The sequence below is a fragment of the Lolium rigidum genome, chromosome 7 (genome assembly GCF_022539505.1).
Source record: "Lolium rigidum isolate FL_2022 chromosome 7, APGP_CSIRO_Lrig_0.1, whole genome shotgun sequence".
Taxonomy (NCBI): domain Eukaryota; kingdom Viridiplantae; phylum Streptophyta; class Magnoliopsida; order Poales; family Poaceae; genus Lolium; species Lolium rigidum.
In genome coordinates this window covers 154074354-154146442 of record NC_061514.1, presented here as the reverse complement: position 1 = coordinate 154146442, position 72089 = coordinate 154074354, and positions in this window count along the sequence as shown.

Sequence of the window (72089 nt, the reverse complement as noted above, 5' to 3'; positions counted from 1 at the left end):
AAGCGATGGACGTGTCAGCTACTGACAAGTAGATATAGAACGGCCTGTCTTGTTGGGGTGGGACTAGCACAGGCGGCGTTGTCAGGTACCGCTTAATCTCGTCAAACGCCTGCTGCTGTTCTGCCCCCCAGCGAAACTCATCATCAGATTTAATCTTCACCAACGCCATGAATGGCTCGATTCGTCCTGACAGGTTAGAGATGAATCGTCAGACGAAGTTGATCTTGCCGATAAGACGTTGGATCTCTTTCTTCGTGGTGGGCGGCTGCATGGTACGCACTGCCTCCTGACTTTTCAGGCCGATCTCAATTCCCCGTTCATGAACCAGGAATCCTAGGAACTGACCGGCCGTCACACCAAAGGCACACTTCTTTGGATTCATTCTCAGTCCGAACTTCCGAGTTCGGTCTAGGATGCGTCGCAAATCATCCAAGTGTCCCTCCATGGAGACAGACTTGACTACCACGTCATCGATGTAGATTTCCACCAACTTGCCGATCAGATCGTGATATATATAATTCATGGCTCTTTGGTACGTTGCACCCGCATTCTTCAACCCGAAGGTCATGACCACATATTCAAACAAGCCTACTGCCCCTGGCACTCTGAATGCGGTCTTGTGTATATCTTCTGGAGCCATGAAGATCTGGTTATAGCCGGCGTTGCCATCCATGAAGCTTAACACCTTGTGGCCAGCAGCTGCGTTGATCAATGTTTCTGCCACAGGCATCGGATACTCATCTTTTGGAGTGGCTCTGTTAAGATCTCGGAAATCAATGGCCACACGCCACCGGCCGTCTTTCTTTTCTACAGGAACGATACTGGAGATCCATTCAGCATACCTGCATGGCCTGATGAACCCAGCGGCCAACATCTTCTCGATCTCTTTCTTGACCTCTTCCAGGATTTCGGCCTTCATCTGACGTGCTCGTTGTTGGAACGGCCGAAACCCTTTCTTAAGGGGAAGCCGATGTTCAATGATGCTCCTGTCCAACCCGGGCATTTCGTGTAATCCCATGCAAAGCAATGCGGGTATTCTTTTAGCAGAGCTATCATCTGACCCCTAAGATGTGGATCTAACTTCTTGCTGATAAAGGTTGGTCGCGGTTTATCTCCAGGACCGATGTCGACTTCCTCTAGTTCGTCAGCCGATGTAAACCCATATCCTAGCTTTCCGTCCCCTGTGAGGTCGACACCAAATACAGGGAGAGCGTCTGGTACGGGTAATGCGGGCCGAACGCCGGAATCGGCCTTCATTTTGATTGTAACCAGGATTTTTTGGAGGTGTCGGGGCCGATTGCGTGGAACAGCTTCCTCCTTGTCTTCGCTGTGAGAGCAGCTGCCCTCGTCTTTGTCCCTACCAGGGTGGTGCCCGAGCCCTATCATGTTGATGTCGAACGAGAATCTTGGCTGGCACCCTCCAGGGTGAGTGCGCTCCACCATGTTAACGGCGGATGCCGGTGAAATCGGCACTTCTGGTGCTGCCAACGCGAATGGCAGCGGCGGACGGGACTGGAGTGGCATCTCTCCTTGGTAAGTCCCCAGAGCCGGTCCTGACGGAGAGTGCGATGGCTCATGATTTCCTGGATCACGCGAAGAGCGACACGCTCCAAAGTGTTCACCGGGCTCTCGAGTGGCGGTGCGGCGAATGAGCCACCATGAAGTTGATCTCTCGACGCAACGACCCGGTGCGTTCTTCGACGGGGAGGACAGGTCCACTCCATCGAGCGCGCCTTCGGTGAGAACCCTTTCCACCTGATGCCATGTGAGTGGGTTACGTGAAAAGAGCCGATGAGGTCGGCTTCGAGGACTCGCCTTGATCTCGTCATGCTTCTCCTTGAGCTCGTCGGTCGGATCCTCGTACTTGACCGGAGTGCCTTCCGCCATCTCGGATGTAGATGGCGATGCGGTGGATGTCGAAGATGGTCCCACCGGGCGTTCCCGAGAATGTGTTGCGGTCGAAACCCACCGGTGGGCAGCGACGGGCAACACCGTAGAGCCGGGAATCTCCCGGGACTGCGGCTGGCCCTGGTCCCTCCGAGCGACGGCCCGCAAAGCCTTCGCACACACGTCCGATGCTTGTCGCAAGGGCGTGCCACCTGGCCTATACCTGGTCGGGAAGGTGTTGGATGATGCCTCGCTTAGTTTCTGCATGGCATACACGTAAACGTTAAATACGAGCCTCGATCGGCTCTCAGGTTGTCCTGTGAATCGGCTCAAAGAGCCGATCCACCCATGATGCGTACGAGGTGTACGATCAGATGGTGGTCCTGCTTGATCAAGATAAAGCTAAAGCGACCTACTACGATTTGGGGTTTTCACCGCACAATCGGAACATCCTACTCGTGATTGGGCCTCGCGCTCGCGTACGGTGATCGTAAGCCGATCCTAGACAGGGCCTAAAAACCAACACGAGGTTGATCCTCGGAACGTCCTGTCTAGGGCTAGCAAACGACACCCTACACGCCGCTGGATCCTCCAACCCTTTGTAAGGCCTAACAATGCAGATATTAAACTAATCCTTGAAGAACAAGGAGCAATCATAACGGATCGGATCTACTAAATAATGATCAAGCGGGGTGCCGCCCTTACACCCGTGACAGGCGTAAGGGTGGCTAGATGTCTAAGGGTTGCACGACGATAGCATATGATACGAAGAACAATGCTAACCCTAAAACACCTATGATAACTACGTTGCTCGCCATCAAAAAGGCTTCGATACGAGCAACGCATGGAAGACGAATAAACGTGTGCTGCCTAGATCGCAAGATGCGATCTAGGCAGCATGGTGCTTACCCGGAAGAAACCCTCGAGACGGGGGAGTTGGCGATGCGCCGAGATTGGTTTGTGTTGAACGTTGGTTGTTGTTTATTCCATAAACCCTAGATACATATTTATAGTCCGGGGACTTTCTAATTCAGGCGTGCACCTAACCGTGCACGGGTTAAACTCTAACTTCTAACCGACACGTATCCTACTATGGTACAGATACACGGGCAATTTAGCCCAAATTTGGTATACAAGGCCGATTCATGTATTTCTTCTATGTATATTCTTCAAGCCCATCTCCAATCGCGGCCCACCTCTGATCCGGTCAAATTCTGGTGATAACACGTACTTCATCACCGGATCTATCAACCCCAGGAAGATCTGCTGTGACTCCCATAGAGTGCTTCTCCTAATGTAAGTCCCTTGTTTTAGCGCCATGTTCTGGGTTCAGATGCTTGTTTGTCTGAAGCTCTTTTAGTTCATTCCTAGCTATGACCGTAACACGTTGCTATTTTCTACTTCATTGCTAACTTTAAGCGATTGAACATTTTGGTTTGCATTCCCTGTTCTGTAGATGTAGCCATCATAACTTCTATCTTGCTCAGTCGTTGTTACAAAAATTATAGGAATTATAGTAACATCCTGCTATTATTTAGTTCACGGCCAATTTTAAGTAATTGCACATGTTGGTTCGCATTCCCTGCTCTATAGCTTTTGGCATCGTAACTTCTATATTTGGTTTACATTCCCTGCTCTGTAGATCTAGCCATCATAACTTTATCTTACTCAGTCGTTGTTACAAAAATTATGGCCTGCTACTATGTTGTTTGTGCCAATTTTTTACTCCATGAACATGTTGGCTTGCATTCCCTGTACTACAGGTGATGCCATTGTTTTGTATCTAGTTCATTGTAAGCTAACAAAGTAAGGACTTAGTTTGGCATGCTATCACTCTGCTATCTAGCCTCGTAGTACAAATAAACTTGTCATACTACTAGATAATAATTTTGCGTGCCATCTTGTTCTTCAAAAGTTGCATTATTGACTTGTTTCTCTGACTTGGCATGACGCTCACATATGGAAAGCTGAACATATTGGTTTGCATTCCCTCTTATACAAGTTCACAGGTTATCCCACTATATTACGTATCCGGTCCATCCTAAGCTCCAACATTAACTATCCTCTATGTGTTGCTCATTACAAGTTTATATCCCGAAACATCTTGATTTGCATCCCCTTCACTATAAGTTCGGGAGTATTATTTAGTTCACGGCCAAAATGAAGTAATTGCACTTGGCACATGTTGGTTCACATTCCCTCCTCTTTAGCTTTTGCCATCGTAACTTCTATTTTTGGTTTACATTCCTCGCTTTCTGTAGATGTAGCCATCATAACTTCATCTTGCTCGGTCGTTGTTACAAAATTTATAGCCTGCTACTATGTTGTTCATGCCAATTTTGTACTCCCTGAACATGTTGGTTTGCATGGGACTCGACGAGTAGTAAGCCTCGTTGTTTCATTCTAACATGCTCGTTATATTGGTCTGTTGGTATGCGGCATGCACTCTTTGTTTGCTTATTGTGCGCATTACAATGATCTTGTTATAACGACGAAATGATGAGTTCCAAATTCTTTGGCAAACAATATTGCGGTGTCTTTGCGTTTCCATTGTTGCTTGTCTTAACTTGTAATGTCTTTGTTTCGGATATAGGTGCTGCATGGACAACTTAAAAGATTGCCGGATCGCTTCATTGTATTGCTAGGTTTAATTACCATTCAATTTCTCCGGGTTCTGTAATATTTTTTCAAAGCCTTGCAGCTGATGTAATATTTAGTTAGTTTTTATAGTTCTTTCGCGCATTTTTTCTTTGGTGCTTGTGGTAAGTGAGGCTATCCGAGAGAAATCAATGCTGCGTAAATATTCTCAGTATCTAAATCACGAATTCCCATCCCTTAAACGGCCCAATTAAGCGAAATCACATATGTGCCGGCTCGCAAAATCCTAAAGCGCCTATTACGCCGGCATATAAACAGCAACTAAACGGGCTGACCCACTTACTTATTGGGCCAGCCCACTTGATTTACTGTGGACCCCACACTCTAAGTGGGCCGGCCCACTTGCTTTAAGGTGGACCCCACCCACTACTGGGCCGGCCCACTAACTAGTTGGGCCAGCCCAATTGCTTTTGTGGTGGACCCCACATACTAAATGGGCCGGCCCTTTAAGACGAAAGTGGGACCCACCAGTGTTTTTGGCCCGGCCCACTCTCTTGTTGGGCCGGCCCACTTGCTATATGGTGGACCCCACGTACTAAACGGGCCGGCCTTTTAAGAGGAAAGTGGGACCCACCTGTGTTTTGGCCGGCCCACTAGCGTGTTGGGCCGGCCCACTTGCTATATGGTGGACCCCACGTACTAAATGGGCCGGCCCTTTAACAGGAAAGTGGGACCCACCTGTGTTTTTGGCCCGGCCCACTATCTTGTTGGGCCGGCCCACTTGCTATATGGTGGACCCCACATACTAAATGGGCCGGCCCTTTCACAGGAAAGTGGGACCCACCAGTGTTTTGGCCCGGCCCACTATCTTGTTGGGCTGGCCCACTTGCTATATGGTGGACCCCACATACTAAATGGGCCGGCCCTTTAACTGGAAAGTGGGACCCACCTGTGTTTTTGGCCCGGCCCACTATATTGTTGGGCCGGCCCACTTGCTATATGGTGGACCCCACATACTAAATGGGCCGGCCCTTTAACAGGAAAGAGGGACCCACCGGTGCTTTTGGCCCGGCCCACTGGCTTGTTGAGCCAGCCCATTTGATCTAATGTGGACCCCACGTACTAAATGGGCCGGCCCGATAGCAAGAAAGTGGGACCCACATGCTAATTGGGCCGGCCCACTAACTTCTTGGGCCGGCCCAGTTGCTTTAATGTGGACCCCACTTTGTAAATGGGCCGGCCCGATACCGGGAAAGTGGGTCCCACATGTCTTGTGGGCCGGCCCTTTTGCCTGTTGACCGGTCAATCGAGTGCATTCGTCCCGGCCCACATGCTTAGTGGGCCGGCCCATTAAAGTTTTGACCGATCAACCTTAGAGGTTAGGCCCGGCCCACGTAACTAATGGACCAGCCCGGCTATATAGTTGACCGGTCAAACTAAGTCAGCTGGCCCGGCCCGCAAACTTAATGGGCCGGCCCGCTTAAGACGTGGCAGGCCTCGTGTGGGCCTACCATCTACCACGGGGTTTCAGCCGGTTAACGCCGTTAACTGCCAGTTAACGGCGTCTGCCACGTGTGAGTTTGCATGACGTCAGGAGTCAACGGGCTCCCGGAAACACTTGGGCAACGGTCCGATTTTCCGTGGCGGAAGGGCGCCCAAGCGCGACGGACCGAAAAAATCGTCGTAGGACTTTGTCTGACGCAGTTTCCACAACAGAACCCATATCGTCGGGTTAGGCCCATAGGCGACGAAAAATACCCCTTAGCGGACGATTTTGAGACGTTGTCTATCAGAACTTTTCTTGTAGTGAATACAAGGCTAGGCTAGCAAGGTTGTTTGAAGCAAACTCAAGTATAAAACGGTGCAGCAAGACTCACATATGAACATATTGCAAGCATTATAAGACTTTACATCGTCTCCTTGTTGTTTAAACACCTTAACCAGAAAATATCTAGACTCTAGAGAACAGTCATGCAAACCAAATTTTAACAAGCTCTATGTAGTTCTTCATTAATAGGTACAAAGTACATGATGCAAGAGCTTAAACATGATCTATATGAGCACAACAATTGCCAAGTATCAAATTATTCAAGACATTATACCAATTACCACATGCAGCATTTTCTGTTTCCAACCATATAACAATGAACGAAGCAGTTTCAACTTTCGCAATGAACATTAAAAGTAAAGCTAAGAACATATGTGTTCATACGAAACAGCGGAGAGTGTCTCTCTCCCACACAAGCATTTATTCAGAGAATAAAAATAACAAAACGAAAATAAAATAAAAGCACACAGACGCTCTAAGTAAAGTACATAAGATGTGACCGAATAAAAATATAGTTTCAAGAGAAGAAACCTGATAATTTGTCGATGAAGAAGGGGATGCCTTGGGCATCCCCAAACTTAGATGCTTGAGTCTTCTTGAAATATGCAGGGATGAACCACGGGGGCATCCCCAAGCTTAGACTTTTCACTCTTCTTGATCATATTGTATCATCCTCCTCTCTTGACCCTTGAAAACTTCCTCCACACCAAACTCGAAACAAACTCATTAGAGGGTTAGTGCATAATCAAAAATTCACATATTCAGAGGTGACACAATCATTCTTAACACTTCTGGACATTGCTCAAAGCTACTGGAAGTTAATGGAACAAAGAAATCCATCCAACACAGCAAAAGAGGCAATGCGAAATAAAAGGCAGAATCTGTCAAAACAGAACAGTCCGTAAAGACGAATTTTATAGAGGTACCAGACTTGCTCAGATGAAAATGCTCAAATTGAATGAAAGTTGCGTACATATCTGGGGATCATGCACGTAAATTGGCAGATTTTTCTGAGTTACCTACTGAGAATCATACCCAAATTCGTGACAGCAAGAAATCTGTTTCTGTGCAGTAATCCAAATCTAGTATTGACTTTATTATCAAAGACTTTACTTGGCACAACAATGCAATAAAATAAAGATAAGGAGAGGTTGCTACAGTAGTAACAACTTCCAATACTCAAATATAAAATAAAATTGCTGTAGTAAAATAAAAACATGGGTTATCTCCCAAGATGTACTTTCTTTATAGCCATTAAGATGGGCTCAGTAATTTTAATGATGATGCTCTCATAAGGATGAGAGTTGAAGCAAAGAGAGCATCAAAAATCAAGTATGAAACAAATTTAAGCCTAACCCACTTCCTATGGGAAGGAATCTTGTACACAAATAAATTCATGAGGAGCAAAGTGACAAGCATAGGAAGATAAAACACGAGTAACTTCAAGATTCTCAACATAGAGAAGGGAAACTTAATATTATTAAGACGCATATAACCATGTTTCCCTCTCTCATAATAACTTTTAGTAGCATCATTGATGAAATCCACAATATAACCATCACATAAAGCATTCTTATCACGAGTCTCATGCATAAAATTATTACTACTCCAACATAAGCATAATCAGTTTTATTAGTTGTAGTGGGAGCAAATTCAACAAAGTAACTATCATCATTATTCTCATCAAGTGTAGGAGGCATAGTATAATCACAATAAAATTTACTCTCCATAGTAGGCGGCACCAAAAGACCACTATCATTATAATCATCATAAATAGGAGGCAAAGTATCATCAAAGAAAATTTTCTCCTCAATGCTTGGGGGACTAAAAAGATCATGAAAATCAGCTTCCCCAAGCTTAGAACTTTCTATATCATTATCAACAATGGTGTTCAAAGCGTTCATACTAATATTACTATGGTTCCATAGGTTTTTTAATTTTCGCATCAAACAATCCATGTCTTAACTCAGGAAATAGAATAAGAAGCTCATTGTTGTCCATTATGCCTTACTAGTGTAAACAAGAAACAAAAAGATGCAATTGCAGGATTTAAAGGAAATATCTTCGAACACTCACACAATGGCGCCAGAAAAGTACTTAGTTACATGGGACCGGAGTATGAGTGCATTTTACCTTTCCTCCCCGGCAACGGCGCCAGAAAAGTGCTTGCTGTCCACAACTGCGCGTGGTTGACGTGGGAGGTAGAAACCTCTGTGGTGTAGCTTTTCTTTGTTCCCCGGCAACGGCGCCAGAAAAGTAGCTTGATGTCTACGGGTGCTTCTATTCTTGTAGACAGTGTTGGGCCTCCAAGAGCAGAGGTTTGTAGAACAGCAGCAAGTTTCCCTTAAGTGGATCACCCAAGGTTTATCGAACTCGGGGAGGAAGAGGTCAAAGATATCCCTCTCAACCAACCCTGCAATCACGATACAAGAAGTCTCTTGTGTCCCCAACACACCTAATACACTTGTCAGATGTATAGGTGCACTAGTTCGGCGAAGAGATGGTGAAATACAAGTAGTATGGATGTATATGAGTGGTAATAGCAATCTGGATAAAATATGGCAGCGAGTAAACATGCAACAGAACAATAAATAAACGGAGATTCGATGTTTGGAAACAAGGCCTAGGGATCATACTTTCACTAGTGGACACTCTCAACATTGCAATCATAATTGAATATAAATATAAGCACTTCACTATGCTATTCTGAATTACTCTCTGGCAAGATAACGAACACTAATTCATCATGTAGGCAAACCTTAAAGATGTATTCCCAAGTACTAATAAACAGCCCACGCTGTCACTTGTGAGCATTCATAGGAGGTACTAACACACCACAATTTCATAGAGACATCCAACTCAAATCATAACTCAGTGAATAAGTATTCTGTGAAATATAGCCTAAGAGACCCACACGGTGCACACACTGTCACCTTTACACGCGTGGGACAAGGAGTCTCTGGAGATCACATAAGTAAAATCCACTTGAATAGCATAAAGACATCTAGATTACAAGCTCATCATATGGATCTCAATCATGTAAAGCAGCTCATGAGATCATTGTATTGAAGTACATAGGAGAGAGAGATGAACCACATAGCTACCGGTACAGCCCTTAGCCTCGATGGAGAACTACTCCCTCCTCATGGGAGACAGCAGCGTTGATGAAGATGGCGGTGGTGTTGATGGAGATGCCTTCCGGGGGCACTTCCCCGTCCCGGCGGCGTGCCGGAACAGAGACTCCTGTCCCCCAGATCTTGGCTTTGCGATGGCGGCGGCTCTGGAAGGTTTCTCGTACCGTGGATTTTCCGTGTCGATGTTTTAGGTCAGGGACCTTTAAATAGGCGAAGAGGCGGACTCGGAGGGCTGACGGGGGCGCCACACAATAGGGGGGCGCGCCACCCCTTGGGCCGCGCCGCCCTACTGTCTGGTGGGCCTGTGGTTCTCCTCTGGCCCCCCTCCGGTGTTCTGGAAGCTTCGTGGAATTCTAAGATGCTGGGCGTTGATTTTGTCTGATTCCGAGAATATTTCCTTATTAGGATTTCTGAAACCAAAAACAGCAGAAAACAACAACTGGCCCTTCGGCATCTCGTCAATAGGTTAGTTCCAGAAAACGCATAATAATGACATATAATGTGTATAAAACATGTGAGTATCATCATAAAAGTAGCATGGAACATAAGAAATTATAGATACGTTTGGGACGTATCAGTTAGACGAAATCGCCAGAAGACATCCAGAACACCGCCGCCATCGCGAAACTCCGTCTCGGGACCAGAAACTCCGTTCTGGCACTCCGCCGGGACGGGGAATTGGAGGAAATCATCGCCATCATCACCACCGACGCCTCTCCATCGACCAGCCATGTTTCCCCCATCCATGTGTGAGTAATTCCCCCGCTGTAGGCTGAAGGGGATGGTAGGGATTGGATGAGATTGGTCATGTAATAGCATAAGATTGTTAGGGCATAGTGCCTAGTATCCGTAATTGGTACTTTTATGATATTGTTGCAACTTGTTATGCTTAATGCTTGTCACTAGGGCCCGAGTGCCATGATCTCAGATCTAAACATGTTATTGTTTCATGATAATATGCATTGTTTTATGATCTTACCTGCAAGTTGTATACACATATTGCTGTCCGGAACCCGAGGCCCCAAAGTGATAGAAATTGGGATAACCGGAGGGGAAGGCGGTGATATGAGGATCACATGTGTTCACGGAGTGTTAATGCTTTGCTCTGGTGCTCTATTAAAAGGAACACCTTAATTTCCAGTAGATTCCCTAGAGGCCCTGCTAGTAGGACAAAAGATGTTGTGCAAGTTTCTCATTGCGAGCACGTACGACTATATATGGAACACATGCCTATGGATTGTTTAGTACTTGGATACCGTTTTATTATTATCTGCAAATGCCCTACCTTGATTGTTACATGAGTTCTCTCATCCATGCAGTGCAAGTTCATCCATCCCTGTGCCTACAGTATTTTAATCCTGCTGTTTACTATAATCACTACTGCTGTCTTTGTTACACTGCTGCTGATATTTCACTACTGCTACTGCTATAAAACTGTTGCTACTGATAAACTCTTGCGAGCAAGTACTGTTTCCGAGTGCAGCTGAATTGACAACTCCGCTGTTAAGGCTTACAAATATTCTTTGGCTCCCCTTGTGTCGAATCAATAAATTGGGTTTTACTTCCCTCGAAGACTGTTGCGATCCCCTATACTTGTGGGTCATCAAGACTATTTTTTGGCGCCGTTGCCGGGGAGCATAGCTTTATTTGCAAGTTCACTTGGACTGATATTGTTCGCTGCAAATTCTCCATCATGGGTAAACCTCGCGATACTAAAGTCGCCATATTACCATCCACTACAAGAAAAGGTACAACTCTGAGTACCTCTGCTGCTCTTGATTCACCATCTGTGATAAGTAAACTTGTTTCACCACCACAAGCTTCAAATGTTTGTACTTCTGCTGAATCTGAAAATTCCTCTTATAATTTTGATGATGCTTCTGCTGTGCTTGATAATGATGGTTCATTAGGATCTTTTTTAGATGCTACGATTGCTAGGTCTAGACAAATTGAGAAATTCCTAATGAAAATGCTGCTACACCTGTTGATTCACCTGAGTCTGTTGAATACTCTAGTGATGATCTTGATGAAGATTATGTAGAACTTGATGATGATTTTATTGATAAATGCAATGCTACTACTGGTACAAGTAATATTAAAAAGCTTCTTGCACAACATACTTGTTAGATATAAACTGTCTCCTGATCCTAAATTCGCCACATCTCCTATAAACATTAAGGATAAGGATTATGATTTTTCTCTTGATTTATCTCATATATCTATTGTTGAGAAAACACCTTTTTGTGGTACTGAAAAAGAAAGTGCGGTAGAACACATGATTGAGCTGTCTACTCTGAGTAGCTTGTTTTCTGATGATGTTAAGAAGCGTACTTATTTTGTTGCTAAAAATTTTCCTTTCTCATTAAAGGATGTTGCTAAAACTTGGTATAATAGTTTGCCTCCTGATTCTATTGATAGTCCAAGTGATTTGCTTGATGTTTTCTTTCGGAAATACTTTCCTCGCTAGTGCTCAACATATTGCTTTGCGGAAAATTTATAGTTTTGACCAGGAAGATGGAGAGAAATTGCCTGAAGCTTGGGCAAGGTTTTGCTCTCTTATCAGAGCTCGGCCTGGACATGATTTGGAAAAGCATGATTTACTTGATATATTTTATAGTGGACTAACCATTGATTCTAGGGCATACCTGGATAGTTGTGCTGGTTGTGTTTTCAGGAAAAGAACTCCAGACGACGCTGAAGAATTATTGGCTAGAATAGGCCGAAATCATGATGATTGGACTACACCTGAACCAACCCCGACACCAATATTGAAGAAGAGGGGTATGATTAAATTAAATGATGAAGACATGAGGGAAGCCAAGAAATCTCTTAAAGAGAAGGGTATTAAATCCGAAGATGTGAAGAATTTACCCCCCATAGAAGATTTATGTAAGATAACTCCCCCTTCATCCATGATTTAGGTACACTCTCTTCAACGCTTTAGTAGGGAAGATATTCCGTACTCAAAACCTCCTGATCAATGTTTAGATGAGTTTGATAATTATGTTGTTAAGCAAAATAATTTTAATATGAGAGTAGAGAATCATTTAATGGAAAATTCTCGAGCTATTAGTGAATTGCATGGTATTGTGGAGAGAACCTCCAATGATGTTAAGATGCTTGTTAAACATTTTCATATGGTTCAAACTCAAATTGATCAACTCACTAAAGTGCAAAATGACTTGTTAAAAAATAGTTCTAAAGAAAAACATGCTTATGAAGTAACAACTAGAGGCGGTGTTTCTACTTAGGATCCTCTATATCCTTAGGGGCATCCCAAAAGAGTTGAACAAGATTCTCAACGAACTGAAACTAGTGCTCCTTCTAAGAAAAAAGAAAAAGAAACATAAAACTGTTGTAGAATCCTCTGAGCCTGTTAATGATCCAAATAGTATTTCTATTTCTGATGCTGAAACTGAAAGTGGTAATGAACATGATAAAGATAATGATAGGAATGATGCTTCTGATAAAGAAGAGGTTGAAGATGAACCTGAAAAGCATGCTAAAAATAAAAAGTATACTAAAGAAGATTTTATTGCTAAGAAACATGGTAATGAAAGAGAACATTGGGTTCAAAAGCAACTGCCTTTTCCTGCTAAAAAACTAAAATCAAAGGAAGAAGAACACTATAATAAATTTTGTGATTGGATGAAACCTTTGCTCCTGCAAATCGCTTTGACTGATGCTATTAAATTGCCTCCTTACTCAAAGTATATGAAAGATATTGTCTCTAACAAAAGGAAAATTCCTAATGAGGAGATTTCCACTATGCTTGCTAATTACTCTTTCAATGGCAAAGTTCCAAAGAAGCTGGGCGATCCAGGTATACCGACTATTCCTTGTTCCATCAAGAATAATTATGTTAGAACTTCTCTATGTGATTTGGGAGCAGGTGTTAGTGTTATGCCTTTTTCTCTTTATAAGAGACTTTATTTAGATAAGTTGATACCAACTGATATATCTTTGCAAATGGCTGATAAATCTACTTGCTATTCCTGTTGGTATATGTGAGGATGTTCCTGTTCAAGTTACTAATAATTGCTTAATATTAACTGATTTTGTTGTGTTGGAAATGCTCGAAGATGATAATATGTCTATTATTCTTGGGAGACCTTTTCTTAACACCGCAGGGGCTGTTATTGATTGCAATAAAGGAAAAGTTACTTTCAATGTTGATGACAAGGAGCATACTGTATATTTTCCCAAGAGGATTGATAAAGTATGAGGAGTTAATACAATTTCTAATGTGAGAACTATCAAAGTGGGAGCTATTGATTGTCCCATATATGAGCCTAAGCAAGGATATCAAAGTATTATGATTGGATCCATATCAATTCAATACAAGGTAACATGATTGATTTGAGGTTTATTTCTTCTTATGTCATGTAAGATTTATTTGGTAGCAAGACTTGATCAACCTTGTTAACAAGTACATTTTATATGCATAGAAGAGCTAAGCAACATTTCTTTCTTCCTCCACTTTCTTTACTTGCTATAGCACTACTTGTTTTGCAAGATGCTTTAGTTGTTTAGGAGTTTGAAAATCTTTTTCTGCCCTGTAATAATTTTAACACCCAGAAATGTGCGTTTTTCAAAGTTCTCAAAAATTTACAAAAATTATACCGTTGGTCTTATTTTTCAAAGAGCTACCTGGGAGCACCAGGGGCTGACCAGTGGGGCACCCTGGGGCTGGACCCCATTTGCCGGCGCGGCCAACAAGGGGGGCGCACCACCCTGTGGTGTGGGCTCCTCCTTGCCCCACTAACTCATCTCTTCCTCCCATTCTACTCTCTCTCCCGAAAAAAACTCGTACTCACTTTCTCTCACTCGCGTTTCTGCTCAAGAGCTCAAGATTTCTCGATCTCTTTGCTCAGCCCAGATTTTTGTCTGAAATTTGGCACATTTGCTCTCCGGTATGTGACTCCTCCGATTATCCAAATAGAATTTTGTTTGGTTGAGTATATCTTGAATATTTTGCTGCTGTAGGTAACATGTTAAGTGAGCTTGCATGCTTGTTCTAAGTTGTAAAAATTAGTTTAGATGCATGATTAGTACTCTACCAAGTTCCTATAGTAGTTTCCCTCATTTATATGTCTCCAAATCAACTTTTATAATGTTTGTTGAAAAATTTCAGAAAATGGAGTGGAATAGGCACCAACTCAACCAGCAAGAATTGGAGGTGCAACAAGTTATGAGAGTTGACCGCGAAGAGGGAGTATACCCCTCGTACTACCCATGCACTGATTTTATGAGGAGTGCAGGAATCTTGCAAGATGTTCAAAATCTGATTTCCAATGCAGGGTTGGAAAGTTTTGTTGTTGGTGAACCTTACCAATATGCAAAACTAACCATGTCGGTGGTGCAGGATTTTGAATTCTATTGGTCCCAACCTAACCCCATGGTTCGATATAAAATTTATAATAAAATCATCGACTTGCCTTTTGCTAATTTTTGTACAGCTATTAGAGTGCCACAATGGGGATCTTGTGAGAAGATTAGGGGGACGCCGCAGGAACTCTCGATTCTATACAAGAAGATCTGTCAAGGGAGAAGCTTCTCAGAAGAGAGTGGTAAAATTCGTAGCATTCAACTCCCAGCTATTCGCTACTTTGCTTATTTCATCACCAAGTGCGTTCTTGCTAGACAGAATGCAAATAAGTTATCTATCCAGGATTTGGCTTTCCTAGATGCTGCATTGCAACATGATAGGACTTATAATTTGGGTGCTTTGATAGCCTTTAGACTTGCTACTAACCGTGAGAAGGGAGGAATTTGTGGAGGTCTCATCGCCTCTCGTTTATTAGCTATGCATGGTGTAGAACCTCACCCTCTTGATGTTCAGCTTTCTGTAGAGAAACTCGATATTGTTTCAATGATAAAACATGACTTTGTTTCTAACCAATCTAATATGTGTAACCTGTCTTATGAGATAACATTTTACAAGAAAAATTGGAGAACAACTAAAAGAACTGAAAAACTAGTAGGATTGCCTGCACCTGCTTTGTTTAAACTTGCTTCAAGGGAAAATTGGTCGGTCACGGAAGAGGAACTAAATGCATACATAGAGGGGGATGGCCATCATGTAGGGGACAGCGCGGAGGAGGCCGATGAACACCTCGACTTGTCATCCAATGCAGCGAGCTCTTCACATCAACATTTTGGGAATGTGGAGCCTTCACCCTTTTCTTCTGCACATGGACCTTATTATGACTACACCATGTACGATCCACCGGCGTGGAACCCTGACCCTCGCTGGGGTTGATCTCCACTTAGGCCAAAAGCCTAAGCTTGGGGGAGGTATAACAGCATCACTCATTCCTTGCATATTACAATTGCCGGATACTTGTACATACTTGTTTAGCTTTTTAAGGTGGTTTCTAATAAGAGGGAGATGATATTTGGGGAAGTGCTGTTTGAAAACAGATTCTGGGCTGATACCAAAAAAAATTCCCAAAAATAGCCAGAACGTTATTTCACGAAGCCAATTTTTGTGCATGTTCCCTAGATTATTATCTAACTTTCATTAGTTGAGCACTTTTCGAGTTGAGCAGCGGAAGATTTTTGTAAAAATCGATTACTGTACTGCTGTCAAGTTTGACGAATTTCTGCTGCTTTGTGTTTATGTGACTCTTTTAGTTTTCATTTTCTTGTTTTTGCTTTGTTTCTCTCCTAAAACACAAAAAGACCAAAAATATTTCTGTTGTTTCTCTTTACCATTTGTTTATTTTGGTTTCTTGTTCCTATTTTGATTTATTTGCTATCGTTGGTTTGCTATAAGAAAATCCAAAAAGATTTTGCTTTGTTTGCTTGTTTCCTTTTGTTCTTGTTTCCAATTCGAAAACACCAAAAATATTTGTTGTTCTTCTTTGGTTTTGTAAAGTTCATTATGGAGTTCATCGGTCTTCGGTGGTTGGAGCTTGGCTTTCATTTCATATTATTCAAGCTACACAAGTGAAAGGCAATAATGACGATCTACGACAATTCGACTGTGGTGAGAGGCTGGTATGAACTCTATTTGTTTTCATTTTTGTACATATACTCATCCATGTGAGCATGCTTAGTTGGTTCATGTGAGGTATATGTCATTTAAGAAAGTCTAGTAGTTCATGATCTCTCATGTTTAGCTCCAATTTATTAATATGAGTAGCATATCATAAATATTTGCTTGCATTGTTTTATTCATAGATAGGTATGACATTGTGGTATCCTCCCCTGAATAATTCATTTGAATCAACTTGGCACATGCTCATGCATGCATATGACTGAACAAAAGTCAATTAAGCCTCGATGATTTATTTTTCCTCAGAGTTCTTGTATCACTTTTATGCCTCAGTTAATTTATTTTGTCGCAAGCATGATTATGACAGTTATTGCTCTCTTGATTGTCGCTTCCCAGTCTATTGCTAGCCTTCACTTGTACTGGGCGGGAACGCTGCTCGTGCTTCCAAACCCCTGAAAACCAAGTTATTCCAAAGTGTCCACCATAAATACCTATGCATGGCATTTCAAACCATTCCAAGTAAATTCTCATGTGCTACCTTTAAACCTTCAAAATGTTTCTCAATTTGTGTCAATGTTTTATAGCTCATGAGGAAGTATGTGGTGTTTATCTTTCAACCTTGTCATTTACTCCTGACAGACTTTCACCAATGGACTAGTGGCACATCCGCTTATCCAATAATTTTGCAAAAAGAGCTGGCAACGGGGTTCCCAGCCCCAATTAATTAACTTTCATCGATAATTCTCTTCACATGTTTTGCCATGATTTATCAGTAAGAAACTTAATTTGCAAATAGACACTCCTCCATGGTATGTGAATGTTGGAAGGCACCCGAGGATTCGGTTAGCCATGGATTGTGTAAGCAAAGGTTGGGGGAGTGTCATCCATAATGAAACTAAAATATATGTGTAAACAAAAGAGAAGAGGGATGATTTACCTTGCTGGTAGAGATAACGTCCTTCATGGGAGCCGCTCTTGAAAGTCTGGTTGACGAGGTAGTTAGAGTACCCACTATCATTCGTTGACAACAACAAACACTTCTCAAAATAATTTTACTCCTGTTTTACAAATGAAAAGCTCTAGCACATGTTAATCCCTACTTCCCTCTGCGAAGGGTCAATCTTTTACTTTTACATTGAGTTTCCATCCTTTCTTTGAGCACCTTCTTGAGAGCATAACTGTCATTCTTAGTACAATATGCTTGTCCCAAAATGTGATTAACTGTGGTATAACTTTGATGCTTTTATCTTTGATAGTCTCTACTTCCAGTCTTTTCATGAACTTCAAAGGTGCCCGAGCATTTATGTTTTGTTGTACAAATACGGGCAAGCGAGATGCCAGTTTATCATATCCTTTTATGAACATTGCAATCTTGCTGATAGACATGATTCATGATGCTTATTATTAATTTGTTGGTACCCTTTCCATGATTGACATAGCTATTCGATGACTTTATTTGCATGTATCTTATTATGAATTGCCTAAGTACTTGTCCATATCATGAGAATATTTACATCATGAACAAATGTATTCGTGAAAGTTCTTTTATCGCACTCAGTTGTTAACTGAATTGCTTGAGGACAAGCAATAAGCTAAGCTTGGGGGAGTTGATACGTCCAAAACGTATCTACTTTCCCGAACACTTTTGCTATTGTTTTGCCTCTAATTTGTGTATTTTGGATACAACTAACACGGACTAACGCTGTTTTCAGCAGAATTGCCCTGGTGTCTTATTTTTGTGCGGAAACTCAACTTTCAGGAAAAACCCCGGAAATAATCACGAAGGGCCTATTTTCCTAGAAGACTCACGGAGCCAGAAGGGCAGGCCAGGGGGAGGCCCACGGCCTCCAGACCATAGGCCGGCGCGGCCTAGGAGGGGGGCGCGCCGCCTTATGGTGAGGCCGCCTCGGCCAGCCTCCGACGCCCCCCTCTGGACTACTTAAGGGCTCCGACCTAAAAACGCACGGGGGTTAGAAGAAATCGTCAGAAGACATCCAGAACACCGCCGCCATCGCGAAACTCCATCTCGGGACCAGAAACTCCGTTCTGGCACTCCGCCGGGACGGGGAATTGGAGGAGATCATCGCCATCATCACCACCGACGCCTCTCCATCGACCAGCCATGTTTCCCCCATCCATGTGTGAGTAATTCCCCCGCTGTAGGCTGAAGGGGATTGTAATAACCCAGAACATAGGAACAACGAAGGGTAGATTTAGAAATGGGATGTGCATTTCATCGCAAAACGGGGGAAATTTTCGCGCCTTATTGCAACTAAACCTAAGAGGGATCGAGGTTCTCTCTCATTTTGCACTTAGGGTTAGGCAATGTGAGTTAGGGAAATTTCGACATGATCTCTTTTGTATCTTGTTGATTTGGGAAATTGATTTTATTTGACAAGTGTTAAACATTAAACAGTAATCATTACACAACATAAATATGAATTTACAATTCAAACACAATATATTAATCAAATCCTTTTGGATTTCAAAGTGAGTATCAAATACAATATTTAATCAAGATTATACACTTTACATAATGCAAAAGCTCATAAACAAAAACTTGAGCTTTATTGATAACACAACACAAATTACATTGTCTTTACAGAATTCTTGATACAAGAATTGATGAATAATAAACAGAAATAAAAATAAAGATTACAAATAGTTCCTAAACTAAAATTTAGACTATGTGCCTTGAAGTATCTCTTCATGGCCATGTCCATGATTCAAAACCTGCAAAACATAAAAACCAATACTAGACGAGAATGTTAAGTGTAGAAATTCAGTTTGGACAGATTAGTGTGACAGATTCAGTTTGGATGAGTTAACCAAGTGTCATAGACACTTGTGCTTGTCCAAAACCCGGACAGACACCGAGGATAAGAAGGAGCGAGACCAAAACTGAGCAACCATCGGGGCTCAAGTTTCAGCATATGAGCACACTTGCTCATGTGTGTCTGTGCACACAACAGACAAGGCAGTGCACTAGCCTAGTCATCAAGCAAACCAGGCTTGTGTGTCAAGGCCAGAGAGGAAGTAGAGACCATATAAATAGCACACAAACCCTAGAACCATGACAGTCGACCACATATGCAAATCACCAGGTAAGGGTGAAGCGGAACAAGCTCAGTTCATCCAGCTTCTTGAGCAAGAACAGAACCAAACCATACAAAACCACTCAGCCACCGGGAATCATGGTGACTTGAGAAGATCATCCAAGACCCGGAGGTGGAGAGCTGTACACAAAACCCAAGTCCGCATCAACCAAATATTTCTTTCTAGGAGCTGGAACAAGGTATACCTAGTTCCTGGAAAAGATCCCATGGATCTAATCCATCATATGCATGAGCATGGGATGAGCGAGATGCTCATATGGGTAGATCATCACTTGGTTTTCACCAAGGATTACCTGCCGATCAAAAGCCACTAAAATATAAAGCATCTAGGTACAGATCCTATGCACAAGAAACTAGCACATATGTACGGATGCACACACTAGCCGGATTTGATGCATAGGTAGCACCAGTAGATGGCAAGGATTAGCAGCCATGACTACACAATAAATCCTAAGCATACAACCATCGAAACCCTAGATTTCTTCACGAGCAAGTATATTGGCATTCATAGTTTCTATGATTCCCAAATATACAAGCAAAGATGAGTAGCCAACAAGATCCAACCAACCGGGTGAGCAACCGGTCGGTAGCAAGGCTACCGAGGTCACTTCACACTTAGCACCAATTGAGAGAAAGCCAAATACAAAGCATCACTATCCAGAAATGGATTCAGACTTTAATTGCTTGATAAATAATCATGAACAACAAATTCATATCAAGCAAGTCATTTAAAATCATCACTGCATAAGCAGTTCTTCATAATCAAATTAATACAAGCATGAATTTATTACAGATCCATGCTTAGTACTGACAGTAGCACACTATTGAGCAGCATAGTTAATTTATAGCCACAGTATTAACCAGTAAGCCATCATCGGCAATCAATTGATCAAATGGATCAATTATAGCAAGCCAAGTTACACAGAGAGGTTAGCCGACAAGCAAGGAATGATCCAATGGATCATTGGCTTACGAGGAGTAGCACTAAATCATATCACAGGCACCTCTGGCACACACACAAGTGTCACAGATGCAAAACAAGTACACCTAGACAAGCAAGCACAGTAGAGCATGGCAAGTATAGAGCATGCTAGGAGCAGCAGAGAAGCAAGAACAACATGAACAGCATGTCGAGCAGCAGGTGCCAGTACCAGTAATGGTAATTGGACCATGTGCTTGCAATCAATCCAAACATAGACGAATTGCATCGGAATAGCAAGGCTCCGGGTGATCACGGGATCACCGGAGAGCAGCGAGCTTGAGGAGGAAGAAGAACAGCACCAAGAGGAGGCGCACGAGAGAAGAGGTGGATGCAACACTTACTTGCGCACGGAAGCGAAGGCTAGGGCATGGCGAGGCGGTGCTCGCGCGGCCCTAACGGCTGCAAGTCCGGGGTAGGCGCCGGCGTTACGCCGACGAGCACAAACACCACCACAGCACGGCACAGAGACGACGGCACAAGTACTGCAAGCGGCACCTGCGCCAGGTCAGTCTCGGAGGCGCACCCGTCGTCGGCGAGGACGAGATCTCGCCGGAGTTCGTCGCGGCGATTCTACCCGAGATCCAGATCGGAGGCGATTCGCCAGGAGAGGAAGAGAAGGAGAAAACCACGCGGACAGATCGATAGATCTGCTCGCGGCGGTTCGGATTCGGTAGGTGGCTACGGCGGAGGAGCTCGGAGTCGGCCGGAGCGCGGCGGCGGCCATGGCGGCGACGCCATCGCCACGGGCGTCGCGAGAGAGGAGCTAGGGTTAGGAAAAAGTGAGAGAGGGCCGAGTGAGTGAGAGCGGTGGGCCGTTCGGCTCCACCGAGCCGCTATGGGCACGCCTTAGTGGGCTGTCCCATGGGCTTAGGTTAGTGGGCTGGGCCCAATATGGGTCCAGGGGGTATTTTAGTATTTTCACAATTTAGAAAAGGCCATTATTTCACCAAATTTTAATAAATAAAATACAACTCTAAAAATCCATTAAAAATTGGATTGGTGAATGAAAAATTATTCTTAATAAGAATAAAATATGAAATAAAATTTGATGAACAAATTTAAATTTGTGAATTTTATGAATTTAAAATAAACATTTGGAATTTCAAATTATATTTCCTTGAATTAATAAATCAAGGAAAAATCCCAAATAAGTTCAAATACTTATTTTTAAACATTTCAAAATGAGATTCTATTATTCCAAATCATTTCTATTTGAAAAAGGTATTTTCCAAAGGAAGATATTCTATTCCTTTTTATTCTCAAAAATATAGAGACAACTCTATTATTTCAAATTATTTTGGAATAAATAATAAATCACCAACATAAAGTAGTTTACTTTGAATTATGTTACCTTGTGTGAATTAAAGTGTTTTATACATTAAAACAATTGCAAATTATCGCCAAAGGCATAAATCTTAACTCAACCCTAAATTGTAATAACTCATCGGGATAAAGGGATTCAACAAAAAAATAATACATCCATGCATGCATCATTTGGATTTTATAACATTGTCCTTACCGGACAATGATGCTTCTTTACAGAACCCGAGGTCCAGGTTCCATCCAACGCATTGAACTGCACTATCTCGCAGTCCACAGGCAAGTTCACCCTTGCTCATGTCAAATTTGAGTATTTTCTATTAATTTAATGCAAAGCTATATGACTTATCATTCCTGCATTGAAAATGAAATGTTACTTTTCCAATTATGAATATGACTATGTGGTTGGCAATGGAACCAAGGTATGTGTTGATTGGTGGAGGTTCCATTGCATGGGTACTATTCATCTAGGACTAAGTACCAATGCCGTCCGGTGATTCTAGCGCCGTACATATCGCGTTGACCATAAGATCTATAATGGCTCGGGGAAGCCAGCTGTATCTTTTCCCTCTCGCATGCCAACGGATTGGTAATAAGGGTTGCCCGGATCGGTCTATCTTTGGTAAAGGTGGGGACATGTGGTCCTGCACGGTCTACCATTAGATACGGGAGAGGGTAGACTTATTATTGGTCTATGAAGGATTGTAAGGGTTGTCCGGATCGGTCTATCTATGGTGTATAGAACAGGGCATATAAGTTGTTCGGCTCGGTCTACCTTAATGGTATAGGAGAGAACAAGTGCCCGGGTTAGTCTACCCATAAATATAGGAGAGGACGAGACTTACAAAAGGGTGGGTCCGCGAGGTCGCGGAGAAGGCGGTGTGGGCTTGGATCTTTATACCCGGCCTCACACCAAGGAAGTGTGAACGGGGGCAAGTCCCTGCGGATGGCAAAAAGGGTGAGATCTCTTATGGGAAAAGTAACGCACCTCTGCAGAGTGTATTAAATTGTGGCTGTCACTCCCTGTTCCGGGAAGGGAACTGCGAACGCGGCAGGAAAGGAACTCCGTGAAGTTCTAGTCAACCTGTGAAGACTGACGGGCATAGTTTTCATAATAAAAGCAACCTTTTGAAGAAATGTTTTCAAAACATGCATTGACCTGCGATTTCCTGATCAATGGTCGTAGCTAGTGCATCAAACACCTTTTACTCTTTTGAACTTGCTGAGTACCCCTGTACTCACTTTATTTCGACACCCTTGCTAGACTGTGATACGGAAGTGGAGGCCATGACCGATGGAGCACCAGGAGGAAGCTACGAGCTGGTCTACGAGGAACCCGATCTTTCCGGAGGAGTTGAAGGCGTAGACTATGGGATAGTCTACGGACCCGATGACATGGAGGTGGAGGAGTAGTGATATACCCGAGTAGCATAGAGCCGAGCAGCGTAGTGGCATACTTAAATAAGTTGCTGAGCTCTTTTCATATCTAGTTGGTTTGTACTAAGTACCTTATGTTGTAGGGTGTTCTCATCGGACCTGTGAGAATACCAACTTGTTAAGACCATGATTGTAATATATTATCGAGTGTTATGACCTGCAATGTTTCGTTGTACCACTCGAGGGATGTGATATTTGTGAAGAAGTCCCTTCATGAAGATCATATCAACGACTTGTATACTACAACATGCGAGTGGTATGCTTGGGTCACCGCGAGCTGGTATCAGAGCAAATGTTGCGACCTTAGGTTGGAAAAACCTAGTATAGGGAAGAAACCTGTAGGAGTCTAGTAGAAATAGTAAAGGATTCTCTAGAAGTATGGTGATTATTCACTTGAGAATAGCAAAACCATATATTTTAGTGCGATAATTCTTTATTATAGCTATTATGATGCATTATCACTACTAATATTCTGTTTTTGTATACAGCCATAATGGCGAACACTTTTCCCAAGAGGACTTTGAGGAAAGTTGAGGGTTGGCTCGGTGATTATGATGGACCAATAACAGCTCTCCTGTGTGGGATGCTGAAGGAACTTCATTGCGATCCACGGATACCTGTTATCAAGTATACTTACTATGATGGGGAAATCCTAGCCAAGTGCAGAGTATCGGTCCAACTACCGGAAAAGCTGCTGATGAGTCGTATAATGCCATACGGAGAAGCCAAAACTATCACCACAGCCTACCATATGGGCCTATTCAAGGCAATCCTTGAGATAAGGCAGCACAAGTCAGTAGAACTCCTATGTTCAGAGTTTTCTCATATACCTCATGCCGAGGAAGATGAGGATCCCACTCTTAATCATTTGGTGTTAGCCCACAGAAGTCCTGAAGCTGCAGCACAGCACATGGATAGCTGTAAGTCTTTATTGACTACGATGTATCTTTTACACATGAAGATGAGAGGTGAGATTGACCACATGCTAGCTGAGTTCACGGACCCTGATAAAGTCCAAACTCGGATGCATGACTTGAGGGCACAACCACAACATACTACACCCTTCTTTAACCCGAGACAGTGATGTAGATTTGAGTGACCGAGTGGTTCAAGAGAAATCTACCTACAAGAGACCCACTTACACCTAACTTTGTTCCGCACTATCCACATGTGTCGGCATCATATGATACTGGATATGGGGGAGACCACTCATGGAACATAAATTGCTCGGAGTCACCGATTGAAAACTCGACGGGTTGGCGTTTCGGGGAACCTTTCGGTGATGAGGAGGAGCCAATTCCATGTGATACGAGGAGATGAGAGTGATGCGGTTAACCCAAATGTTAACCAACACTACGAGCAGGAAGAGAAAGGTACTGATTCCATTTCTTTAGATTTGGAGATGGGTATATCTAAACCATCGCAGTACGAAGTAGGTGAGAGTTATGGAACAAAGAAAAAGAAGAAGAAGAAGATGAGGGGTCAAGTGAATAGGAATCCTCCATGGATGACTGGAGAAGAGGCGCTCGTATTCCATCGGGGATATGTATGAGTCTTTATCTAGTTACTTTGGAATGACGGATCTCTGTCTCGGCACTTCGTCCGATTCGGATTACATACCTCTCTGGAAGGACCTTTGTTCCGGACGGTGTTCGGAAGACTAGTCGCTGTACTTGGTTGGACCCCGGGGATGTACGCGGAGGCGAATGAAGACGATGAGGAGTAGAGCTCCAAGGAAGAATAAAGTAATCTAGGTGGTATTGTAATAGAACGTATTTTAAATTCCCGTTGGCTTGGGCTTGGAGCCAAATAAGTGGTTTATATGTACCACATGTAATATAAGTTTGTGAGTGTGTTATGTATTATACGGTGTATATACATAATAAATGTTTGTTTTGGATTTGCTTCTTGATTTCATTATGTGACTAGTACTTGGGCAATGAGTTGAGCTCGAGAAAACATTTGCATGGTGTAATTATGAGTAATCGCTCTTTGTTACGGGACTAGGGGGAAATGGCGTTAGTTGAAACCGAAGATGCTCGCAGAGAGCGGGAAGGAAGAGAGAAAGAGGAGGCGGATGCAGCGGCTAGAGCCAGAGAACGCACCACCACCACCACATCCAATGATGCATCCAGATTTCCAACAGTACATGAGGGCAATGGAAGAAGATAGGAGGAGGTACCAGGAGAGTCAGAACAAGAACATGCAAGATTTCTTTACCCACGTCATCAATGATAGGGGTAATGAAGGCAGGGAGTAACCTTATCGGACTTCCGGAATGCAAGACCACTACCTTTTGCATCAGCCCCGGAACCAATGGATGCGAGAAGACTGGCTCATGGACACCGAAAGAAAGTTGAGGACCGTTGGATGCAATGATGAAGAAAAGATTCGGTATGCCACTTATTTGTTGTCGGGTCCAGCAGCATCATGGTGGGAGAATCTTGTGGCGAGTACACCCTCCGGAAAAGGTGTTCACCTGGGAGGAATTCAAGAAGAAGTTCCGGGATGCCCATGTTCCGGAGAGCGTGGTGGAGCTGAAGAAGAGAGAGTTTGACGAGCTGCATCAGAATACTGCACCTATCATGCAGTATGTCCGAGATTTTAATAGACTGTCAAGATATGCACACGAGGAAGTGGACACCGATGAGAAAAGGAAGAAACGATTCATGAAAGGCATGAATCCATATATGAAGATGCAAGCTGAGGTTGGCACGGACTGCAGAATTCCGGGAGCCGATTGATTCGGCAATCACTTTCGAGGATGACTACGGGCGGGTCCGGGAGGATAGAAGGAAGAAGGCTCGTATCGAGCCAAGGAAGTACCCGGTCGATAAACCGACTCCGGATCGGAGTTTCAAACCCCGATTCCGACCTACGGTAATCGGTATAACCGGGAGGTCGGAATCGGAACCCAAGAAATCAGATCATATGCAACGGCTGTGGGCAGAGGGGACATATTCAAAGGGATTGTCAGAAGCCCAGGATCATATGCTATGGTTGTGGGAAAGAGGGACACATCAAGCCAGAGTGTCCAAACAAGGCGTCATGGAGTGGACAAAGCTCCGGAGGACGAGGCGGGGGTAACAACAACAACAACAACAACAACAACAGACAACCGGAACAACAACAACAACAAGAGGGGAAAGCCATATGGGAAGCTGAATTGCACAACTTTGGAGCAAGCGGGAGAGTCGGATCAAGCGATCGTAGGTACGCTCGGCATCCTTACTCATCCTGGCAAAGTATTATTTGATACTTGGAGCAACTACATCATTTCTTGCACGGGAATTTGTGGAACAATTCGGGCTTAGATGTTCTAAGTTAGAAACACCTATAAGCTGTCTTATACGCGGGGGAACGATCTTAGTAACCCACGTGAAAGAAGCACGAGTCATAACCATTTGTGATTGTGTATATTTCGCGGACCTGTTCATCATCCCCATGAAGGACATATCGGTCATCCTAGGAATGGGTCGGTTAACGGAGAATGGCGCGGTAATCAGCTGTGGAGACAAGACGGTATCACTCCGAAACTCCATAGGAGGTCGAGATAGTGTTTCAAGGAGACAAGTACACTCGGTTGGAGATAGGATTGGAGCTGAATAGTCCGAAGGAGGTGAAGATTGAAGATATTCCTGTAGTGAATGAATTTCAAGATGTATTTCCCAAGGAACTACGGGAATGCCACCCGATAGAGAGATCGAGTTTACCATAGATCTAATTCCAGGCACGAGCACCAATAGCTCAACCACCATATAAGATGGGGCCAAAGGAGTTAGTGGAGCCGAAGGCTCGGATAGATGAACTGGAACGAAGGGATTTATCCAAGAAAGTGTGTCACCATGGGGTACACCGGTTATCTTTGTGGATAAAAGAGATGGAGGAAGGAGAATGTGTGGAGATTACAGGAATCTTAACAATGTAACCATCAAGAACAAGTACCCTTTACCCAGAATACAAGATCTTTTTGATCAAGTTCAAGGAAGCTGGAGTCTTCTCGAAGATAGATTTAAGGTCGGGATATCACCAAATCAAGATCAAGAAGGAAGATGTGCCAAAAACAGCGTTTGTGTCAAGGTATGGACACCATGAATACTTGGTTGTACCATTTGGACTAACAAATGCACCAGCTATTTTCATGAATTTGATGAACAAGATATTCATGAAGTACTTGGACAAGTTTGTGATCGTGTTTATCGATGACATTCGATCTATTCCAAAGATAAAGAAGAACATGCCAAGCATTTGAAGATAGTTCTGCAGATTTTAAGGGAACATCGGCTATATGCAAAGTTCAGCAAGTGCCGAGTTTTGGTTAGACGGTGTTGAATTTCTTGGACATGTCATAACCAAAGAGGGAATAGCGGTGAATCCAAGCAAGGTTCGGTCGGTATTGGAATGGAAGTCACCTAAGAATGCTAAGGAGATCGAGAGGATTCCTTGGTATGGCGGGCTATTATCGGAGGTTCATTGAAGGATTTTCGAAGATTGCAGGACCAATGACCAAGTTACTCAAGAAGAATACCCCATTTGTGTGGACTGATGAGTGTGAAACCAGTTTCCAAACACTCAAAGAGAAGTTAACCACGGCACCAGTGTTAGCGGTTCGGAACCGGAAAGGATTACACGGTGTATTGTGATGCTTCCAAGAATGGACTTGGATGTGTTCTAATGCAAGATCGTAAGGTGATAGCCTACGGATCAAGACAACTAAAGCCACATGAACATAACTACCCAGTACATGACTTAGAATTGGCGGCAGTTGTGTATGCTTTGAAGAGTTGGAGGCAATTCCTCTATGGATCCAAATGTGAGTTGTATACAGATCACAAAAGCTTGAAGTATTTCTTCACTCGGAAGGAATTAAACATGAGACAAAAGAGATGGTTAGAGTTGATTAAAGACTATGAGCTGACAATCAACTACACACCGAGCAAGGCTAATGTAGTAGCGAGATGCTTTAAGCGGGAAGAGTGCGAGAATCAACCTACGGAATGGGAGATCCGAAGGAACTTCGGAAAGAACTTGAAGAAGCTCAGATTCTGTTTATCCAAGGTGATACAGTGGGAAGCATAGCAACCATGAGGATCATGGATGAAATGTACTCAGACCTAAAATATGAAATCATTCGGAAGCAAGTAGACGACTTATTCATCCAAGAAGAAATCAAAAGGATTGGAGAAGGGAGACCGTCCGAATTCAATCTTGGAGAGTTTGGTTCTCTATACTTTCAAAAGAGGTTATGTGTACCGGATGATCCGAAGTGAAGTCAATCATATTGAAGGAAGCACATGAAACCCCTTACTCAATACATCCGGGAAGTACTAAGATGTATATGGATTTGAAGGAAATGTTACGGTGGAACAACATGAAAAGAGAGATAGCTCAATATGTCTCCGAATGCCATACATGTCGGCGAGTAAAAGCGGAACATCGAGTCTGCGGGATTACTCAAACCACTAGAGATACCGGAGTGGAAATGGGATGAAATCGGGATGGATTTTGTTACTGGTCTACCAATGACTAGTAAAAAGAAGGATATGATATGGGTAATAGTGGATAGACTTACCAAGAGTTCTCATTTCATAGCCGTAAATACAAAGGATACTGCAGAAAAGCTTGTGGACATTTATGTAAAGGAAATTGTTAGCAAGCATGGAGTACCAAAGAAGATAGTCTCAGATAGAGGTTCAATTTTCACATCAGCGTTTTGGAAACAACTCCAAGAAGCTTTAGGAACCAAGTTGGATTTCAGTACAGCTTATCATCCACAAACCGGAGGACAAACCGAAAGAACCAATCGGATACTTGAAGATATGCTTAGAGCTTGTGCTCTAAACTTTGGAGGCTCATGGGAGGACCATCTACCATTGGCGGAATTCTCATATAACAATAGTTATCGAGTAGTATCCGAGATGGCACCGTACGAAGCATTGTACGGAAGGAAGTGTAGATCACCAATTTGTTGGTTTGAAACCGGAGAGAACAAGGAGTTTACACCGGACTACATCAAGGAGAGACAAGGAGTCATCGAGGTGATCCGAGATAGACTCAAAATAGCCCAAAGTCGACAAAAGAGTTATGCTGACCAGAAGAGACGAGTTTGGGAACCAAAAGTAGGAGACATGGTATATTTGAAGGTTAGCCCAATGAAAGGACTCAAAAGGTTCGGAGTAAAAGGAAAACTAAGTCCTCGATACATAGGACCATTCAAGATACTCAGTCAGAATCGAGAAACAGCTTTTGAGTTGGAACTACCGGAACAGCTCAGTCTAATTCACAATGTTTTTCATGTATCACAACTCGAGAAAATGTTTGAAGGCACTGATGATCCTATTACACATGAAGAAATAGAGCTACAATCAGACTTAACTTATGTGGAGAAGCCTGAAAAGATTACGGAAGTACGGTGGAAGAAGTTAAGGAATAGAGCAATCAAATACGCAAGATACAATGGCAACATCATCACGAACGAGAAGCAACACTGGGAGACCGAAGAAGAGCTCGGGAAGTCCTACCCCGAGTTATTCGGGTACCAATCTTAACTTCGGGACGAAGTTTACGTTAGGGGAGAGGCTGTAATAACCCGGAACATAGGAACAACGAAGGGTAGATTTAGAAATGGGATGTGCATTTCATCGCAAAACGGGGAAATTTTCGCGCCTTATTGCAACTAAACCTAAGAGGGATCGAGGTTCTCTCTCATTTTGCACTTAGGGTTAGGCAATGTGAGTTAGGGAAATTTCGACATGATCTCTTTTGTATCTTGTTGATTTGGGAAATTGATTTTATTTGACAAGTGTTAAACATTAAACAATAATCATTACACAACATAAATATGAATTTACAATTCAAACACAATATATTAATCAAATCCTTTTGGATTTCAAAGTGAGTATCAAATACAATATTTAATCAAGATTATACACTTTACATAATGCAAAAGCTCATAAACAAAAACTTGAGCTTTATTGATAACACAACACAAATTACATTGTCTTTACGGAATTCTTGATACAAGAATTGATGAATAATAAACAGAAATAAAAATAAAGATTACAAATAGTTCCTAAACTAAAATTTAGACTATGTGCCTTGAAGTATCTCTTCATGGCCATGTCCATGATTCAAAACCTGCAAAACATAAAAACCAATACTAGACGGAATGTTAAGTGTAGAAATTCAGTTTGGACAGATTAGTGTGACAGATTCGGTTTGGACGAGTTAACCAAGTGTCATAGACACTTGTGCTTGTCCAAAACACTGGACAACACCGGGATAAGAAGGAGCGAGACCAAAGCCGAGCAACCATCGGGGGCTCAAGTTTCGGCATATGAGCACACTTGCTCATGTGTGCTTGTGCACACAACGACAAGGCGGTGCACTAGCCTAGTCATCAAGCAAACCAGGCTTGTGTGTCAAGGCCGGAGAGGAAGTAGAGACCATATAAATAGCACACAAACCCTAGAACCATGACGAGTCGACCACATATGCAAATCACCGAGGTAAGGGTGAAGCGAGAACAAGCTCGGTTCATCCGAGTTCTTGAGCAAGAACAGAACCAAACCATACAAAACCACTCGGCCACCGGGAATCATGGTGACTTGAGAAGATCATCCAAGACACTGGAGGTGGAGAGCTGTACACAAAACCCAAGTACTGCATCAACCAAATATTTCTTTCTAGGAGGCTGGAACAAGGTATACCTAGTTCCTGGAAAAGATCCCATGGATCTAATCCATCATATGCATGAGCATGGGATGAGCGAGATGCTCATATGGGTAGATCATCACTTGGTTTTCACCAAGGATTACTGCCGATCAAAAGCCACTAAAATATAAAGCATCTAGGTACGGATCCTATGCACAAGAAACTAGCACATATGTACGGATGCACACACTAGCCAGATTTGATGCATAGGTAGCACCGGTAGATGGCAAGGATTAGCAGCCATGACTACACAATAAATCCTAAGCATACAACCATCGAAACCCTAGATTTCTTCACGAGGCAAGTATATTGGCATTCATAGTTTCTATGATTCCCAAATATACAAGCAAAGATGAGTAGCCAACAAGATCCAACCAACCGGGTGAGCAACCGATCGGTAGCAAGGCTACTGAGGTCACTTCACACTTAGCACCAATTGAGAGAAAGCCAAATACAAAGCATCACTATCCAGAAATGGATTCAGACTTTAATTGCTTGATAAATAATCATGAACAGCAAATTCATATCAAGCAAGTCATTTAAAATCATCACTGGCATAAGCGAGTTCTTCATAATCAAATTAATACAAGCATGAATTTATTACGGATCCATGCTTAGTATCGACTGATAGCACACTATTGAGCAGCATAGTTAATTTATAGCCACGAGTATTAACCGAGTAAGCCATCATCGGCAATCAATTGATCAAATGGATCAATTATAGCAAGCCAAGTTACACGAGAGAGGTTAGCCGACAAGCAAGGAATGATCCAATGGATCATTGGCTTACGAGAGTAGCACTAAATCATATCACGGGCACCTCCGGCACACACACAAGTGTCACGGATGCAAAACAAGTACACCTAGACAAGCAAGCACGGTAGAGCATGGCAAGTATAGAGCATGCTAGGAGCAGCGAGAGAAGCAAGAACAACATGAACGAGCATGTCGAGCGGCAGGTGCCAGTACCAGTAATGGTAATTGGACCATGTGCTTGCAATCAATCCAAACATAGACGAATTGCATCGGAATAGCAAGGCTGCGGGTGATCACGGGATCACCGGAGAGCAGCGAGCTTGAGGAGGAAGAAGAACAGCACCAAGAGGAGGCGCACGGAGAAGAGGTGGATGCAACACTTACTTGCGCACGGAAGCGAGAGGCTAGGGCATGGCGAGGCGGTGCTCGCGCGGCCCTAGCGGCTGCAAGTCCGGGGTAGGCGCCGGCGTTACGCCGGCGAGCACAAACACCACCACGGCACGGCACGGAGACGACGGCACAAGTGCGCAAGCGGCACTGCGCCGGAGTCGGTCTCGGAGGCGCACCCGTCGTCGGCGAGGACGAGATCTCGCCGGAGTTCGTCGCGGCGATTCTACCGAGATCCGGATCGGAGGCGATTCGCCGGGAGAGGAAGAGAAGGAGAAAACCACGCGGACGGATCGATAGATGCTGCTCGCGGCGGTTCCGATTCGGTAGGTGGCTACGGCGGAGGAGCTCGGAGTCGGCCGGAGCGCGGCGGCGGCCATGGCGGCGACGCCATCGCCACGGGCGTCGCGAGAGAGGAGCTAGGGTTAGGAAAAAGTGAGAGAGGGCCGAGTGAGTGAGAGCGGTGGGCCGTTCGGCTCCACCGAGCCGCTATGGGCACGCCTTAGTGGGCTGTCCCATGGGCTTAGGTTAGTGGGCTGGGCCCAATATGGGTCCAGGGGGTATTTTAGTATTTTCACAATTTAGAAAAGGCCATTATTTCACCAAATTTTAATAAATAAAATACAACTCTAAAAATCCATTAAAAATTGGATTGGTGAATGAAAAATTATTCTTAATAAGAATAAAATATGAAATAAAATTTGATGAACAAATTTAAATTTGTGAATTTTATGAATTTAAAATAAACATTTGGAATTTCAAATTATATTTCCTTGAATTAATAAATCAAGGAAAAATCCCAAATAAGTTCAAATACTTATTTTTAAACATTTCAAAATGAGATTCTATTATTCCAAATCATTTCTATTTGAAAAAGGTATTTTCCAAAGGAAGATATTCTATTCCTTTTTATTCTCAAAAATATAGAGACAACTCTATTATTTCAAATTATTTTGGAATAAATAATAAATCACCAACATAAAGTAGTTTACTTTGAATTATGTTACCTTGTGTGAATTAAAGTGTTTTATACATTAAAACAATTGCAAATTACTGCCAAAGGCATAAATCTTAACTCAACCCTAAATTGTAATAACTCATCGGGATAAAGGGATTCAACAAAAAAATAATACATCCATGCATGCATCATTTGGATTTTATAACATTGTCCTTACCGGACAATGATGCTTCTTTACAGAACCCGAGGTCCAGGTTCCATCCAACGCATTGAACTGCACTATCTCGCAGTCCACAGGCAAGTTCACCCTTGCTCATGTCAAATTTGAGTATTTTCTATTAATTTAATGCAAAGCTATATGACTTATCATTCCTGCATTGAAAATGAAATGTTACTTTTCCAATTATGAATATGACTATGTGGTTGGCAATGGAACCAAGGTATGTGTTGATTGGTGGAGGTTCCATTGCATGGGTACTATTCATCTAGGACTAAGTACCAATGCCGTCCGGTGATTCTAGCGCCGTACATATCGCGTTGACCATAAGATCTATAATGGCTGCAGGGAAGCCAGTTGTATCTTTTCCCTCTCGCATGCCAACGGATTGGTAATAAGGGTTGCCGGATCGGTCTATCTTTGGTAAAGGTGGGGACATGTGGTCCTGCACGGTCTACCATTAGATACGGGAGAGGGTAGACTTATTATTGGTCTATGAAGGATTGTAAGGGTTGTCCGGATCGGTCTATCTATGGTGTATAGAACAGGGCATATAAGTTGTTCGGCTCGAGTCTACCTTAATGGTATAGGAGAGAACAAGTGCACGGGTTAGTCTACCCATAAATATAGGAGAGGACAGGACTTACAAAAGGGTGGGTCTGCGAGGTCGCGGAGAAGGCGGTGTGGGCTTGGATCTTTATACCTGGCCTCACACCAAGGAAGTGTGAACGGGGGCAAGTCCCTGCGGATGGCAAAAAGGGTGAGATCTCTTATGGGAAAAGTAACGCACCTCTGCGAGTGTATTAAATTGTGGCTGTCACTCCCTGTTCGGGAAGGAAGCTGCGAACGCGGCGAGGAAAGGAACTCCGTGAAGTTCTAGTCAACCTGTGAAGACCGACGGGCATAGTTTTCATAATAAAAGCAACCTTTTGAAGAAATGTTTTCAAAACATGCATTGACCTGCGATTTCTCGATCAATGGTCGTAGCTAGTGCATCAAACACCTTTTACTCTTTTGAACTTGCTTGAGTACCCCTGTACTCACTTTATTTCGACACCCTTGCTAGGCCGTGATACGGAAGTGGAGGCCATGACCGATGGAGCACCGGGAGGAAGCTACGAGCTGGTCTACGAGGAACCTGATCTTTCCGGAGGAGTTGAAGGCGTAGACTATGGGATAGTCTACGGACCCGATGACATGGAGGTGGAGGAGTAGTGATATACCCGAGTAGCATAGAGCCGAGCAGCGTAGTGGCATACTTAAATAAGTTGCTGAGCTCTTTTCATATCTAGTTGGTTTGTACTAAGTACCTTATGTTGTAGGGTGTTCTCATCGGACTGTGAGAATACCAACTTGTTAAGACCATGATTGTAATATATTATCGAGTGTTATGACCTGCAATGTTTCTGTTGTACCACTCTGAGGGATGTGATATTTGTGAAGAAGTCCCTTCATGAAGATCATATCAACGACTTGTATACTACAACATGCAGTGGTATGCTGGGTCACCGCAGGGATGGTAGGGATTGGATGAGATTGGTCATGTAATAGCATAAGATTTTTAGGGCATAGTGCCTAGTATCCGTAGTTGGTACTTTTATGATATTGTTGCAACTTGTTATGTTTAATGCTTGTCACTAGGGCCCGAGTGCCATGATCTCAGATCTGAACATGTTATTGTTACATGATAATATGCATTGTTTTATGATCTTACCTGCAAGTTGTATACACATATTGCTGTCCGGAACCCGAGGCCCCAAAGTGACAGAAATTGGGATAACCGGAGGGGAAGGCGGTGATATGAGGATCACATGTGTTCACGGAGTGTTAATGCTTTGCTCCGGTGCTCTATTAAAAGGAGTACCTTAATTTCCAGTAGATTCCCTAGAGGCCCGGCTGCCACCGGCTGGTAGGACAAAAGATATTGTGCAAGTTTCTCATTGCGAGCACGTACGGCTATATATGGAACACATGCCTATGGATTGTTTAGTACTTGGATACCGTTTTATTATTATCTGCAAATGCCCTACCTTGATTGTTACATGAGTTCTCTCATCCATGCAGCGCCCGTTCATCCATCCCTGTGCCTACAGTATTTTAATCCTGCTGTTTACTATAATCACTACTGCTGTCTTTGTTACACAGTTGCTGATATTTCACTACTGCTACTGCTATAAAACTGTTGCTACTAATAAAATCTTGCGAGCAAGTCTGTTTCCAGGTGCAGCTGAATTGACAACTCCGATGTTAAGGCTTACAAATATTCTTTGGCTCCCCTTGTGTCGAATCAATAAATTGGGTTTTACTTCCCTCGAAGACTGTTGCGATCCCCTATACTTGTGCGTCATCAGCCCTCGCGCGTGCTGAATTGGTACGTGCTAGAGCTGCCGTGGCCACCTACCTTTCGAGCTTGCTTATCCTAGGATTCTAGCTTCCTGGGTTGGATTAGTGTCGGCCATGGTGCTGTCGACACGGTCGGGAGGTTGAAGACGAAGGGCATCTCAAGGATTTTGTTGTAATTTCGTTTTTGTTCAGGTGTTTTGTACTATTTGATGTTTCTCTTAATGCCAGAGGGTTTATTTGCACTAGTCAAACTTGACATAGCTGTACGTTTTGAAGATTAAATTTAACTTGTTCATCATGATCCGAACTTCTAACATAATATGGGCCAAATATAAAGTACTACCTCCATTTGAAGGAATAAGGCGCATGCGTACTCCAAAACGTATCTTTGGTCAGATTACCATGACCATTGAATTGACTAGACAATACACACAGCATTGGGGCGTGCTCGATGGTGCTAGCTACGGCTATACATACATGTGATAGGCATCGCGGAAGCGTCGCAAATAGAAAATAAATCATATTTTCTGGGGGAGTGATGTTTTGGCTCCTGGGTGCGTATGCTCCCTTTAGTTTGAACTACAACATCTATATATTTTGAAATGTCAAAAAATTTCAAACAAAAAATTAATCTTTTCATCTTCACATGCTAAGAGCTCATAAAGTCTTTCCATAAAAAACTAAATTGTCGTTTGGGCTGTGTAAAAAAGATAAAATTTATTGCTAAAAATAAAGCTATTTGTAATACTTGCTTTTGTCTTCTTACATCAACCACAAAAAATATCGGCTTTTCACGAAACTACACGAACACACATAGATTATCGAGAAGTACATGCGAATTTTTTTGTTAGAATTTTTTGAAAATTAAAAATATGTTTTTTTGGGTCGAGGTAGCATATCCGCCCAAGAGCCGAATTAAATTTCCGATTTCATTGGGAAGACATGGATGCGCAAAGCCGGCGTGCAAGGCAAGGCATCGATTTGACCGGACGTACTTAGGGCATGTCATGCTGCCAGCGTACTTATTTCGGGCAGGTGAGGTACCAGAACTCAATGTCCCCTTCATCGTCTCTCTCTCTGTCTTTATTGAGTGTACTAGCGCGCATTCATACTGCACTCTATCAAATGTTCACGGTCAGCGAGAAGAGCCGCAGCCCGCTCTACCCGAAGGGGATTCTCTGGCTTGGCCTTTCCTGACTTTTGGTCATTGACAGCCGGGTCCCCCAACCTGTGGGACCTGCATTTCAGGGACTCGAAGTCAGGGAAATGTTTGAGATGCAAAGTAAGAGAATATTTACCAGTATAATTGGTTGATTAGAAGATTAAGTGGTGGAATCACAACAGATTGGAGCAGTACATGGTGGAAACCGCAAAATATCCGTCCAAATGGTTTTGTGTGCAACATACGAAGTATGAGGTGGTGGAACTTGAGGCCAGTGAATACTAACTCCAAAATGCAACTTTACGTACATGAGCCATCGGATCAAGATCCAACGGACACAGTTGATCCAGAATTTGAACTCACAATTTAAGTTGCTCGGAAAAAATCGAAAACATTACAGTAAGATATATATATGTTTCCTTAAGTATTCTGGTAAAGTTTTACTTCATTTGAAAATTGAGTTAATTCTAAGTTCAAAATTTGGATCAACCATGTGCGTTGGATCTTGATCGAATGACTCACGTACAAGTCGCAAGTGAAGTCACTGGATCTCAGTCCGTGGTGGAATCTGCAATTCCCTCGCCTATATATATACAAGTCGAAGACTACGACCCTCTATCCCCCTCTCCTACCCATCCTCTAAATTCATATTCCATTTAGAATCGTTGATCATGGAGGTTCCCCTGGTAGCTTTAGAGCTTTTTTGACGATGCTAAATTGAGAAGACTGCTCACCTGCGTTTTGTGCTCTCAATTCGCACAACCTCCATTTTGGCAGGTTAGTACTTTCTTCACTAGGTTCATCCAGATGTATTTTAATTTGGGCCAACAGTCGTGTTAATTTCCTTGTATTAAGCAGTGTTGTTCGTGCAAGAAGTTTGCATGCGACAGCTGCGCTATTAACCTGCCCGGTGGCGCGTGCCCGGGATGCCAGGGCATCTTCCAAGGTGAAAGTCCTCCATCTGAAAGTATGGAATTTTCCCGTGAATGTGTTATGGAAAAGAATGGGGTGAGAAGAACGTTCATCTGCGGTTAGTGCTCTCAAATCGCACGACGTCCACTATACTGGGTTAATATTTTCTTCACTAGGTTCCACCCAGCTATTTTCTTCTTTGGGCCAACAGTCATGTTAATTTCCTTGTATTAAGCAGTGCATTCGCATGTGGGAGCCAGGGCACATTGCATGCGGAAGCTGCTTAAGAAACCTGCCCAGTCTCGTGTGCCCGAACTGCGACGGCATCTACGAAGAGGAAGTAGATTTAATTAGATTTGTCTCCTTGTTTAAGGTGGATTGCAGCAACGATGGTTGCGACATGAGCGGCGACTTGCTCGAATACTTGCAACACGAGGCGACGTGCCCGCATGCGCCAACGAGACGGTAGGTGGTTGATCTTGCCGGTTTCGATGGAGAAGATGATCGCGCTTCGAGGCTAAGATCTGAGCTCGGTGGAGAAGGACCGGATGGAGTTTCCTTTTCTAGATCTAGGGTTCTTTTTGTACTTTTGGATGTCTTGTCCATAGTTTCCTTTTACTTGGAGGGTCCTCCTTGCAGTCTGTAATCCCACCGTCATCATAATATAAAAGCAGTGTCGCCAGGTCCTTCGGGACTTTTCTGTGTTAAAAAATGTACTGATTTTAGACATGTCGTCTATTTATGTGTGCGATGTTGTATCGTCTATTACCGTGATTAGTTTGAGCGTGTCCATGTCCTAGAACAAAACTTCGGCATGATGTACTTGTATGTTTAATTGAATTCGACCAAGTATAATGTGGAACCGGTCATTGCGAGCATATGGAGATTGCGAACCGGTAATTGACTGGTGGTACATGCTCCTATCTTAATCTTGTTTATCTAATGGTAATTGCGATTTATGCGGTACTAAATTAATTAGTTTTAGTTATAAACAGGGACTCTTTGGACGGGGGCTCCTTTTCGAACTAGATCGGGGAGATCTATGAAGTCCTAGAAGGGAACAAATTAGTACATGAGTGTTTTCCGTGAAATGGTAAAAATTTGTAGTGGCAGATTGCCGCCAATGCAATTTTTCACGTGGTTGATATGGTAGGATGGACATTTCCAAGATTTCACGAATTATTTCGGTTTGTGACCATATATTAAATTAGTTTTGGGCTCATTTCCATTTAATTTGAAATTTCAACGCGAAGTACATGAAGTACAATTAAAAAAGGGGAAACTATATATACGTGATGTGCACTAAAGGTGTGGTACCCCCCAAAGAAATGACCAAACATATGCGTTGCATCCAAGTACGTAACACCCATATCGCAAACAAAAGCATTAAGTAGTTGTTTGTGATGTAAGTAATCTACATATATATATCAAAAATACCAAACATGGCACAGCAAAATATTTTTTAGAAGAACTTACCAGATTTTGGCACCATGCATGTTGGAGTTTTTTTGACACAATCCGTCTTGGAGTTCGCATGGCTCTCTTCTGAAGTGAGAGGTGAGTTGGTTAATGCTAGAACCATGGAAAACTTCCGAAATGTTAGTAATTTAGCATGGACTCATCATTTGTGATGAACTACATAGGAACAATGCCAAACATGACATACCTATGTTCTTGAGAATATTCCCTTTCACCGATTTTGGCACCATGTGTGTTTTTAAGTATGTTTGCATGCCTTCTTGATTGGTTATTGACATACCATGTCAAACTGCCGATACATGGAAAATTCCTTTGCTACAATCAAATAAACTTTGGGCTCCGTTGATTCAAAGGAATATGGAGAGTGTAGGAATATGAAAGGTGCATGATTGGAATTTTATGCCAAGTTGAATCCTATAGGAACATGTTGTGTCTTTGATTGTGGCAAAGAAACTTTTCCATGAGGTATTAGCTAATGTTTTTTTCCTATAGGATTTGCACTACAAGATTCCTATAGGAATAGTTCCTATGAATCAAATGACTTGTATAGGAAATTTTGCCATAAGAACCAAATCCAACATAATTCCTATGTCAATCCTATGAATCAAAGGAGCCCGATTCCCATAGGATTCAAGTAGACATGACATCCCAATTCTATGATTTTCCTTTTCCTATACTTTCCATTTCCTATGAACCAACGGAGGCGTAACTACTTGGCCATACTGAAACAATTGCCAAATAAATGCCGTGCATCCTGTGGCCCCCGTGAGTTTGACCTAAATTTGAAATCATGGTAAAAGGTGCTTAAAATAGGCAAATAAAAGCATGGAGTCAACTTTTTTTTTGATGTACTACCTAGGGAAAATACCAAACATGCCATAATGCAAACTGTGCTTTAGAGAGAAGCCCTTCAAAAAAGTTGGCATCCAGTTGTTGATTTTGCTATCGACATGACAAAATAACTGATCAGATGATCAAGTGGTGAAATTTGCAACATATTAGACCACCACATGGTGGAAACAGCTAAAAATCATGAAAACTGCAAAGAAAAAGTTAAAGTGGTGGTTTGTGCAGCATATGGAGGATTGAGTAGTACAAGTTGGATGTGCACTACCGTGGGCCTGTGGTAATGTTCGCCTATTATGATGATGGCAAGAAAAAATGATGTTTCTCTGCTGAAACTGTCCCGAGCTGATTTGACGAGACAAAATACAGCTACACGGCGTGCAAGGGACAGCTATACAGTACATTAGCTTCTTCTCGGGTCACACGCATGCACCACAGGTGCAGTAAGTGCAGCAGAGACCAGAGAGAGAAGGAACACCCGTAGTATATTTGATTTCAATTCACATTGTTTTTTTCCTTGCCTCTCCATCTTCTTCACCTCCATCTTCTCGGTGTTTTCAAGAGTGATTATCAAGTGGAGAGACAATTGCATTGGGAAAGTCTCTCCACTTGATAATCTCTGTTGAAAAACTCGCACATCTTGTGAAATGTGAAGGCTGCACGCGTGGGGAAGGGAGACGCAAACGCCGCACCGCATCATCATTAGTATTAGTATACCTTTCTCTCCTCACCCCGGCTGGCCGCCGCCGCAAACGTTCCTTCCATAGCGCTTGCCGTCTCCTCCAAAACCCCCCAGCGCACTTGCATCCGCCATCCACCAAAATCCACCGCCGAGTACCTTTCTGTCCTCACCACCGCCGCTGCGCCTATTCCCCTGTCCAGCAGATCCGCTCCGCTACCTGCTACACACTTCGAGCAGACGAATGCGGCGTTGCGTGTGTCACCGCCGTGTCAGATGGAGGCGGAGCCGCTCAACTCCCGAAGGCGGGTCGAGCCAGATTGGGAAGAGCCTCCGTCGAGCCTCGACCTCATCAGCCGCCTCCCCGACGAGATGTTGCACATCATCATCTCCCTCCTGCCCATGATATCCGCTGTAAGGACAACCTTGCTCTCCAAACGATGGCGCCACCTCTGGCGCTCCGTCCCACTTAACCTCCTCGTCGACGACAACGACCTCATCAGCCGCCTCCCAGACCAGATTCTCCACATCATCATCTCCCACCTGCCCACTATATCCGCTGTAAGCACAACCTTGGTCTCCAAATGGTGGCGCCACCTCTGGCACTCCGTCCCACTTAACCTCGAGATCAACGACCAACTCGCCAAGCAAAACTACAAACGCATCACCGCGGTCTCCAGTATCCTCGCTGCTCACCCTGGCCCCGCCAGAAGCGTATCAATCGACCCCTTCAGAAGCACTTGCAAGGTCGACACCACACTCGACAGCTGGTTCCGGTCCAGCACCCTATCTTGCGTCGAGAACCTCAGATTCGATGGTGGAACAGTGATGCGCTCGTTCCCGCTGTCTGCGGTCCGCTGCGCGCCCACGCTGCGCATTGTCAGCATTTGTACTTGTTATTTGCCCGAGATTTATGCCAACTCCATGCTTCTTTTCCCCCAACTCAAGAAGCTCATGCTCTATGACGTCTACATCTGTAAGGCGGCGAACATTGACTGCCTGTTCACCCGCTGTATTGTGCTCGAGGCACTTCACCTTGAGGGGGTCCACGGGTTCACCCACCTCAACATTCACATGCCAAATCATCGTACAATTAGTGTGGCTAGCTATCGGAAACGCAACACCACCGAACTTATCAGTTAGACACGGTTCAAATTATGGATGCATCTTGCCTCGAGAGATTGGTCATATGTGTTCATGATGTTCCACTACTAATCCAGGTCGCCAACGCACCAAAGTTGATGGTGTTGGGCTTTGCGTCGTACCCTGGCTGCCAACTTGTTATTGGACGCATAAACTTTTTGGTAGAAAAACCTTCTTCTTGTTGAATTAACTCACATTTTTGTTATTCTTTTGACATATGTACCATTGTCCTGTAGAGGATGATGCCCATAAGCTTGGAACATTCTCTGTGCACAGTGAAGAACTTGGTTCTAAAATCTGACGGCCCTCGTCTGGATCAACTACTTGCATTTCTTAGATGCTTTCCCTGCACGCAGAAGCTATATATCGAGGTAAATTCGTTGTTGTTAACTATTTACCACTATGAGAAAAAAGTGTAGAGTTACATGGAGTTAACCTGTTATTAGCCTAGATCAGTTGAACAATATTTTGTACTAGAAGAACATCCACAATGGAGTTATATTATGTTGGTTCAAAACTAAACTTCTTGGCATACAATGTGTTGTATCTTGTGCATCTGTGAAGTTTCATATAAACACATGATAATATGTGATCAGTGTAAAAAAGAGAAGACATATGTAAATAGTGTGACTTACTATTTACGCATCATTTGTTCTTTTTTTGTGTAGATCAATATTATCATAATTTTGGATGAAACTTCACAGAAGCACATGATAGAACACAATGTATGTCCATACTTTTAGTTTACATTTTTTTTGTAAACTTGGAAGTGTCAAAAGAAAAATGGGGTGCACCCGCAACTAGTTGCGGATTGGAGTTTCCCATGTTGGTAACCTTTTCCCAACTTTACAATGACAATAACAGATGTAAAAAAGTGCATCTATCAAATTGGAACGTGTCAGGGGATTATGTTGTTCCACGGTCCTCAATTAACACATGATTCAACTCACCTGAGATATTCATTAGTTGACATCTATGAAGTACTTTGTTGTTGTACTGACTACTTAATTTGACTTCTTTGCAGTTTTATAGAACCGGCGATAAGGTTCATGTGCTGCATAATGAGCCAGCCTGTCCCATTGAATGCCTTGATCTCCACGTCAAAGAAATTTTGATTTCTGACTACCGAGGAAGGAGAAATGATGTTATTATCTCCAGGTTCTTTATGCAGAACACTAGAATGCTCAAACTAATGAATTTTGGTGTAACAAATTATCACAACAAGATCTGGTGGGATACCCAGTTCAAGCGCCTAGACCTGAAGAACACCGCTTCTAGAGATGTTGATTTTCAGTTTGGACATTTACCATCCTTAGATAAGTTCAGCCTGGACGGTGTTCGTAGCTGGTTGATACATGACTTGTCAGTGGCTGATCCCTTTGCTAGAGAGATATATGCAAGATATGGGCCAATTTTTGCATAGTGTTACTTTAACTCCCCATATTTTGTACTGGTCTGAACAATAAACTTTAACACTCGGTTAATGTACTTCAGACTTGATGTTATTCTTGTAAACATGGTCTAATATTCTAATGCTTTCGGGATATATGTACTACTAGTGATATATATAGAAGCTAGCAATTGGTTGACAGAATCTACTAAAAAAACCTGTAACGGATGTTCAAATTCAGTTCGTCAATGCTATATCATGTATGCTTGACGAAGGAGATAATAGAACCGCCGCAGAACACTGTGTTTGACACGAGAAAAACGTCCGTGGAGGACAGACGCGCTACGTTGAGGGAAAGGATGGTAGCGTGTTTCTCTCATGCGTCGGGGTAAAATAAAAGAAGTGCGGGCGTGCCAGTGTACCGTAGTACACAAGAAAAAGATAGGGAAGCATGCATTTCATTAATCTCTCTTGGAGAAACAAAGTACAAGTTCCCGAACACAAAGAGCTCCGTGGCCTGCTCGCGCGGCTAGCGTGACGATGGCGATTGTGATCTCCTGGTTCCCGGGGCCTCGGAAGGCACCCGGTTAATTACTCCCGCGGGTTACACCGCGAGACACCTCCATTAAGCCGTGTGGTCGTCTTCGTTGTCTTCGCTTCACGTTCTCCATGCATGATGTGGTGGTGGTGTGTGTGTGGCGGCAGAGCCCGTGTCCTCGTCGGTACACGCGCCGCAAGTAGCGTGGCCTTTGCTCCGGCCACGCCTGCCCTCGCCGTCGTGCCTCGTAGGTCTCGACGGCGTTGGTGTAGTTGTAGTTGGAGTAGCATGGGTCCGCTCAGCTGGGACTTCTCGACGACCAACAGTCTCGTCGGGGTGCGCAAGGGGTATGCCTCGCGGGAGTAAGTTGTCGATGAAACGCTCGTAGGCCAGCATAGCCGATGTGGCCGGCGTCTCGTCATGGACCAACGCCAAGTTGATGGCTGTCGGCATAGCCAAGGACGCCGTCTCACGGGCTCACAGTGGAGTGGAGTCGATGATGCGGCGAAGGAATCGTCGCTTCTCGGAGAGTGCGGCCGCCCGTCTAGAGCCACCTCCGTGTGGCTAGCGGATGCTCTCTTGGAATTGCTCTCAGGTCGGTGGTGATCGTGGTCACCGTAGCTAGCATATGCAGCTTTGGTGACGAGCGTCGGAGATGTCCGACACCTGGTGAACTGCTGCCTGCGTACGTGCTAAGCGCCGTCACACGACCACGGGTGGGTTCAACGGCATGCCTGGCATCGGCCGCCGTGAACAGCAGCGTGGAGGCTACCCGATGCACCCGTACGTGCTAGGCACGCATGCTTTGTACATGCATACGCATGAATCTAGCTCTCTGTATTTTATTCTTGTATAGGATTGACCGGAAGAGACACGGTTGTCAAATATGACAGTTGCGGCTGCCAAAACGAGCAACGCCCTTGACGCCGTTTCCTTCCGTGCGTTAGCTGCGCCTCTAGGCAGCGTCATGGCCGCTACCCGTCAGTGGACCGGTCCGGACGTGTCTGGTCCGTTCCAATGAAGACGGTCATGAGCTGCACTCTGGCAGTCTCGACGCCCTCGTCCCTGGCATGGGCCGTAGGTTTGGAGACGGCGTCTATGTTGCACACCGGCAGCACCGACCCGGATGTCGTTGTCGCGCCTCGTGGCTGTGGTGGAGGTGACGCCGCGATACATGCGGGCGGCCTCATCGCGGACATCGTCGTCTCGCCTTGTGGACGTCGCGGAGAGGGCGCCGCGCTGTACGTCGGCAGCCTCCTCGTGGGCGTCACCGTCGCGCCTCACAGGTGGTGGAGATGGCGCCGCGCTGCGCGCCGGCAGGCCCGTCAACGACGTCGTCACCGCGCCTTGCAGGTGCCGTGGAGATGGCGCCGTGCTGCACGCCGGCAGCCCCGTCAAGGACGCCGTCGTCGCGCCTCATGGGAGTGGTGTTGATGGCGCCGCGCTGCACGCCGGCAACCCTGACACGGATGTTGTCGCTGCGCCCCGCGGGTGGCATGGAGACGATGGCGCCGCGCTACACGCCGGCAGCCTCGTCGCGGACGTCGTCGTCGCGCCTCGCGGGTGCCATGGAGACGATGGCGCCGCGCTACACGCCGGCAGCCTCGTCGCGGACGTCGTCGTCGTGCCTCGCGGGTGTCATGGTGTTGACGCCGCGCTGCACGCCGGCAGCCTCGTCAAGGTCGTCGTCGTCGCGCCTCGCGGGTGCCATGGTGTTGGCGCCGCGCTGCACGTCGGCAGCCTCGTCAAGGTCATCGTCGTCACGCCTCGCGGGTGTGTTGATGGCGCCGCGCTGCACGCCGGCAACCTCCTCGCGGACGTCGTTGTTGCTGTGGTGGAGTTGGGAACGAAGCCGGGATGTGCACGCCGGCAACCCCAGCGTCGTCGTCTTCATTCGCCCATGACGGCAGGTTGCACACCCACTCCGTGTCACGGCATGGGATGCATGCGTGCATGTATGCTTGAGAGAGGGAGAGGAAGGAAGAGAGAGAGAAGCATAGATTCAACCGTTCATCTTACCATCGGGAAGTGCTTGCTTCACCTCCATGGCCTCCTTGCTCCTGGTCGATGTATAAGTGTGTGTATGGCATTTTGGGTAGGTGCTGGTGCGTGTGTTTGATGGATGAACGGTGAATGGAAGATGGCTTGCGTGTATGTGTGGGTGTTGATGAACCGATGGGTGCTGTGATCACCTCCGGTTGTGAGAGCTCTGCCTCTGAGAGAGTTCTTCGTCCTGCCTCCGGCTGATGGGAGTTGTGCGTCAGTCTTCTCTCTCTCCTTCATCGATCTCTCTTCTGCCTCCTTTTATACACACCGGGGCGACGCTGGGTTGGTTAGCGATGAAACCGGCAGCGATGTTTATCTCAATGCTGGAACGCGCTAAGCCTCCAGAAGAATCTCACCCGTACGAACATGTGATGCTTATCCGATCGCTCGGGTCAGCTAGCCAAAATACGTTGTGTACTTGAGGCAAACTGATCAGCTCGTATACAGCTTCTCGCGTGTATGCGCGAACGGGCCGAACGACGCCACGTACACACGCATGTACGTACTTGAACAGCTTATATACACATACACCTGCAAAATACCCTAATTAATTATCTGCCTTCTCAATCTTGAACTTGGTTTGGCGCTCGTGCACGTGATAGTGCTAGCTGCCTGAGCGTGCCATGCTCATATATAGCTTGGATCGATTGATCTACAAGCTCAATGCTTGCAGGTTGAATTAATCAATTGAACGATTAGCTTCACCATGTACGGTAGCTTTACTTGCTGAGTATTGTTTTATTCTCGCACTCAGAACTTCGTCGTGAACTACCATGGTGTACAAAAACACGTCGAACAAATCCCCCTCGTCAAGGTGAGGCCGAGTGCGAAGCAAATTGGCCTCAGCTTGGCGAAACGTCCGGCGCAACCAGTACATGTGCAGCCTGTGCCTTCACATCTTGGGAGGCACCCTAGGATGTTGTTGATGTAGATGATCTTTGGAGTTCGAGCGACTTGTTGGAGGTTTGAGTGTTGATGTAGATGTAGTGTCGCGAGTACCGACTTTTGATGTAGAGCTGCCGAGCGTTGATGTAGAGGCGGTGTCGCGAGTGCCAAGTGTTGATGTAGAGGCAGTATCGCGAGTGCCGAGCGTCAATGAAGAGGCAGTGTCGCGACTGCCGAGCGTTGACGTAGAGGCAATGTCGCGAGTGCCAAGCGTTGATGTAGATTTGTGCGGGAAGGTACGTCCGCATACGCGTTTTGAAGAAGACCGGTTGGGATCGTGTGTGATGCCAGCCAACCGGCTGGTCTTCCTTCATCTTCATTCCACGGCGAAATAACATGCCGTGTCATGGAGAAATTTTATCAATCCAACCGGGACCATGTAGCCATCATGGTGCCAGCCAGCTAGATTGAAGGGTTTCACAGATTCGCGCTAGCCGCACTGGCGCGCTGCACTGCTCCCGCTTCTTCATGTGTTGATGTAGATGTGCCGCCGGAAAGTCATCGGCATCAACACCGTCCTGGTATTGCCGAAGTAGGTCGGTGTAGACATTTGAAGGTCATGGCGAGCCCATCATCATCACTGGTAGAAAAATGGCCTTTAGTCGCGGTTCGCAACTGCCATTAGTCGCGGTTGCGCAACCGCGACCAACTAAGCGCGACTAAAGGCCCCCCCCTTTAGTCGCGGTTGCTTACGAACCGCGACTAAAGGCCTGTCCACGTGGGCGGCTAGCGTGCGCCTGGGCGAAGGACCTTTAGTCGCGGTTGGTGTCCCCAACCGGGACTAAAGGCTATTTCGTTAATTTTTTTAATTCATTTGGGTTTCTCATTTTTTTTCACTCCGTTTTTTTTCTATTTTTTTTCAGAATTTCTATTATTTCAGTTATTTGCATAGATCTCTACTTAAATTACTTACTCGTGGTCAAACTTCTCGCTCGGTCACCCATCCTCCCACTACTCCACCTCTAGCATGCTTAACTTCCGAGTTCCATTCCGTCCCGCATCCAAGTGCTACGCGCACATGTATGTGATAGTAGTATCATATCAATCCTATTAACATGTTGGTCGATGTCACATTTTTTTATTGTTTGAATTTCAAATAATTTTTTTCATAAAGAAAAAAATAACGATGTAATAATAATCGTGAATAAATAAATAAACATTAACTTTTTAATTTTTTAAATTTTTATTTTTTTTATTTTTTAAATTTTTTTTTTGCCAAACCTAAAACCTAAAAATTTGAAAATCTTAAAATTGGGTAAAAGTAATTGTAATCTTTATGCATGATGAAATTATTAATTTTAAAAATAAAAAAAATATAAAATCCTGAATTTCTGGCAAAAATTAAAATCTTCCTGCTTTCATATTTACATTTGGAATTTTGAGAATCTAAAAATTGGCTAACCGGGTAAACCCAGGTGAATTCGGATGTAACTTTTTTCCAGAATTTTTTTGATATATTATACGTTTTTTTCCAACGTCGTATGCAAAAGTTATTGCGGTTTTACCATTTTTTAAACTTTTTTTGCAAAAAAAGTGAAAATTCGAATTTCTTAATTTCTCCGAATAGTAGGTTGCATAACATACAAGAATATGAAAACATTTTTTTTTGAATTTTCTATCATTTTCTTTTGTATTTTACAAACCAAAAAAAGGCGATCCACGGGGGGGGGGGTGCAGGCTGCGTGGGAGTAAAAAAACTCGGAAAAACCTTTAGTCCCGGTTGGGGACACCAACCGGGACTAAAGGGTACCCTTAGTCGCGGTTGGTGTCCCCAACCGGGACTAAAGGTTTTTCCGCCGGCCGCATCCCTCCATAGCCCTTTAGTCCCGGTTGATGTTACCAACCGCGACTAAAGGGGTACCCTTTCGTCCCGGATGGAGCATTAGTCGCGGGTCGCCTCCCGAACCGCGACTAAAGCCCCCTTTAGTCGCGGTTCGAATATTTCCGGGACTAATGGGGGTGGACGGAAGCCTCTTTTTCTACTAGTGCATGGGCGCCGAGTCACAACTCAACTTGTGAAAGCGTGTTCTTGTACTTTCTCGGGTTCGAGGAAACAAGAGCAAAAAAAAACACGAAGCAAGGTAGAGAGTAACAAAAAACACAGTTTTAGTTGGGGATTATTTCTAAAATGTTGGCTTCCCCATTATACACTAGCTATATGTGTGATATCCGAGAAGGCCGCCGAAGGACTTGTCATTGGGAACCGTCGAAGGACCATGATGATTATATTTTGTCCTTGCGTGTAAGTGTGTGTGGAGGCGCCATATTTCGAGATGCTTCCGAGAGGCAGTAGAGAGTCATACTCTAGCCCATCACGGTACCGAGGAACCCCACAGCTCAGCATGCCCCCGGCATGATGCCCCACGGACCTAGAGGCTTGGGCATGGTAGGACGGGGCTGAATGGCTTTGGGACAATGGCTTGGGAGTTTCCATGCCTTCTTGAGGGGTGGTGAATAGCTACCTTCCGCCTTCTTTCCAATGGTTCCCTCGATCTTCAGGACCTTTATACTTGATTCTTGGATTTTCTGGATGTTTGCCATCTTGTGAGGGTTGCTTGTACGGGCCATTTGAATGACCATGGACTTCATGAGATTGCTTGTACTTCTTTTGGAGTTTTTGTTTGCTTGAGCTTCTTTGTAATTCTTCTCTGCTTGAACTTTTGGGACTCTTCTTCGCTTTATTGGGGACCCATCTTGAGAACTTGGAAGGCAACCATTCACCTTGGTGGACTACGAAACCCTCTAGCACTTTATCTGGAGCTTATGGTGGCACGCCCCAGGGTTGTCACGTGGCTCCACACCTAGTCCAACTTGTGCTGATTTGGGCGGGCCTTTTATGATCTTTCTCCTAAGGTCTTCCCCGGAGCGTGAGCCTTTGTGAGAGAGTGGCACGCCGGGAAGCATGGGGCGCGGAGCCTCAGTACGATGAAGTGCCCAAGTAATCTTCTCCACTGCCTCCAGAAGCATACACTTGGTACGTGCCGTGCTTTATGGGTGTGAGAGCCGCTCAACTTGCAGCTTGACACATTGTGCCACCCTCCGACAAGCCCTAGGGTAGCCAAATCTTCAATCACAAGCATGGTGTGTTGGGGGAAAGCCATTTTTTTTGTTGGACATGGTCCGTTTTAAAATGGGGGAAATAAATATCCATGCCATGCATATAAGAATGCACCATGGATCGAGCCGGCCAAGGATTCCCCATTATTAAAAAAACAAAAAAAAGGCAATGGAAGAGGCAAATGTTTAGCAAAAATTTTTTTTTGAGGAACCTTCCATTGATTGGAGGCATGGGCCGGGCTCCCTGGGGATCGACCAGCTGGTATGCACCCCCGTCGTAGACTTGCTCGATGGCGTATGGTCCTTCCCACTTCGGCTCGAACTTCCCCTTCGTCTTGTGTGTGACGACGATGGGGCGCCTGAGCACAAGGACCAGCTCGCCTTTCCGGAAGACACGCCGCTTGACGAGCTTGTCATAAGCTCTCACCATGTTCTGGCGATAAAGCTCCAGATTTTGTAGGGCATGAAGTCGCTCCTCTTCCAGGGCGTCGAGCTCCTGAAACCGCAAGTGTACCTGTTCGTCTTTGGTGAGTTCGTCTTGACCAAGCCTATAAATATGGTCGAGATATTATAGCCACCCGTAGAGAGGGTAGCTGGACCTCCAATGGAAGAACCGCTTCACTCCCATAGACCAGGGAGTAGGGAGTAGCTTGAGTTGGGGTACGGACCATAACGCGGTACGCCCATAAAGGCTCGAAGAGACGGTCAGGCCAGTCTCTTCTATGTCTTGTCACCGTCTTATTGAGTATCTTGCCAAGTGTCTTGTTGAAGGCTTCAATGGCTCCGTTTGCTTGAGGGTAGTAGCCGGTGGAGTAGTTCCACTTATCTTGTACTTCGCCATGAACCTGTGCATCTTATTGGACTTGAAAGCCTTGGCGTTGTCGGAGGTGATGCGGTGTGGAATCCCAAAGCGATATATGATATTTCGCTCTAGGAAGTTGATGACGTTGTCGCTCTTCACCTCCCGCAGCGGGACAGCCTCTGCCCACTTGGAGAAGTAGTCGGTCGCTGCAAGGATGAAGCGATGTCCCCCGGAAGATGGTGGGTCAATAGGGCCGATGACGTCGATGCCCCAAGCATCGAATGGCCATGCGGGAATGGTGGGGTGTAGAGGAGCTGGCGGCTGATGCTTGAAGTCGCCATGGATTTGGCAACCATGGCATGACTTGGCCACCCGGAGACAGTCGGTCATGATGCCGGGCCAATAGTACCCAGCTAGGCGTATGCCATGGTACATTTTGGCCCCGCCTTGGTGGCCACCGCAAACTCCGCGGTGCATCTCGTGCAGGATCTTCTCTGCTTCACCTCGGTTGACACACCGAAGTAAAATCTCCTGCCCATGAGACCGTCTGTACAAGACGCCGGCCTTATAGACATAGAACGGGAGTCGTCGCTGCAGTTGGCGCCTCTTGACAGGGTCGTCGGGGAGGCTGCCGTGTTTGAAGTAGTCGAGGAAGGGTTACAGCCACTTGTCCTCCTCCACGGCATTTGTCGTGATGGTATTGACTTCGCCTTCCTCCGGGACGAGCTCCAAGACAGCGGGAAGAAGCCACCGTTCTTCAACCGTCACTTGCGTGGATTTATCACTTGGGAGAACCAGCGCCGATGCCAGTTTCGCCAACGCGTCGGCAGGTGCATTCCTGCTTCGCGGAACATGGAGCACTTCGACTTGTTGAAATTTCTCCATGAGCTTCCGGGCCGCGTTGTAGTACGACACCAGTTCAGGCTTGCGTACCTCGTAGATGTCGTTGACTTGCCGAACAATGAGTTGAGAATCTCCATAGGCCCGTAAGGAACGGACTTCCATGGAGAGTGCTAGGAGAAGGCCGAAGATGAGCGCCTCGTACTCCGCCTCGTTGTTGGAGCACTCTTCCTTGAGGAGGGAGAATGAGTGGTACATCACCCCTCCTTGTGGTGTCTTGAACACCAATCCTGCCCCTGCTCTTCGCCTAGGAGTTCCGTCGGGGTCGACCTCCGTGCGGGAAGCACCGTCGAAGTAGAGCTCCCATGGCGCTTCCAACTCGACGGCGGACGCCTCCTCGTCTGGAAGGTTGGTGATGAGCGGGGAATCATCGGGGACAGGGTGCGCCGCGAGGAACTCCGCCAAGGCTTGACCCTTGACTACCTTCTGCGGGAGGAATGTGATGTCAAACTCCATCATGAGCAGCGCCCATTTACCGAGTCGCCCCATCAACGTAGGCTGACTTAGCACATACCTTATAGGATCCGCTCTTGCAACGAGCTGGATTTGAAGTGCTAGCATGTAGTGCATCAACTTCTTTAGTGCAAATATGAGCGTCAAGCATAACTTCTCTATTGGAGAGTAGTTGCGCTCAGCACCCACCATGGTGCGGCTCAAGTAGTAGCAAGCCACCTCCTTCCCTTCATCATTGTGTTGAGCGAGTAGGGCGCCAATCGAGGTAGGCTGCGCTGCAATGTAAAGAATAAGAGGGCGCCCTTTCATAGGAGCTGCCAAAACAGGTGGGTTAAGCAAATACTTCTTGATGTCGTCGAAGCCTCTTTGACACCCTTCATCCCACACGAACGGAGCTCCTTTCTTCATGAGACACGAGAAGGGCTGGATACGTCCGGAGAGGTTGGATATGAAGCGGTGGATGTATGGCAACTTCCCTTGCAATGCCCTCAACTCCTTGAGGTTACAAGGCGGTGGCATGTTGAGGATGGCCTTGATCTTCTTGGGCTCGATCTCTATGCCTCGATGGTGGACAACAAATCCTAGGAAGAGGCCTGATTGTACGGCGAAGGCGCACTTTAATGGGTTCATCTTGAGCTGGTGTTGTCGTAGACGCTCAAAGACAACCCGAAGGTCCTTGTGATGATCCAGGCGGTCCTTGGTCTTGACCACCATGTCGTCAACGTAGCACTCCACCGAATGGTGGATCAGGTCTCCGAGGATGCAGGTCATGGCCCGCTGGTACGTTGCACCAGCATTCTTCAAGCCGAACGGCATGACGGTGCAGTAGAAGTTGCCCTTCGGGGTCCTGAAGGCGGTGTCGATGGCATCATCTGGGTCCATCTTGATTTGGTTGTAGCCGGACGAACCATCAATGAAGGACAGTGCACCATGACCCGTGGTGGAGTCGACGAACATCTCCGTGATGGGCAAGGGAAAGTCGTCCTTGGGGCATGCCCGATTTGGCAACGTCTTCGGACTTTCCGGGACACCTGCAGAGCTTCCAAGTGTTAAACGACCGGGCTCTTGGTATGCCAAAGTCGACGAAGATGGAGTAGCTTCACATGGAGGTGTCGTGGCCGACCTCAACGTGATTTGCGTCGATGGAGGGAACCTCGCTTTCAGCAGTAATGGGGCTGTCGGGGCAGGTGTAGACGAACCTGCCCCCAGCGAGATTGGAGCAAAACTCCCAATCCCCTCCAGGAAGGATGGCTTGTAGTCTTCTTGCGTACTTGAAGGCCTTCTACGCTCATGATTCCTGCGGCTTCGAGAGGACGAACTCCGTGCGCTGGCGGGGGAAGACGGCGTGATGAGGCGCCGTGCTTCAGCCACCGGTGCGACGCCTGGTTTGATTAAGACATCAACCGCGGGCGTTGTTCGCCCAATTTGCCGGTCGCTATCTTCGACGGGGAAGTAGTACTTCGCATCCGCGTGATGCGACTCCTAGACGGTGTAGGGGTTGGTGTTGCCGGTGATACGTTGTTGTGTGCCATTGCCGTCAAGAAACTTGAGGCATTGGTGAAGGGTAGAGGGCACCACTCGATACTTGTGGATCCACGGCCTCCCCAAGAGAGCGGAATAGGAGGTGTTTGCTTCGATGACGAAGAAACGCACCTTGAAGCTGAAAGTAGACATTTGGATCTTCACCGTGATGGCCCCCAGTGTTGGCTTTCCCTGGTTGTCGAAGCCGCAAATCATCACGTCGATGGACTCCAGGTCATCCACCGTGAAACCTGCCCGTTTCAAGCTCCGAACAGGCAGTATATTCACAGCAGACCCCGGGTCGATGAGGATCCGTCGGAGGTGCGCAATGATACGTCTCCGACGTATCGATAATTTCTTATGTTCTATGCCATATTATTGATGATACCTACATGTTTTATGCACACTTTATGTCATATTCGTGCATTTTCTGGAACTAACCTATTAACAAGATGCCGAAGTGCCGGTTCCTGTTTTACTGCTGTTTTTGGTTTCAGAAATCCTAGTAACGAAATATTCTCGGAATTGGACGAAACAAAGACCCGGGGGCCTATTTTTCCACGGAGCTTCCGGAAGACCGGAGAACATTCGAAGTGGGGCCACGAGGTGGCGACACCACGTGGCGGCGCGGCCCGGGGGGCCCGCGCTGCCCTATGGTGTGGCCCCTCGTCCGGCCCCCGACTCTGCCCTTCCGCCTACTTAAAGCCTCCGTCGCGAAACCCCGAAGCGAAAAACCACGATACGGAAAACCTTGCCGAGACGCCGCCGCCGCCGATCCCATCTCGGGGGATTACGGAGATCTCCTCCGGCACCCTGCCGGAGAGGGGATTCATCTCCCGGAGGACTCTACACCGCCATGGTCGCCTCCGGAGTGATGAGTGAGTAGTTCACCCCTGGACTATGGGTCCATAGCAGTAGCTAGATGGTTGTCTTCTCCTCATTGTGCTTCATTGTTGGATCTTGTGAGCTGCCTAACATGATCAAGATCATCTATCCGTAATTCTATATGTTGTGTTTGTCGGGATCCGATGGATAGAGAATATCATGTCATGTTAATTATCAAGTTATTACATATGTGTTGTTTATGATCTTGCATGCTCTCCGTTACTAGTAGAGGCTCGGCCAAGTTTTTACTTTTAACTCCAAGAGGGAGTACTTATGCTCGATAGTGGGTTCATGCCTGCATTGACACACGGGACGGTGACGAGAAAGTTCTAAGGTTGTGTTGTCTTGTTGCCACTAGGGATAAAACATTGGCGCTATGTCCAGAGGATGTAGTTGTTGATTACATTACGCACCATACTTAATGCAATTGTCCGTTGCTTTGCAACTTAATACTGGAGGGGGTTCGGATGATAACCTGAAGGTGGACTTTTTAGGCATAGATGCAGTTGGAAGGCGGTCTATGTACTTTGTCGTAATGCCCAATTAAATCTCACTATACTTATCATGTCATGTATGTGCATTGTTATGCCCTCTCTATTTGTCAATTGCCCGACTGTAATTTGTTCACCCAACATGCTTTTATCTTATGGGAGAGACACCTCTAGTGAGCTGTGGACCCCGGTCCATTCTTTAATACTGAAATACAAATCTGCTGCAATACTTGTTTTACTATTTTCTCTGCAAACAATCATCTTCCACACAATACGGTTAATCCTTTGTTACAGCAAGCCGGTGAGATTGACAACCTCATCTGTTTCGTTGGGGCAAAGTACTTTGGTTGTGTTGTGCAGGTTCCACGTTGGCGCCGGAATCTCTGGTGTTGCGCCGCACTACATCCCGCCGCCATCAACCTTCAACGTGCTTCTTGGTTCCTCCTGGTTCGATAAACCTTGGTTTCTTTCTGAGGGAAAACTTGCTGCTGTGCGCATCATACCTTCCTCTTGGGGTTGCCCAACGAACGTGTGAAATACACGCCATCAAGATCTTTTTATGGCGCCGTTGCCGGGGAGATCAAGACACGCTGCAAGGGGAGTCTCCACTTCTCAATCTCTTTACTTTGTTTTTGTCTTGCTTTATTTTATTTACTACTTTGTTTGCTGCATTATATCAAAACACAAAAAAATTAGTTGCTAGCTTTACTTTATTTACTGTCTTGTTTGCTATATCAAAAACACAAAAAAAAATTAGTTTACTTGCATTTACTTTATCTAGTTTGCTTTATTTACTACTGCTAAAATGGCCAACCCTGAAAATACTAAGTTGTGTGACTTCACTAGCACAAATAATAATGATTTCTTATGCACACCTATTGCTCCACCTGCTACTACAGTGGAATTCTTTGAAATTAAACCTGCTTTACTAAATCTTGTCATGAGAGAGCAATTTTCCGGTGTTAGTTCTGATGATGCTTGCTGCCCATCTCAATAATTTTGTTGAACTATGTGAAATGCAAAAATATAAAGATGTAGATGGTGACATTATAAAATTAAAATTGTTCCCTTTCTCATTAAGAGGAAGAGCTAAAGATTGGTTGCTATCTCTGCCTAAGAATAGTATTGATTCATGGACTAAATGCAAGGATGCTTTTATTGGTAGATATTATCCCCCTGCTAAAATTATATCTTTGAGGAGTAGCATAATGAATTTTAAACAATTGGATAATGAACATGTTGCTCAAGCTTGGGAAAGAATGAAATCTTTGGTTAAAAATTGCCCAACCCATGGACTGACTACTTGGATGATCATCCAAACCTTCTATGCAGGACTAAATTTTTCTTCGCGGAACTTATTGGATTCAGCTGCTGGAGGTACCTTTATGTCCATCACTCTTGGTGAAGCAACAAAGCTTCTTGATAATATGATGGTAAATTACTCTGAATGGCACACGGAAAGAGCTCCACAAGGTAAGAAGGTAAATTCGTTGAAGAATCCTCTTCCTTGAATGATAAGGTTGATGCTATTATGTCTATGCTTGCGAATGATAGGACTAATGTTGATCCTAATAATGTTCCATTATCTTCATTGGTTGCCCAAGAAGAACATGTTGATGTAAACTTCATTAAAAATAATAATTTCAACAACAATGCTTATCGGAACAATTCTAGTAATAACTATAGGCCATATCCTTATAATAATGGTAACAGTTATGCTAATTCTTATGGGAATTCTTACAACAATAATAGGAATACACCCCTGGACTTGAAGCCATGCTTAAAGAATTTATTAGTACACAAACTGCCTTTAACAAATCTGTTGAGGAAAAGCTCAATAAAATTGATATTCTTGTTTCTAGAGTTGATAGTCTTGCCTCTGATGTTGATCTTTTGAAATCGAAAGTTATGCCTAATAGGGATATTGAAAATAAAATTGTTACTACAGCAAATGCCATCCAAGTTAGAATTAATGAGAATATAAGATTAATGGCTGAACTGCGTGCTAGGTGGGATAGAGAAGAAAATGAAAAACTAGCTAAAAAGGAAAATGTAGCTAAAGTTTGGACTATTACCACCACTAGCAATGCTAATGATTCACATGTTGCTGCACCTCCTACTATCAATGGTAAAATAATTGGTGTTGGCAATGCTTCTACTCCTAGTGCAAAGCGCGCAAAATTACCTGAAGCTGCTAAAGCTACTGAAACTGCTCGTGATAAAGCTCGCTGAAATTTTTTCCAACCTTGGGGATGATAATCCCATTGCTTTAGATTGTAATGATTTAGATTTTGATGATTGCCACATCTCTGAAGTTATAAAGTTCTTGCAAAAACTTGCTAAAAGTCCTAATGCTAGCACTGTAAACTTGGCTTTCACAAAACATATTACAAATGCTCTCATAAAAGCTAGAGAAGAGAAACTAAAACTTGAAACTTCTATTCCTAGAAAGCTAGAGGATGGTTGGGAGCCCATCATTAAAATGAGAGTCAAAGATTTTGATTGTAATGCTTTATGTGATCTTGGTGCAAGTATTTCTGTTATGCCTAAAAAAGTCTATGATATGCTTGACTTGCCACCATTGAAAAATTGTTATTTGGATGTTAATCTCGCTGATAATGCTAAAAAGAAACATTTGGGGAAAGTTGATAATGTTCATATTATGGTTAACAATAACCTTGTCCCCGTTGATTTTGTTGTCTTGGATATTGAATGCAATGCATCTTGCCCCATTATATTGGGAAGACCTTTTCTTCGAACCGTTGGTGCTACTATTGATATGAAGGAAGGTAATATTAAATATCAATTTCCTCTCAAGAAAGGTATGGAACACTTCCCTAGAAAGAGAATGAAGTTACCTTACGATTCTATTATTAGAACAAATTATGATGTTGATGTTTCATCTTTTGATGTTACTTGAGATACACTTTACGCGCCTAGGCGAAAGGCGTTAAAAAAAGCGCTTATGGGAGACAACCCATGTTTTTACTCCAGTATTTTTTGTTTTATATTTGAGTCTTGGAAGTTGTTTACTACTGTAGCAACCTCTCCTTATCTTAGTTTTATGTTTTGTTGTGCCAAGTAAAGTCTTTGATAGAAAAGTAAGTACTAGATTTGGATTACTGCGCAGTTCCAGATTTCTTTGCTGTCACGAATCTGGGTCTATCTCCCTGTAGGTAGCTCAGAAAATTACGCAAATTTACGAGCATGATCCTCAGATATGTACGCAACTTTCATTAAATTTGAGCATTTTCGTTTGAGCAAGTCTGGTGGCCTAATAAAATCCATCTTTACGGACTGTTCTGTTTTGATAGATTCTGTCTTTTATTTCGCATTGCCTCTTTTGCTATGTTGGATGAATTTCTTTGATCCACTAATGTCCAGTAGCTTTATGCAATGTCCAGAAGTGTTAAGAATGATTGTGTCACCTCTGAACATGTGAATTTTTATTATGCACTAACCCTCTAATGAGTTGTTTCGAGTTTGGTGTGGAGGAAGTTTTCAAGGATCAAGAGAGGAGTATGATGCAATATGATCAAGGAGAGTGAAAGCTCTAAGCTTGGGGATGCCCCGGTGGTTCACCCCTGCATATTATAAGAAGACTCAAGCGTCTAAGCTTGGGGATGCCCAAGGCATCCCCTTCTTCATCGACAACATTATCGGGTTCCTCCCCTGAAACTATATTTTTATTCCGTCACATCTTATGTACTTTGCTTGGAGCGTCGGTTTGTTTTTGTTTTTGTTTTGTTTGAATAAAATGGATCCTAGCATTCACTTTATGGGAGAGAGACACGCTCCGCTGTAGCATATGGACAAATATGTCCTTAGGCTCTACTCATAGTATTCATGGCGAAGTTCTTCTTCGTTAAATTGTTATATGGTTGGAATTGGAAAATGATACATGTAGTAAATTGCTATAATGTTTTGGATAATTTGATACTTGGCAATTTTTGTGCTCATGTTTAAGCTCTTGCATCATATACTTTGCACCCATTAATGAATAAATACTTAGAGCTTGCTAATTTGGTTTGCATATTTGGTTTCTCTAGAGTCTAGATAACATCTAGTATTGAGTTTTGAACAACAAGGAAGACGGTATGGAGTCTTATAATGTTTACCATATGTCTTTTATGTGAGTTTTGCTGTACCGTTCATCCTTGTGTTTGTTTCAAATAACCTTGCTAGCCTAAACCTTGTATCGAGAGGGAATACTTCTCATGCATCCAAAATACTTGAGCCAACCACTATGCCATTCGTGTCCACCATACCTACCTACTACATGGTATTTATCCGCCATTCCAAAGTAAATTGCTTGAGTGCTACCTTTAAAAATTCCATCATTCACCTTTGCAATATATAGCTCATGGGACAAATAGCTTAAAAACTATTGTGGTATTGAATATGTACTTATGCACTTTATCTCTTATTAAGTTGCTTGTTGAGCGATAACCATGTTTACGGGACGCCATCAACTATTCTTTGTTGGATATCATGTGAGTTGCTATGCATGTCCGTCTTGTCCGAAGCAAGAGAGATCTACCACCTTTATGGTTGGAGCATGCATATTGTTAGAGAAGAACTTTGGGCCGCTAACTAAAGCCATGATTCATGGTGGAAGTTTCAGTTTGGACATATATCCTCAATCTCATATGAGAATAATAATTGTTGCCACATGCTTATGCATTAAAGAGGAGTCCATTATCTGTTGTCCATGTTGTCCCGGTATGGATGTCTAAGTTGAGAATAATCAAAAGCGAGAAATCCAAAATGCGAGCTTTCTCCTTAGACCTTTGTACGGGCGACATGGAGGTACCCCATTGTGACACTTGGTCAAAACATGTGCATTGCAAAGATCCGGTAGTCCAAGTTAATTAGGACAAGGTGCGGGCACTATTAGTATACTATGCATGAGACTTGCAACTTGTAAGATATAACTTTCATAACTCATATGCTTTATTACTACCGTTGACAAAATTGTTTCATGTTTTCAAAATAAAAGCTCTAGCACAAATATAGCAATCGATGCTTTCCTCTTTGAAGGACCATTCTCTTTACTTTTATGTTGAGTCAGTTCACCTATTTCTCTCCACCTCAAGAAGCAAACACTTGTGTGAACTGTGCATTGATTCCTACATACTTGCATATTGTACTTGTTATATTACTCTATGTTGACAATTATCTATGAGATATACATGTTACAAGTTGAAAGCAACCGCTGAAACTTAATCTTCCTTTGTGTTGCTTCAATACCTTTACTTTGATTTATTGCTTTATGAGTTAACTCTTATGCAAGACTTATTAATACTTGTCTTGAAGTACTATTCATGAAAAGTCTTTGCTTTATGATTCACTTGTTTACTCATGTCATTACCATTGTTTTGATCGCTGCATCCACTACATATGTTTACAAATAGTATGATCAAGGTTATGATGGCATATCACTTCAGAAATTATCTTTGTTATCGTTTTACCTGCTCGGGACGAGCGAGAACTAAGCTTGGGGATGCTTGATACGTCTCCGACGTATCGATAATTTCTTATGTTCTATGCCATATTATTGATGATACCTACATGTTTTATGCACACTTTATGTCATATTCGTGCATTTTACGGAACTAACCTATTAACAAGATGCCGAAGTGCCGGTTCTCGTTTTACTGCTGTTTTTGGTTTAGAAATCCTAGTAACGAAATATTCTCGGAATTGGACGAAACAAAGACCCAGGGGCCTATTTTTCCACGGAGCTTCCAGAAGACCGGAGAACATTCGAAGTGGGGCCACGAGGTGGCGACACCACGTGGCGGCGCGGCCCAGGGGGGGCCCGCGCCGCTCTATGGTGTGGCCCCCTCGTTTGGCCCCCGACTCTGCCCTTCCGCCTACTTAAAGCCTCCGTCGCGAAACCCCTGAAGCGAAAAACCACGATACGGAAAACCTTACTGAGACGCCGCCGCCGCCGATCCCATCTCGGGGGATTCTGGAGATCTCCTCCGGCACCCTGCCGGAGAGGGGATTCATCTCCCGGAGGACTCTACACCGCCATGGTCGCCTCCGGAGTGATGAGTGAGTAGTTCACCCCTGGACTATGGGTCCATAGCAGTAGCTAGATGGTTGTCTTCTCCTCATTGTGCTTCATTGTTGGATCTTGTGAGCTGCCTAACATGATCAAGATCATCTATCCGTAATTCTATATGTTGTGTTTGTCGGGATCCGATGGATAGAGAATACCATGTCATGTTAATTATCAAGTTATTACATATGTGTTGTTTATGATCTTGCATGCTCTCCGTTACTAGTAGAGGCTCTGGCCAAGTTTTTACTTTTAACTCCAAGAGGGAGTACTTATGCTCGATAGTGGGTTCATGCCTGCATTGACACCGGGACGATGTGACGAAAGTTCTAAGGTTGTGTTGTGCTGTTGCCACTAGGGATAAAACAATGGCGCTATGTCCGAGGATGTAGTTGTTGATTACATTACGCACCATACTTAATGCAATTGTCTGTTGCTTTGCAACTTAATACTGGAGGGGGTTCGGATGATAACCCGAAGGTGGACTTTTTAGGCATAGATGCAGTTGGATGGCGGTCTATGTACTTTGTCGTAATGCCCAATTAAATCTCACTATACTTATCATGTCATGTATGTGCATTGTTATGCCCTCTCTATTTGTCAATTGCCCGACTGTAATTTGTTCACCCAACATGCTTTTATCTTATGGGAGAGACACCTCTAGTGAACTGTGGACCCCGGTCCATTCTTTAATACTGAAATACAAATCTGCTCGCAATACTTGTTTTACTATTTTCTCTGCAAACAATCATCTTCCACACAATACGGTTAATCCTTTGTTACAGCAAGCCGGTGAGATTGACAACCTCACTGTTTCGTTGGGGCAAAGTACTTTGGTTGTGTTGTGCAGGTTCCACGTTGGCGCCGGAATCTCCGGTGTTGCGCCGCACTACATCCCGCCGCCATCAACCTTCAACGTGCTTCTTGGCTCCTCCTGGTTCGATAAACCTTGGTTTCTTTCTGAGGGAAAACTTGCTGCTGTGCGCATCATACCTTCCTCTTGGGGTTGCCCAACGAACGTGTGAAATACACGCCATCACGCAACGCCAATGTTCCCCTCCACGTAGAGTGGACGGTTATGGGCGCCATCCTCTATGATGTTGTCCTCCTCGTCGAACGTGATCTCATTCACGAACAAGGGGTTTGTGAAGAGACGGTGTTTCGCCATGCACACCTCGTAGAGTTCCGGAGCTTGGAGCGCCTTGACAAGGGCTTCACGCAGACTCGGCACCATCATGAGTGCATCGTGTACACTTAGAAGTGCAGGGATCTGCTTGAGGTGGGCGATGATGTTGTAGTCGACATCATGGGGTTTCTTCTTTTCATCACCCTGCCCTTTGGGCGCTTCTTCAGGTTCAGGCACCTCCTTCTCGGCTGCCGTCTTGTCCACCCTCATTTGCTTGGCTTTCACGGGGTCAGGTAGAACCTTTCCCCCACGCAAGTTCATGTTCACCTCTTCAACCTGCAGATTCTTCATGGCGCCTTCAGCATCAAAGGCTTCATGTTCTTCAGGAGTGAGCATGCCGTCGGAGTCGGAGTCGGAGCTAGGCGTGTCCTTATAGTCGAGGATGACGTTGCAACTCTCCGTGTTGGGTGGTCGCGAGGAGCTGGCTCCATCTTCGTCGTCCCTCCATCTCTTGCGTTGACGCTTGCTTCCGGTCCTGCGGCATGAAGTGCGCCAAGGTGGGCATAACCCGCCACGGTCGAGGGAACGACTCATCCCCCTCAGACTTGGGGATAAATCTTGGTGGAGGGCGACGTTGACTTGGGTCAATTCGCCTTAGAATTGTTGGGGGAGCGTGTGTTGATGATGCCTGATGAAGAGGTCGGGGAAGCAGGTTCCTCGGGTAGGGCCTTCGGCGAACCATGCTCCATGGCTCTTCCTTGCACATGGATGGGGCCGCATCCCGTTGAAGGAGAGGCGTCGATGTTGACTCAAGGATGAGGTTGGATAGCTGGCCTTCAACTTGGGAAAGAGGCACCCATGCATCTCCGCCCCATTTCTTGCCTTGATGATGAAGATGATACGCTCACCATGTTCACCGCATGGTAATCTGGATTGATTGCTTCTGGATCCAAGTTGACCCTCTTCTCGTTAACGGCTCTTTGGAGCCATTCTTTGAAGGCGATGCAGTCCTCAATGACGTGCCCCACATACCTATGATATGGGCAGAATAAAGCATTATCAGTCATCCTCACCTGATCGGGCCTCCGAGGTTCCGGCAGGTTCAGCGCTCGATGCTCTATCAGCTGGTCGAACATATCCTTCACCAGCTCCCTGCGGAAGATGTATTGTTTCTTGAGGAGCTCTTGCATTGATGGTCGTTGTCTTCCTCCCGCTTGCTCGCCTCGTGTGCCCAAAAAAGGCACATTCTCTTGTGGTGTGGAGGAAAAGACTCTGGTGGCATTCACCTCCACGGGTGCCTTCATCTTGGCGCCATTGTTGCTTGGCTTGGACGTTGAGGCGAAGCGCTTGGTGGGGTCGAATGCACTGGCGTTCTTGTAGAGCTCCATGATCTGCGGTGACTTCTCGAACTCCAGCTTCGTGGCTGCCACCGACGTGCTTAGAGCACTAAAGGTTCTAGGCTCACGCCGAGAGACTTCAAGTGACCAGTGCTGCTGCATCCCGTGGATGCACATCTCTATAGCATCTTCAAGGTGCATCTCCCGAGCAAGACGCACGTAGTTGTTGCGGAAGCGAATGACGTAGTCATCGATGGACTCGTCTCGTCGCTGTCGAACCTGTGCCAGTTCAACGACAGAGAAGTCCTTCTTCATGGCGACGAAGTGCTTTTTGAAGACCTCCTTCATGCCCGGCCAATTCCCAATGGACCCAACCGGTAAACGGCTGTACCAGTGGAAGGCAGGGCCGGTTAGCGACCCCGAGAATTGGCGAAGGAGAAGCGATGAGCTATTTGCAGTGTCGCCGCACGCCGCCTCGAAGTAGGCCAAGTGCTCCCTTGCATCGCCAGTACCATCAATTTGCCGGAACTTCGGTGGGTGCCATCCAGCGGGGAACGACACTCGGTCGTGCCACGCTTCATATGGCTTTTCCAGCTCGCACTCTGAAGTGCGAGGTGTTTGATCGATCGCTAGTTGCCTAAATCTCTTTTCCACCATGTCTTCAACTATGTCGTGGTAGCTTTTCAACATGCTTGGTTGTGCTGCTGCGCTTGAAGCACCGGCTGGGCTAGCCCACTGTCGGGTCTGCGCGCTTGGTTCATGACGTTGGGTGCTTGGTTCTTGATGTTGGCGCCCATCATTCAGCCCCCCTGTCGCTAGAGCGTCGCCGTGTATCTCCTCTTCTTGTGGGTCTACCGCCGCGTGTGGCATTCCTTGTGGTGGAACGGCGCCCCCGCCACCATTGTTGCTGTTCATCATAGCTTCGATGAATCGATCAAGTTTTGACGCCAGTTGGTCAAGGGTTTGTCCCTGCTTCTTCACTTGTTCTTCAAGTGCCACTTCTCGCGCCGTTGACGCGCTGGCTTCCGCGGATGCTGCGCCGTCCCTTCCCACGTCGTCTACCGCCATGTGGGCGGGTGCAGTGTGCAGATCTTCAACTCCATCTTCAGAGTCTGATAGCACGGACGGGGCTAGCTCGTGATAGGGAGGAGAGCTTGGAAGTTTCACCAATGAAGATGAGGAAGAAGAGTCGGAGAAGCTTTCTTCATCATCGTCGTCGTCGTGAAGCTCCTCCTCGTCAGCGGACCCAACCACCACATTTTGTCGTGCGATGGACCGTAGCCGTGTGTTGGCTCCAGAACGACTTGCGACATGTAACAGTTCGTCGGGATCCTGAGGTAGTCTTGAGGTGATGTCAGTGTAGCGACGCGGTGATATATCTGGATGATATCCCGAGTCACCGTCGGATAGTGAGCCCTTCCCCGTCATGATAGGCAGGCATGGTGCAGTCGATCTTGCTTCGTCTTGTGACGCGGATGGTTCCGCCTCGGCGCCCTTGAACCATGAGCGTACATGGCCGAGGCGCGGCAGGAAGCCCCTCTTGAAGTCCGCCTTTGGGTTTGGCATGATCTCCTCATCCGAGGGATAACCAAACTCATGGGTGACCTGAGGTGGTTGCCATCCATCATTTGGCTCGAGCCTAGGGCGCACTGCTACAGTGTCGCACAAGGCGAGGTTCTTCTCTTTCGCCTCTTTATCACCCCTAGCCTCCCGCTGAAGGACAGCCTCCTCCTCCTGCTCTGCTCTCGGAAGAGGGGCAAGAGATGGCTTATTGGGAGACATCGCACTTTGTCCCGGGGCAATGGTGGTTGCTTCCCCGAGATTCACCTTCGTGTTGGAGGAGGCAGGAGTTTCTTCGACGCCCTCCATTGGCGTAGCTGTTGGTACTGGTGTCTTTTGTCATCCCGAAGGTGGGGACGTGGAGGCCTCCCTCACTTTTTGGCCATCCCGTTTGGGAGTCGATGAAGGAAGTGGTGGTGCAGCCGTCGTGTTCCTTTGTTCGGCACCCCCTGCGGATGCCTTGCGCGGTTTTGGAGCCAGGAGGTTGAGCATGTAATTGTACCGCTCATGCCGCTCCAACTCTGGGGAGATACGGAAGCCAATCTTGTCACTTTCTTGAGCGATCCCGCCATCCGATCGCACCCGCACTTGGGTATGACGGAGCACCAAGTCCTCGAGTTCTTTGTATAGAACTCGACGGTTCCTTCGGCGCCTCTCACGCTTGCGTTGATTCTCCGTGGGAGCGGCATGGGTTCTAGGAGGCATCGATGGTGTGGGTAGAAGTGATGGTGCAGTTTGCCTTGTGGACGAGGCAGGCCCTTCCCTCAAAGGTTGCACATGAAGTTGATCTCCACGCCTAGCGGGTGAAGAAGCTCGAGGGGGAAGTGGAACTCGTGGAGGTTCCCGGGGTCTCCACTGTTGAGCGGGACGAGGGTTCCTCTCGTCCTCTTGGTGACGTGACCACCGATTCCATCATGGGGGCATGTAAGGATGCCCTCGCTGAACGTGTCGAGTGGGTGAAGCTTGCCGTCGAGGCCCCAACGTTTGGCGCTCGTGTTGAGGACGATGATTAGGGGCCTGGCGCCTCATCCTTCCCCCAGCTTCCGCTGATGAAGAACTTGGTGCTCCTTGTTCGCGGAGCCGCCTTTGGATATGGTCCATATGCTCCTGTAGCCGACGGAACTCCTGCCGGAGGTCCTCTCCGCGTGGCGCAGGTGCCTCGCTCCGAAGAACGACGAACCTGTTGTCGTTGCGGATGGAGCGTCCGCCTACCTCCGAAGTGTGGAAGCATGGCGCACACATGCCTCTCAGAGCATCTTCGGAGCTGGCGGAGACAGTACAGCCTGCCAGAACAGGCTCTTTGCGGGAGCGCCGTTTCCAGAACTCCTTCATGACGGCTCGTCTCACCGCCTCCTTTGCTCTTGATGACCCACTCGCCCCGTCGCCGGGGGGCAAGTTACGTGTGAACGCCATGTCCACGAGGTCCTTAACGCCGAAGGACCAATCCTCTCTTGCACCGCACTCCGAGCGATGCGGGAACTCATTTGTTGGTGGAGTCGTCGCACCTTGCGGTACTTCCTCCTGTAGTTGCGTAGTGGATGCAGGCTATCAGACGAACGTTCGTTCATCATGAGCCTCCGCAAATTCTGCGAAGCATCCTCCAAGCCATTGAGGAGCTCCACTTCGGTGCGCCAAGCCGTCGTAGGGGCGCGAAGTGATGCCGCACCCGCCTTCTTGCTTGCGGCCTTAGCTTGGAGGCGTTGAGAGGCCTCCGCGCTGCCATTGATGCCGGCCCTCGTTGACTCCTTCAACAGGGCGCGTGCCTCGAGCATTAGCTCGCGGCGCTCCTTCTGTGCTGTGGCGGATGCCCGCCTTTGTGCCTTCTTGGATTGCACAGTTTGGAACTGCGCTGGCTCCTGGGCTTGGTGCATGTAGGTCTTGGCGTCATGCGTGATGACGACCATGGGAGGCAGCTTGGATCCAAAGTGGATCACCCAAGGCTCCGAGGTGTTGGCGCGGGACAGTCCTCCTGCATGAAGAGGATTCTTTATCAGCGGAGCTCCACGCTGGTGGCTTCTCATGCAGGATGCTGTGTGGATTGGATGAACCGGCGAAGAAGACTTTGACGACCACAACGAAGCAAAGATGGGAGGAGAACCAGGTCCCACCGGGCATGCCAATTTGTTTGACACGAGAAAAACGTCCGTGAAGGACAGACGCGCTACGTTGAGGGAAAGGATGGTAGCGTGTTTCTCTCATGCGCCGGGGTAAAATAAAAGAAGTGCGGGCGTGCCAGTGTACCGTAGTACACAAGAAAAAGATAGGGAAGCATGCATTTCATTAATCTCTCTTGGAGAAACAAAGTACAAGTTCCCGAACACAAAGCGCTCCGTGGCCTGCTCGCGCGGCTAGCGTGACGATGGCGATTGTGATCTCCTGGTTCCCGGGCCTCGGAAGGCACCCGGTTAATTACTCCCGCGGGTTACGCCGCGAGACACCTCCGATTAAGCCGTGTGGTCGTCTTCGTCGTCTTCGCTTCACGTTCTCCATGCATGATGTGGTGGTGGTGTGTGTGTGGCGGCAGAGCCCGTGTCCTCGTCGGTACACGCGCCACAAGTAGCGTGGCCTTTGCTCCGGCCACGCCTGCCCTCGCCGTCGTGCCTCGTAGGTCTTGACGGCGTTGGTGTAGTTGTAGTTGGAGTAGCATGGGTCCGCTCAGCTGGGACTTCTCGACGACCAACAATCTCGTCGGGGTGCGCAAGGGGTATGCCTCGCGGGAGTAAGTTGTCGATGAAACGCTCGTAGGCCAGCATAGCCGATGTGGCCGGCGTCTCGTCGTGGACCAACGCCGCGTTGATGGCTGTCGACATAGCTAAGGACGCCGTCTCACGGGCTCACAGTGGAGTGGAGTCGATGATGCGGCGAAGGAATCGTCGCTTCTCGGAGAGTGCGGCCGCCCGTCTAGAGCCACCTCCGTGTGGCTAGCGGATGCTCGCCTGGAATTGCTCTCAGGTCGGTGGTGATCGTGGTCACCGTAGCTAGCATATGCAGCTTTGGTGACGAGCGTCGGAGATGTCCGACACCTGGTGAACGGCTGCCTGCGTACGTGCTAAGCGCCGTCGCACGACCACGGGTGGGTTCAACGGCATGCCTGGCATCGGCCACCGTGAACAGCAGCGTGGAGGCTACCCGATGCACCCGTACGTGCTAGGCACGCATGCTTTGTACATGCATACGCATGAATCTAGCTCTCTGTATTTTATTCTTGTATAGGATTGACTGGAAGAGACACGGTTGTCAAATATAACAGTTGCGGCTGCCAAAACGAGCAACGCCCTTGACGCCGTTTCCTTCCGTGCGTGAGCTGCGCCTCTAGGCAGCGTCATGGCCGCTGCCCGTCAGTGGACCGGTCCGGATGTGTCTGGTCCGTTCCAATGAAGACGGTCATGAGCTGCACTCTGGCAGTCTCGACGCCCTCGTCCCTGGCATGGGCCGTAGGTTTGGAGACGGCGTCTATGTTGCACACCGGCAGCACCGACCCGGATGTCGTTGTCGCGCCTCGTGGCTGTGGTGGAGGTGGCGCCGCGATACATGCGGGCGGCCTCATCGCGGACATCGTCGTCTCGCCTTGTGGACGTCGCGGAGAGGGCGCCGCGCTGTACGTCGGCAGCCTCCTCGTGGGCGTCACCGTCGCGCCTCACAGGTGGTGGAGATGGCGCCGCGCTGCGCGCCGGCAGGCCCGTCAACGACATCGTCACCGCACCTTGCAGGTGTCGTGGAGATAGCGCCGTGCTGCACGCCGGCAGCCCCGTCAAGGACGCCGTCGTCGCGCCTCATGGGAGTGGTGTTGATGGCGCCGCGCTGCACGCCGGCAACCCTGACACGGATGTTGTCGCTGCGCCCCGCGGGTGGCATGGAGACGATGGCGCCGCGCTACACGCCGGCAGCCTCGTCGCGGACGTCGTCGTCGCGCCTCGCGGGTGCCATGGAGACGATGGCGCCGCGCTACACGCCGGCAGCCTCGTCGCGGACGTCGTCGTCGTGCCTCGCGGGTGCCATGGTGTTGACGCCGCGCTGCACGCCGGCAGCCTCGTCAAGGTCGTCGTCGTCGCGCCTCGCGGGTGCCATGGTGTTGGCGCCGCGCTACACGTCGGCAGCCTCGTCAAGGTCATCGTCGTCACGCCTCGCGGGTGTGTTGATGGCGCCGCGCTGCACGCCGGCAACCTCCTCGCGGACGTCGTTGTTGATGTGGTGGAGTTGGGAACGAAGCCGGGATGTGCACGCCGGCAACCCCAGCGTCGTTGTCTTCATTCGCCCATGACGGCAGGTTGCACACCCACTCCGTGTCACGGCATGGGATGCATGCGTGCATGTATGCTTGAGAGAGGGAGAGGAAGGAAAAGAGAGAAGCATAGATTCAACCGTTCATCTTACCATCGGGAAGTGCTTGCTTCACCTCCATGGCCTCCTTGCTCCTGGTCGATGTATAAGTATGTGTATGGCATTTTGGGTAGGTGCTGGTGCGTGTGTTTGATGGATGAACGGTGAATGGAAGATGGCTTGCGTGTATGTGTGGATGTTGATGAACCGATGGGTGCTATGATCACCTCCGGTTGTGAGAGCTCTGCCTCTGAGAGAGTTCTTCGTCCTGCCTCCGGCTGATGGGAGTTGTGCGTCAGTCTTCTCTCTCTCCTTCATCGATCTCTCTTCTGCCTCCTTTTATACACACCGGGGCGACGCTGGGTTGGTTAGCGATGAAACCGGCAGCGATGTTTATCTCAACGCTGGAACGCGCTAAGCCTCCAGAAGAATCTCACCCGTACGAACATGTGATGCTTATCCGATCGCTCGGGTCAGCTAGCCAAAATACGTTGTGTACTTGAGGCAAACTGATCAGCTCGTATACAGCTTCTCGCGTGTATGCGCGAACGGGCCGAACAACGCCACGTACACACGCATGTACGTACTTGATCAGCTTATATACACATACACCTGCAAAATACCCTAATTAATTATCTGCCTTCTCAATCTTGAACTTGGTTTGGCGCTCGTGCACGTGATAGTGCTAGCTGCCTGAGCGTGCCATGCTCATATATAGCTTGGATCGATTGATCTACAAGCTCAATGCTTGCAGGTTGAATTAATCAATTGAACGATTAGCTTCACCATGTACGGCAGCTTTACTTGCTGAGTATTGTTTTATTCTCGCACTCAGAACTTCGTCGTGAACTACCATGGTGTACAAAAACACGTCGAACACACTGAATGAACAAAACGAACAATGAACAATGCTTCTGTTTAAATATGTTTGCCAGTAACACCCTATTTGTCCATTTCTAATGTTGCAGCAAACCTGAAGCTGCCGTTTGTAATCCCGCCACCGGTGGTGGATTATCAGCCTTACGAGTGGTTCCTCGCTCGATCTGCTGACGGCAAGCGCTTGATGATCATCCTTACAGTAAACCAGATTGTGATTGCCCATGGTGAAGTACCTCCTGACATTCCCTGTGTTGCTAATGGCAGGGCTTTAGCTACGGCAGTATCCTCCTATTACCACCTACGTCTTTGAGCGGGATCCCATATATACTGCACCTCCATGGGACTTAGTTTCCAGGCAGCTTAACAGCCTTGGCGACCACTCTCTATTCCTCGGACTCAATTACCCTATCATGGACAACCTGAAGAAACGTGAAGCAAATGCTCCTGATGGCATATTGGTTCCATTCAAGAGGAAAAACTGCGCATACACAACATACAGGAGGTTTCTTTGTAATCAATACCCTAACATTTTGCGCTGCAACCGGCAGCCAGATGGAGGTGAGACTGTGGGAGTAATCAGCCTTCCCGGAGATGGTTGGGCTAGTGTCCCACAAGCGTCAATGTGGTTTAAGCCTGGTTTAGACTTTGCCCATTCCATGTTACCTTTGAAAAAAGACTGACACACATTTTTCTTGTGCTTGAAGTATTGAGAAGTAGTACACAGTTTTTAGTATGTACTATATTGAATCAGTTTATTTGAACACTGCCCTGCTTTTATATTGTGTGTTGCCTTTAGATTATAACCCATGTATGGTTGTTTAATGTTTGACTTTATTTCAGCACTATAATTACAATATGTGTACATCCTTTATAATATAGCCATCTCATGTTGATCATACTTTTAGAGGACCATTCCTATTTTTTGCTTAGATAAGCGAACGTACATCCCTGCTGGCAGCTGTTTTTGCTGCAGGCCATGAAATGTGCCTCAACTGGTCCTGAACTCCTGATTGATCGAGGTCTGTACACCAAACCGGGCCGAGTCGGGGCAAGGAAGTAGATGTGCGACCTAGGTGACTGTGCGGACCCCACATGTGAACCATACTTAATTTTCCAAAAAAAAAACATGTCACTCAGGATCAGTTTGGCATCTAAGTTTTTCTAAAATCAAAGTTGTAAAATTGCAGTATTTTCTGTCTAGGCAACAGATACTTCAGATTAGAAAAAAGAGGTCAAGATCTTGTTTTTACAATGCAAAATTAGTGTAATTTTGGGAAACACGATATATAGAAAAATTTAGTTTATGCTGAAACCGAACACCTGAAACGAAACATCTTCATAGTTTCAGGTAATGAGTTTGGTACTAACTCAGATCTACTGTATGTTGAGAACTAAGTTCTAGCTCAGTGGCAAGGCAAGCGAGTGCGCAGCCAGCCCACCCGGGTTTGAATCCCCATCCGCGGTAATTTCGCAGGAGGGGCGAATAAACCAGGTTATCATCCATCCACGGGGATAGTCTCATTCTACCTAACAACGTGTATAGCCAAGGGAGGGATCATTCTTCCCCCATTGGTCAACGTTTTTTAGATCTACTGTATGTGAAACGAAGCAGTCATGCTCTTATTTGGTCATCCAATATGCTGTGATGTGCTAGTGTACAACTGGTTGTTAACTGTCTGACCTGGATGCGCTAAATCTGTTAAATAGTTCATCTTAATTTGTATGCTGAGGCCCAAGGACTCTGATCCAGCAGATTGAACTCATGATGTTATTCAGATTTTTCGATCAAGACGTGATTCATATAGAATCATAGATACAAATAGTTCGCCGGATACAATCCGGAGGCACACCACGCCACACACTAGACAAAGAAAA